Source organism: Anomaloglossus baeobatrachus, chromosome 1 (genome assembly GCF_048569485.1).
Source record: "Anomaloglossus baeobatrachus isolate aAnoBae1 chromosome 1, aAnoBae1.hap1, whole genome shotgun sequence".
NCBI lineage: Eukaryota > Metazoa > Chordata > Amphibia > Anura > Aromobatidae > Anomaloglossus > Anomaloglossus baeobatrachus.
In genome coordinates, this window is record NC_134353.1 from 828,747,771 (window position 1) to 828,819,859 (window position 72,089).

Below are 72,089 nucleotides of genomic sequence, written 5' to 3' on the forward strand. Positions count from 1 at the left end.
ATATAGCCATTCCATAGTTTTCCTATTAAAAATGATTTGACTTCAAATAGTTGTTTCATGAGGAAATTTAGTCAACATGATAAGTCCTTGGAAAGAATAGACCAGTGTGACACAATCTGAGCATAAGGGTACACTTACACGAGCGTATGACTTGGACGAGTGCAATGCGAGAGAATCTCCCATTGCACTCGGCCTAATTTCTCATCTAGATGCTACGATTGTCAGCGTGAGAATTGTCACTTGCACTTATATAAGTCTATGGGTACGAGTGAAACATCGGACTGCACCTGGATGATATCCAAGTGTAGTGCGATATACGCACAGACTGACAATGGAGGAGATGGGGAGATTAATATTTCCCTCTCCTTCGCAGCTCCCAACCTCTCATCCGCAGCTGTGATTTGATCACAGGATTGGATCACAGTTCCATGACACTTGGCTCACCCTGGCAGCACAGCAGGAGCCAAGGGTCATTAGCATATTGCATCGAAGGCACTCGCATCAGATGCCATACCATCATGTGAATCTAGCCTAAAGCACATAATTGTCCATATACTTGAGTAAATATAAAAATACCTCGGTCCCCTGTCCATGGCTCTGTTCTTTGTTATTTCTCAGACCTTTTCTTGCATAATTACCATACCTCCTGTAACATTTCTATGTTTCTAATTGAAGTATTTTAAAATTCAGCCTGAGTTTACTTGGTTTTAGATGAAATGTATATATGTACTTAAACATACTTGTTTTAAAAGAGTGCAAAAGTGAAAAGCCCTAAGCAATGTTGAACAGCTGTTAGAACCTCTCTGCTTTACTAAAGTAACACATAAAAACTCGTTAGCTTTTTTCCTATATAAAATCGTGCACTGTTGCATAAGCAAACAGTGCTAATTCAGCGGCGCATAGTGATTAATGAACCTTATATGTGGGAAGGCATCTGAGTTACTGAATCACAATAGCTAAATATGAATCATGAGACTGATTTTATTAGCACCATTTGTCTTATGAGTGCATAATAAGCCACATTAATACCTGTGTCAAATCCAGGAATTGTTTGCCAAGTTCATCTAATTTGGAACAAGCTCCTTTGGTCACATAAAGTTTTTGTGAGACTGAACCTCTTAATTTTTTATATAAGCAATGAAAATGATCCACTCAGACTTATGCAGGAGCCAATTCTTTTTCAGGCAAAACAATTTGGTTGAAAAACCACTTGATGACTCACAGAAAAGCCTTTCTCCTGGCTTGTTCAGGGAAGTGAATTTCCTCATACATTTCTCCTAATGGAACATATGGAATATTATTCTGGTATTGTGATCATTGATCTGTTTCTTGGTCTGCTGGTCATGATTCTGTTGTCTTCAAAAGCATTTGGATCTTCACTACTACTGTACACAGTACAACAAGGACATGTTGACAGTGCTCAGTGTCATTTATGCCCCGAAAAAAATCATCCTTATGACCTTACTGACTGATAATTTTGTATTCTGGATAAAAACTGAAGTTTGGATCTTGGACTGACCTATAGATCTGTAATAGATGGGCGCATGGGATGCATCTGCGACACCATAGTTTTGCTCACCACCGCTCCTGCTTCCTCAGACTCCCGCTACACCACCACTGTCACTTCCCCAGTAAGACACCACTGGATTGCAAGATGGATCCCATTTTTTCCTTTTTTTCTCTCTAAATTTGGAGGGCATTTTATAATCTGGTGAGTCTTATAAAACGAAAAGTACGGTATTTACTGTCGAATATTATAAATGCATGTGTTGATATTTAAGTACTTTAAAGGAGAATACTCTTGGGATGTAGCAGCTAGGATTGAGGGGCACTGCAGCCAAATTTGAGATGCTGCCCCCTGACTGCTGGGCCCTCTGCACGGCTAAAAGGAGGTCTCCCCTGGAAAGACGCTGTTTTTCTGCTGTCCCCGCCCCCTGTTGTGTGACTGTCTCTCGCCTCGCCTCCCGGATACATGTCACCGCGCTGCTCAGCGTCCAGTCTCTCTGTTGCAGAACCCGGACCTGTTTCCCACCCTCCCTCCCCTTTGTTTTAAACGTTTTGTTGTTTTTTACCATGTTTTAAGTCGTAGCAGCGGAAGGGGTTGAAAAATTGGTGGTGAAATACCCGCACTAGAGGGCCAAGAGGTGGAAAATTTCCCTAAACCCCGTGGTGTTGGCTAGTTAATGCCTAATTAAAAGCTGCAACCAAAGTTTATGCCAAAGTAAAGATAAGAGTGTTTTTTCCTCATGCCTCTCCAAAATCTGAAAAGTGAAATAAAGGTATATTAAGTTATAGAGAACGGTGTGGTGTTTTTCTAAGGGGAAAAAGTGGTGGTTGGGTCCTGGCAGTCTGTTCAACAGGTTACCAAGGGTTTCATCCAGTGGTCAGGTTAGTCGGCAGTAGAGCAAGTTTAGAAAAAGTGTTAGATTAGAAAGGGTTAAAATAGTTAAAGAAGGAGTGACAAATGTCAGGATGGATGGTTAGGACAGGGAGCTCCAAAAGGAATCAGTCAACAGATAAGGGTTCAAAGTGAGAAGATATGGCCTCGGTGTAAGGGCCAGTCAGGGAACCCCGAGGTAACCTCCGGATGTCCGGAGTCTACAGCTCACCTTGACAGGCTTAGAGAGTCACCTGGCCAGAGAGCTGTCAAGGCCCAGTAATGAACGAAAGTGTTCGGTATTAGGGAGAAAGAGCACAGACCCCAGAGTATTGAGGATGCAGTCCAATATAGTGGGGGACAGCACGAAGAGTAGTACCTCATAGACAGAGGAAGGAAGGCCATGTCTGTCATAATGGTGTGAAGAATTAAAGGAAAAAAAACTGATTGGTTAAGCGAACTCTAGTGTGGCATTTCCTACTACATTGAGGACCAGCTGCAGAGATGATGGACACTGGCCAGAATCAGCAAGTAAGTGTTTTGCATCCCGCCCAATATCAGTTCCACACATAATGTGCCTCCTAATGTAAATATACTCCCTGAGGCTAGAATTACAAAAAAAGTAAAAATATTCCCCACAAAAATATCTGATAATAAGGTAAGAAAAAGCTCACCCTGAGAAAGAAGTAGTAGAGTTTTAGCAGACCAAAAACAGTATATGAGCAGTCTCCCCTAGTAGGACTTATTTTCTAGTTTTGCCCTAATCCTAAACTTATGAGTATATACTATTTCAGTTTATTCCATACTAAACTATATGTCTTAAGTTAAAAAGAATTCTCATTTTCAATTAAAATTTGGATGTAGTAGGCAATATTTTGTGTTGTTCTAGTGAAATATAAGCCTGAATCATCATGGTGCTAGAGTAACATCAGGTTGCCCTTATTTGTTTACCTTGTACACTCAGTTTCTATGTTCTTGAATGGAAGGAAATAACTTTCAAAATGAATGGCATTTCTTAGAAAAAACAGCTTTTCATTTAAGAATGAGGTGGCGGAGATTTAGAGAAATTATATTTCCCTTATTTCTTTTCCTTTCAGGATCCTCCAATTGGTGGTAAACATGTTGCCTAGCCCTGCAATTAAGTACTAATTCCATAGGAAGATCGACTTGAAGTCTAAATCAAATTTTCCATTCACAATCTACAAAGTAATGATTAGAAGCCAAGGCGAGCTGCTATAATGTGCCCTCTACTGTACAGCTCCACCACATACATCTTTGTACTTGTCTCTCTTGGCCTTCATCGTAACTAGCAGAAAACTGTATAACATCTGATCCCAACGGAATAAAGTAAGGAAAGTTTCATAACTTATCAATAAATGACATATGGATTGCTGCTTTGTCAGTATTATGTTTTTTTATGAGTTATTTTTTTAATATATTCCATTTTGTGAATAGGATTGTTTTTTTTCTCACTGGTATGTTATCTTGAACAAGTCAATGCACATTTTATTTTACAACAAAATATATTTATATTGTTGCACTTACCTGTCATGCTTCCTAAATCTTCCATTACATATGTATATAATAGAAGGTTTAGGAGGCATGGCAGGTAACGGGTAAGAACAAGAAATATTAGGCAAAAAACCCAGGCAAAAAAACCTAGAGAAAAATATTGGGTGTTGGCAGAGTTAAGTAGAATGTGGAGATGGGTGGTAACGGGTGTGAGTCTTATTACTGTGACTGCCCGCTTTTGTGATTGTGTCCAATATTTACTCTTTTTTACTGTTTACATGCATTCCTATACAGAGACTTTATATTGTGTAACAGATATAAAGCAAATGTAGATGTTAAAACAATAAGCACATCAACATATGCCAAGTGTGTTATATTTGCAAAGTGCAAAATAATATTAGTGCAGATGAGAATGAGAAAAAACAATTGAGGGTGTAAAGTTGCAAAGTTTGTTCCAAAAGACCGATATCTAGAGGTGCAGAAGTACAAGAGTGTTACTGTGCAGCGAAGCCTGATGTCATCATGGAGGGGAAGTTGGTGAAATGATTTATAGAGAAAGTCTGAGAGTTTAGAGGCAATTTGGGGGCCATAGCTAAGAAATTGTAGGTTGTTTAATTAAAAAAAAGTTTTAGGGTTTTCCTGATGAAGAAGTGAGTACATTTTAAAACATATTGAGAAATTAAAACCGCATTATCTACTCGACTATCTCAAATATTTTCTGACATTTCTATCCACACCAGCAGCGCAGTGATGCTCTTGGGCCTCCCAACGCATTTTATTCATTGGTGGACTTAGTGGACTAGTGGCCGATAGAGCAACAGGCGTCTTAATCCATAGGACAATTGGAGTCCATAACTTATGGTATACGAGCTGTATCATGCCTACCCAAAATTCTTTGGTGATCTTCAGATTTCATGATTCCATGCACACAGTCAAGACACCTAGTGCCAAAAATATCTTTGAACCTCCTTCATATTTGACTGTAGGTACAATGTTTTTTTTCTAGAATGATGTGCTTTACGAAAAAGCTCCATCTTGGCTTCATCTGTCCACAAGACGCTTTCACAGAAGGATTTTGCCTTACTCGCATACATTTTTTTTTCAAACTGCAGTGTAGCTTTTCTTATGTGTCTGTGTCAGCAGTGGGGTCCTCCAGGGTCTTCTGTTATAGTGTTTAGTTTCATTCACATTTGGATGGATGGTTTGCCTGACACTGATGTACATTGAGTCTGCATAACAGCTTGAATTTCTTTGTAACTTAATTGGTGCTACTTATCTACCATCCTGACTATCCTGCCTTGCAACAGTTCATTAAATTTTCTCTGCCGTACACATCCAGGGAGATTAGCTACAGTGCCATGAGTTGTAAACTTCTTAATTAGGTTGCACACCATGGACAAAGGAACATCAAGATCCCTGGAGATGCACTTGTAATGTTGAGATTGTTGATATTTTTAACAATTTTGGTTCCTAAGTCCTCAGAGTTCTCTCTTCCTCTTTCTGCTCTCCCTATTTAGTGTGGCACACAATGCAAGATTGAGTTAACTTCTTCCCTTTTTATCTGGTTTCAGGTACGATTTTTAGATTGACCACATGTGTTAATTTCCACAGGTGGGTTTGAATGAGCATAACATGCTGGAAACAAAGTTGGTTACCCACAATTTTGGAAAGGTGACGACAAGTTTGTTTTTGGGATTTTGTGTGAAATTATGTCCAATTTGCCTTTCTTTTTCCTCAGTTTTTTTTGTGCTGTTCCAATACACACAAAAGAAATAGCGAGTGTATAACAAAATGTGTAATTGCAATAATGTATTGAGAGAAATATTTTATTTCCTGGAACAATATAAAGGGTGCCAACATTTTCGGCCATGACTGTATATTCCAAAATTGAAATTGAAAGCGTCATTTAGCTGCTTCAGTTTCTTACAGAACATAGCAACACTGATAGAGGCAAAAGCCGTCAGCCCCTTTTGCTAGAACCTTATTCTCAGTGGACTCATGGAACATCACACTATTGCCTGCTTAGTACTTGAATACTGAAAACTGTACTTTTCATAATGCAAATAAATAGAAACTCTGTGCAGGCGTACATTTCACAAAGATTGCTAGGAGATGTCAGCCCTTAAGACTGCTTGATTATGACTCCAATTTGGAATTATAATGCCTGCTCTACTTCAGGATCATTACATGATTAAGCAATATACACAGAAGTACTTAACTTTTTATGTAGAATAATTCTATGGGTAAACTGTAGAATATTTTAAAGGGGATTAAACACTTTAAATTTGTAGTGAATTCAATTTCAGACTTTCTTAAACTGTTCAGATGTCCTTTAAAACACCATTCCTGTATTTTTCTAAGAAAATATAGTGCAGCCTTTACTATTATTAAAAAATAAAATACAGACCCTTGTGTATGTGTGGCGCCCCTGACCTGGACAGGCACCACAGAGTATTGCACCTATGCTGTGGCAGTGCTTCCAGGTAATCTCCAAAGGCCAGGATGAGGTGTGCACATACAAACACCTAGCAACCAGGTCTCCCACACCATTAGAAGGGACCCTTGGGTAGCCCTGAAGAGGTTAACTTTCAATTCCCTGCAAGGGGTGTAGAGGAGGGGCTGGAAGCTAGAAGCAGAAAGACAGGAAAAGGAGGAGGAGCAAGCAGTCTGGAGCAGAGTGTTCAGGAGTGTGGAAGGAAGCAGACGTTCACCCATGCTAGCCAGACCCTGTGGAGTGTGGTAGCTGTTAACGGGGGAGAATGGGTACCTGTGGGGCAGCCTGAAAGACACCTACAGAGAGGTGGCTGAATACAGGGACCGCTGGTATTCAGGCACGCATGGGGATACAGGTCCCCAGAGCAGAAATCTAATCATCTGGAGCTGCTCAACCTGCCAGTGAGGGTACTTGCGGTGCCTCATCAGAAACACAGAGTCCGAGCCCAAGCAGCAACAAGGGGACCCACAAGGGGACAGGGCCAGAAGCCATCTCACCAAGGTCTACGCTGCCGGCAGACGGGCCAGGGAGGGGAGTGGATTCAGAAACAGCTTCCCTGGAGGAATACTACCATACTACAAGTAAGGGGTCCTCCCAAACAAAAGGAGTGCAAGGAAGGCGAGTTGATAGCTACCCTCAGAATGGCTGCTGGAATTCCTGGTTCCACCTGGTTATCACAGTATCGCCCGGGCATCTCAAAGAAACAACAAGAAAGTGAGTAAACAAGTTAAAAGACTTTCTGGACTGTGTTTGAGTCATTCTGCGATCTGTGGTTCCACGCATATACACCCGAGCTCCTGGGGCCAGCCTCACTCTCGGGAGGCCGCACCACCCGACTGCAATACCATCAGCCCCAGACGCTTGTTAACCTCTTCAGCCCCAAGCCTATTTTGACCCTAAAGACCAGGACATATTTTGCAATTTTGACCAGTGTCACTTTATGAGGTTATAACTCTGGAACACTTCAACGGATCCCAGTGATTCTGAGATTGTTTTTTCATGACATATTGGGCTTCATGTTAGTGGTAAATTTAGGCCGATATTTTTTGCGTTTATTTTGTGAAAAAAATGGAAATTTCGCGAAAATTTTGAAAATTTTGTAATTTTCAAACTTTTAATTTTTATGCTCTAAAACCAACAAGACATATGACACAAAATAATTAATAAATAACATTTGCCACATGTCTACTTTACATCAGAACAATTTTGGGAAAAAAAAAAAAAACATTTAAGGAAGTTATAGGGGTTCAAAGTTTATGAGCAATTTCTCATTCTTACAACAAAATTTACAAAGCCACTTTTTTTAGGGACCACATCACATTTGAAGTGATTTTGAGAGGTCTACATGACACAAAATACCCAAAAGTGACACCATTCAAAAAACGGCACCCCTCACGCTACTCAAAACCACATTCAAGAAGGTTATTAACCCTTCTGGTGCTTCACAGTGACTAAAGCAATGTGGAAGGAAAAAAATGAACATTTTACTTTTTGCAACAAAAATGTTAATTTAGCCTCAAATATTGCATATTCACAAGGGTAGCAGGATTAAATGAACCCCCAAAATTTGTTGGGCAATTTCTACTGAGCACGCAGATACCTTACATGTGGCGAAAAACCACTGTTTGGGCGCACGACAGGACTCGGAAGGGAAGGAGCGTCATTTGACTTTTTTGAGCAGAAAATTAGCTGGAATCGTTAGCCGCACCATGTTGGGTTTGGAGAGCCCCTGAGGTGCCGAAACAGTGGAGCTCCCCCACATGTGACCCCATTTTGGAAACTAGACCCCTCATGGAATTTATCTAGATGTTTATTGAGCACTTTGAGCCTCTGGGGGCTTCACAAAAGTTAATAGAGTTGAGCCGTGAAAATAAAAAAAAATCTTTTTACCACAAAATTGTTACTTCAACCAGGTAGCTTTTTTTTTCACAAGGGTATCAGGAAAAATTGCACCATAAAATGTATTGTGCAATTTCTCCTGAGTACACAGACACCTCATATGTGGTGGAAATAAAATGTTTGGGCGCACAGCAGGGCTCGGAAGGCAAGGAGCGACATTTGACGTTTCAAACGCAAAATTGTCTGGGATAATTAGCGTATTCCATGCTGTGTTTGGAGACCCCCTGAGGTGCTGAAACAGTGGAGCTCCCCCAAATGTGACCCCATTTTGGAAACTAGACCCCCATGGCATAGAAAAAAAAACCAGGGCGCACGCACGAATGTTCTGCAAAAAAGGGGGGGGGACTAGGTGGAATGGAAAAAAGAAGTCCTGTCCAAAGTCGAGTACGACTGCAGGACGATTGCTGATCAGGTACCTAATTGTTCAAGTTTTGCTTTTTTTTTTTTTATTTGGGGTGCACAAAAAAAACAAAAACTAGAGCAACAATTACGTACCTGATCAGCCAATCCCATAGCTGATCAGCACTTGGTGGCAAGCAGGTTTGGGGAGGAGGGGGGGGGGAGAGGGAGTGGGAGACGCGATTGGGAATAGTTAGAAAAGAGCCACGAACAATACTTACAGGATGGATCAGAACAGCGGCAGATGGGGGGGGGGCGGCAGATGGGGGGGCAGCAGCAAAAAAGGGAGCATCTGTGATTGTGAGACGGCGGCGGCTGGGATAGGGTGGAGGCGGCTGGGATAGGGTGGGGGCGGAGGGGAGAGGGCACAGTGGATGCAGGAGCGGCAGAGGATGGGGGGGAAGGGGGGATGGGGGGGATGGGTGGGAAGGGGAGTGGGAGGTGAGATTGGGGATAGTTACCCTACAGGATGGATCTAGTCAGCTGGATCACAGGAGATGAAGGAGGCAGCAGATCGGGGAGGGTGAGAGGTGGGAGAGGGAGCGCAGCGCAGATCACGGAGGAGACAGGTGACCAGAGCACAGATCACGGGGATGAGAGGTGAGGGAGAGCGGACAGCAGATCACGGAGGAGACAGGTGAGCAGAGCACAGATCATGGGGGTGAGAGGTGAGGGAGAGCGGACAGCAGATCATGGGGGTGACAGGTGAGGGAGCACAGATCACAAGGGTGACAGGTGAGGGAGCACAGATCACGGGGTGACAGGGGAGGGAGCACACATCACGGGGTGACAGGTGAGGGAGCACACATCACGTCACGAGGGTGACAGAGGAGGGAGCACACATCACGGGGGTGACAGGGGAGGGAGCACACATCACGGGGGTGACAGGGGAGGGAGCACACATCACGGGGGTGACAGGGGAGGGAGCGCACATCACGGGGGTGACAGGGGAGGGGGCGGGTAGCTGATCACGAGGTTGAGAGGTGGGGGGGAGCGGGCAGCACATCACGGAGGTGAGGGGGCGAGCAGCACATAACGGAGGAGAGGGGGCGCGCAGCATATAACGGAGGGGAGGGGGCGGGCAGCACATAACAGAGAGGGGGCGCGCAGCACAAAACGGAGGAGAGGGGGTGCGCAGCACATAACGGAGGAGAGGGGACGGGGCCGGGCAGCACATAACGGAGGAGAGGGGGCGGGGCCGGGCAGCACATAACGGAGGAGAGGGGACGGGGCCGGGCAGCACATAACGGAGGGGGCGGGGCCGGGCAGCACATAACGAAGGAGAGGGGGCGAGGTCGGGCAGCACATAACGGAGGAGAGGGGGCGGGGCCGGGCAGCACATAACGGACTAGAGGGGGCGGGGCTGGGCAGCACATAACGGAGGAGGAAGCGGGCAGCCGATCTCGAAGGAGGGGGTTGGCAGCACATCACGGAGGTGAGGGGATGAGCAGCCGATCACAAGGGAAAGGGGCCGGGCAGCAGATCGGGGGGAGCGGTGGCACTGTGGCAGATGGAGGGCGGCTGGCGGATCGGGAGGTGTGGGTGTGAGGGTGCGGGCAGCAGATACGAGGAGTGGGGGTGCGGGCAGCAGATCAGGGAGACAGATGGCAGATCGCGGAGGGCAGCGGCGGCGGATCGGGAGGCTTTTCACCAGTTTCATACAGTGCAATGGCAGCGCGGCAACTTCCGGGTCCCATGCTCCGGTCACGTAACAGCATGGGACCAGATCTTGTCGCCCTGCCATTGCACTGTATACACTCACTGTGCTGGCGTGCTGCAGGGCCGACAAGTGAAGCTGATGGGGCGGTCACCGGCAACAGGTCCACTGTGATTGGAGAGATCGGTCACAAGGCTGATCTCTCCAATCAGAGCTACTGGAGCTGAAGGAGGGTGATCCAGTGAGGTCACCCAGCTCCAGCCAATGGCCAGTGCTATAGCTGCACTGGTCAGGGCTGGATTTCAATGTTTCAGTCACTTTAAATGGCTGGAACATTACAGTGGCTGTGATTGGTTGAGTGGCGTTCATCAGCCAATCACTGCCTCCGTAGGTCCAGGGAGGAGGCACCACCCCTCCTGAGGTCAGGTACAGGTCCCCTCCTCCCCGAATCTGCGGTTTGTGTTATCCAATTGCAATCACCGGAGGCTCCGGTGCCGCGATTCCGCCATGACGGAAAGATCCGTCTTTGGTCTTTAAGGCCCAGGGCACCATGACGGATCTTTCCGTCCATGGTCGGGAAGGGGTTAAACTGTAGTGGCGGTCACCCATCCCGGACCGCAAATACCGAGAGTGGCGTCACGACTTCATATAAAGAAAACCTGACTGACTTGTGGCCAGAAGGTATTCCCCAAGAGCCATCCCCGCAGTGTCACGCTGCAGCGCTGTGGTGGGCGACTTATCTGGCGTCACGAACAGGATATGGACTGGACCTGTTAGGCAGGTGACCGTGTGCCTCAGAGGTCCAACCACAAAATTTGAACCGCCGCCATATTGTCATCATCAAAAGCGTGCGAAGTTGAAAGCTGCAGCCCGCGTAAAAGAGAAAATGATCCAAACTGTACTTGGAGATTTCCCTGCAAGTTGGCCTCAATACAATGGAGCAGTTGTAATACCAGTGATTACCTTCCCTCAACCCAGAGAGGAAGTAAGAGAACAAGAAGAACCTGTTCAGAACCTTGAAGAGCCAAGTGAAGCTGAATCAGAAGACCGTGCACTGGTATCAGCACCCAGTACACCCATCATTCACATTGAGACACATACACCAGGTGGGGGGACACAACCTCAGACAGATGACAGTATAGTACGGCATAGATCAACCCGCAGCTACTTTGGTCAGCCCTCATTACGGTATAGGGAAAGTACAGTTTAGTCCAAAATGTCAGTATAAAATGTAATGTTTAACCTGTGTACAGTTAAGTAAAGTTTAAGAATGTTTACAAATGTTTTTCGGAAGGTTTAGTAACGTTCAAGAGAAATGCGCCCGCAAGGACTATTGTGAGAACTTTGCTGCTAAAATGTGTTGCACCAGTTTACGTGCACTTTAAAAATGGACCACAGGTTATGAAGTGGCTATAACCACAAACTCTCTCAGTGTAAAAAGTTACCTCAATGGTACCAACACCAGAGCAAGCCTGTTGAGAAGCATGGCTCTGCACCACCATGGGGGCATGCCTGTTTATGGGGCCTACCCTCCAACACTCGGAAGCGGGTACGCCTGTTTATGGGGCCTACCTTACACCACCCTCCTCAGGAGAGTAAGATTGGAGGAAAGGTCTGGGATAGAGCTGGCCCAGACCTGGTCACCAAACGGACTGGTGACCTGCTTCCTGAAGAGTTTTTGGGTGGGAACTGGACTTGTGGGTGGTGGGTGGTGTGGAATGGTACCTGGTATGTTTCAATGTAAATAGTTGCCCCTGTGTGGGAAAAGTTGTATTTACCCTTTACTTCTTGTCTTTGCAGCCCGAGGACGTGCTGATGATAACTAAGGGGGAATGTGGCACCCCTGACTTGGTCGGGCACCATAGAGTATTGCACCCATGCTGTGGCAGTGCTTCCAGGTAATCTCCAAAGGCCAGGATGAGGTGTGCACATACAAACACCTAGGAACCAGGTCTCCCACACCATTAGAAGGGACCCTTGGGTAGCCCTGAAGAGGTTAACTTTCAATTCCCTGCAAGGGGTGTAGAGGAGGGGCTGGAAGCTAGGAGCAGAGACACAGGAAAAGGAGGAGGAGCAAGCAGTCTGGAGCCGAGTGTTCAGGAGTGTGGAAGGGAGCAGACGTACACCCATGCTAGCCAGACCCTGCAGAGTGTGGTAGCTGTTAACGGGGGAGAATGGGTACCTGTGGGTCAGCCTGAAAGACACCTACAGAGAGGTGGCCGAGTACAGGGACTGCCGGTACTCCGGCACGCATGGGGATATAGGTCCCCAGAGCAGAAATCTAATCATCTGGAGCTGCTCAACCTGCCGGTGAGATAACTTGTGATACCTCACCAGAAACACAGAGTCCGAGCCCAAGCAGCAACAAGGGGACCCACAAGGGGACAGGGCCAGAAGCCATCTCACCAAGGTCTATGCTGCCGGCAGACGGGACAGGGAGGGGAGTGGAGTCAGAAACATCTTCCCTGGAGGAATCCCATTATACTACAAGTAAGGGGTACTCCCAAACAAAAGGAGTGCAAGGAAGGCGAGTTGATAGCTACCCTCAGAACGGCCTGCAGGAATTCCTGGTTCCACCTGATTAACACAGTATCGCCCGGGCATCTTACAGAAAAAAACAAAAAGTGAGTAAACAAGTTAAAAGAGTTTCTGGACTGTGTTTGAGTCATTCTGCGACCTGTGGTTCCACGCATATACACCCAAGCCCCTGGGGCCAGCCTCACTCTCGGGAAGCCGCACCACCCGACTGCAATACCATCAGCCCCAGGCGCTCGTTAAACTGCAGTGGCGGTCACCCATCCCTGACCGCAAATACCGAGAGTGTCGTCACGACTTCGTATAAAGAAAACCTGACTGACCTGTGGCCAGAAGGTATTCCCCAAGAGCTGTCCCCGCAGTGTCACGCTGCAGCACTGTGGTGGGCGACTCATCTGCCTTGAATATATCTGTTTTAATTGTTGTGAAATTGATGGGTTTTCTGCAACGATACATACTTTTTTTGTGATGTTTTTCACTCAGAGACTAAATGGTTTGGGGGATCAAGAGAAATTTACTCTGCTGTAAGTCCTATCTAGTGCTAGCAATTATTATATCCTCGATTATGAACTTGCCCCTTGATACTGCAGTCTTAGTGTATTCTATACTATGTAGCTTTAACTTGCCACCTTTGCCTCCTGCTTATGATTGATTTCTCCCTGACAGCTGTTACAAGCAGGAGGCAGGGGAGTAAGGCTGATGCTAAATATTGTATGTTCTCATTAATTTTATACATGTTTTCTTATATAAAACAGACATTCTACCGTTAAATGAATGAGAAGAAAAAGGAACAAAGAGGAATGAGCTGGGTGGGGGTTCTGAATGGTGCCAGCAGAGAGTTGATAAAATGTTATCCTAAAGGTACAGTCACACTAAGCAATGCTCCAGCGATCCCACCAGCAACCTGACCTGGCAGGGATCGCTGGAGTGTCGCTACATGGGTTGCTGGTGAGCTGTCACACAGGCAGATCTCACCAGCAACCAGTGACCAGCCCCCAGCCAGCAGCGTCGCGTGGAAGCGATACTGCGCTTGGTAACTAAGGTAAATATCGGGTAACCAACCCGATATTTACCTTGGTTACCAGCGCACACCGCTTAGCGCTGGCTCCCTGCACTCCTAGCCAGAGTACACATCGGGTTAATTACCCGATGTGTAGTCTGGCTATGTGTGCAGGGAGCAGGGAGCCGGCACTGACAACGTGAGAGCGGCGGACGCTAGTAACGAAGGTAAGTATCGCGTAACCAAGGAAAGGGCTTCTTGGTTACCCGATATTTACATTGGTTACCAGCATCCGCAGAAGCCGGCTCCCTGCTCCCTGCACATTTAGTTGTTGCTCTCTCGCTGTCACACATAGCGATGTGGGCTTCACAGCGGGAGAGCAACAACTAAAAAATGGTCCAGGACATTCAGCAACAACCAGCGACCTCACAGCAGGGGCCAGGTTGTTGTTGGATGTCACACACAGCAACATCGCTAGCAAGTCGTGCCTCAGCAGCGATGTTGCTAGCGATGTTCCTTAGTGTGACGGTACCTGTAAGCTCACAAGAAGTCGAATACTTAGGGAATTTACTGGACGAATAGTCAGAATGGAGATTACAATTTACAAGTGCCTCAAATATTGATAAAAAAGGAGATTGCGAAAGTTGTCCAGGGCCACAGGTACAGAATGGTTATCTTGGACAGAAAAAGCACAAGCTGCCCACAAAGCAGGATCCCGAGAAACCCTGAAGCCCTTTAACTCCTATACAGGAATCTGAGGAATCTGGAATTCCTACAGGGTGCAGGAGATTACTGCTTATGGAATGGCTACAGTCCAGAGAGGAATAGTCACCAGGCAGGGTCAAAACCAGGAGGTACAAAAGGGGAAAATACAGCAGACATGAAAATAGTAAGTTAGAGTAAGTTAATCAGGCCAAAGTCAAAACGGAGATGTAAGCAAAGTACTAAACATCAGGCAGGAGAATTGTCAGTAAACAGGCCTAGGTCAAAAACAATGAACAATGGCACAAGGGTAACAAGGAATCAACCAGAGTAGCAGCAGTACAAAACGAACCTAAAGGGGGCTTTACACACTACGACATCGCTAATGCGAACTCTTTGGGGTCACGGAATTGGTGACGCACATCCGGCTGCATTAGCAATGCCATTGCGTGTGACACCTATGAGCTATTTTGCATCGTCGCAAAAACATGCAAAATCGCTCATCAGTGACATGGGGGTCCATTCTCAAAAATCGTTACTGCAGCAGTAACGAAGTTGTTCCTCGTTCCTGTGGCAGCACACATTGCTCCATGTGACGCCGTAGAAACGAGGAACCTCTCCTTACCTGCCTCCCGGCCGCTATGCAGAAGGAAGGAGGTGGGCGGGATGTTACGTCCCGCTCATCTCCGCCCCTCCGCTTCTATTGGGCGGCGGTTCAGTGATGCAGCTGTGACGTCACTGTGACGCTGAACGAACCGCCCCCTTAGAAAGGAGGCGGTTCGCCGGTCACAGCGACGTCGCCGGACAGGTAAGTAGTGTGACGGGTCTGGGCGATGTTGTGCGGCACGGGCAGCGATTTGCCCGTGTCGCACAACAGATGGGGGCGGGTACCCACGCTAGCGATATCGGTACCGATATCGCAGCGTGTAAAGCGGCCTTTAGGCTATCTCTGGCAAAGTCCAGCAGACAACTGAAAGTAAAAGAAGGGTGTAGTGCCTTCCAATAGGCTGGAGCTGGGAGCTGATTACTTCCGCTGGGAAGCACACACATCCATAGTTAACCATTAGTATTGCAGGCCAACATGCAAGCAGAAAAAAATATAGCGGCACTCACCATCCTGTAGGAAAATTTTATTGTGACACTACATGATGTAGGACCGGTTGCACTGCATAGCAAAATGGCTGTCGCCCTGTTTGTTCCCTGCTTCTCTTCCACACTGAATGTAATGTTGCAATAAATATTTCCTATGGAATGGTGAGTGCTGCTATATTTTTTTCAGCTTGCATTTGGACTCTATTAGCGTGTAACTCTGTTATCTGTAAGGTCAAAATAACTCTCCAATGCTGATTTGTTTCAATAGATGTGAAAGAATTATACTTTTTATATGACATTAATACTTCAGGTGCCAGCCAAACTAACCTTAGTGGATGGATGAAGCCTGTGCTTACTAGAGTTAGGCGGGCTTTGCACGTTGCGACATCGCAAGCCGATGCTGCGATGTCGCACGCGATAGTCCCCGCCCCCGTCGCAGCTGCGATATCCTTGTGATAGCTTCCGTAGCGAACATTATCGCTACGGCAGCTTCACATGGACTCACCCGCCTTCGACGTCGCTGTGGCCGGCGACCCGCCTCCTTATTAAGGGGGCGGGTCTTGCGGCGTCACTGCGACGTCACATGGCAGGCGGCCAATAGGAGCGGAGGGGCGGAGATGAGCGGGATGTAAACATCCCGCCCATCTCCTTCCTTCCGCATATCCTACGGAAGCCGCGGTGACGCCGGTAGGAGATGTTCCTCGCTCCTGCGACTTCACACACAGCGATGTGTGCTGCCGCAGGACCGAGGAACAACATTGGACCGTCGCGTCAGCTTAATTATGGATTACGCTGACGCTGCATCGATGATACGATTATGACTCTTTTGCGCTCGTTAATCGTATCATCTAGCCTTTACACACTACGATGTCGCATGCGAAGCCGGATGTGCGTCACTTTCAATTTGACCCCACCGACATCGCACCTGCGATGTCGTAGTGTGCAAAGCCCGCCTTAGTGGCACTAACTTCTCTATCACCAGCACCACCTGCAATGGAAATACGGCAGCGCCGGGTGACAGAAGCTAGCAGGAGCTGGATTTGGTGGAGGCGTGACAGAGATTGTTATTCTGATGGGTACATTATTAAATGAGTCTTAGGCGGGCTTTACATGCTGCGACATCGCTAGCATTGGCTAGCGATGTCGAGCGCAATAGCACACGCCCCCATCGCACATGCGATATATGGTGTTTGCTGCCGTAGTGAACATTATCGCTATGGCAGCTTCACACGCACATACCTTGTCCGGGACGTCGCAGTGACTGCCGTACAATCCCTCCTTCAAGGGGGTGGTGCGTTCGGCGTTACAGCGACATCACCTCAACGTCACCAAACGGCTGGCCAATAGCAGCGGAGGGGCGGAAATGAGCGGGACGTAACATCCCGCCCAGGAGATGTTTGTCGCTCCTGCTGATTCACACACAGCGATGTGTGGTGCCGCAGGAACGACAAACAACATCGTACCTGCAGCAGGAGCGACATTATGGAAATGAACGACGTGACACAAATCAGCGATTTTTGTCACTTTTGCGCTCATCCATCGTTGCACCTAAGCTTTACACGTTGCGATGTCGCTACTGGCGCCGGATTTGTGTCACTAACGACGTGACCCCGACGATATATCAGTAGCGATGTCGCAACGTGTAAAGCACCCCTTAGAGTATTTATGTTCTGTAAAATAAAAGAAAATGATAATCTAAACTATCTGAAGTGATAGCTGTCTTTACCTGGAAGACAGAAGACTGTTTTAATCATTTTCTTGTTATTCACAGACTCTCTGACTTTTGGCATTTTAGAAAAAAAAAGTAAAACAACATAACACTTTTTATTTTTTTCCTTTCACTGTGCATAGATCAGCAACACCAGGATGTAATGTCGTGTCTTATGTGAAAGAATAAGATACTGTATTTACAGCAGAAGCAACTGCTAATGTTCAATAAACAGTCCTTTAATAGACTCTATTTCCTGTTTATTCTCAATCTGAACACAAAACTGTAGCATAACATTTTACCTGAAGCATCAAATGTGATACAAGAAACACATAGGGGCCGATTCATTAAAGAGAACCTGTCTGCACGATCTTGTAATATAAACTAAGAACGTGGCTGTAATGACGCTGTAATACTGATTACATTGATACATTTAGTGAAGAAATCTGCTTTGTTGTTCTTTAATTACCATTTAAACTTTTCTACTATTTAGATTTCAGTATGGAGCCGGACTGTACACTGGGTCTTCTCCTCCCTTTCTGTGATTCCCCGGCCCCTCCACCTGCCTCCACTCTGTGAATGACAGGTCACTTCTGAGATTTCAAACAGCAGAGACAGCTTATTACCAGACCAGAAGTAGGTGGGGGGCTGGGGAATCACAGACAGTAAGGAGGCGAACCCAGTGTATAGTCCAGCACCTGTGCACCAAAATTTAATTAGCAGAAAACTGCCCCTCATGACCTAAGAGTCAGACTAGTGATGGGCGGACCTGGGCTGTAAAAGTACCCCAGTTCTGGATCCAGACCCAGAGTTCTCATGGGACTTTGGATAATCATCCAGATCCAGCAACTCGGAAAATAATAAAATAAAGGAAAAATAAAGAAAATGAGGATAAAGCAATCGTGTTATACTTACTGAATCTCAGACGAGGCTGTAACTGCTTCTGGGCTGCTCATTATCACTAATCCAAATTCACTACTTTCCCGCTCACCGGCAGTCTCCCTGTCTGTGATTGGTTGCAGTCAGACCTCCAGCTGTGACCGCAAATAACTTGAATGATGTCACAGCTCATTGCACAGCTCAGTCTCTGTTTGAAACTCACAATGGGTGGTCATGTTCTATGGCCACGCACTGTCACTTCAGAAGTAGCAGAACTAGAATTGTTCTGGGACCTCGTGTGGATTACATTGGACCTGGGTGTTTTGGGGGTTAATAAATTGGTGAAATTGTGTTTTTTGTATTTGTATTTTCATTTACAAAAAAGGGATAATGTGGACTAGCGATAGGTGTGGGTGGGGTCGGGTTCACAAATGAAAGACTACAAACCAATTAAGAAATAACGTCTGGAATACCATTCTAAGTCAGCCCTTCTCTCTATATAGTAAAGTGAAGTTTTTTAGGGTTTTTGCACCCAGTTCAGACTTAGGGCGGCGGTACACAATACGATATATCGTGCGATATGTCTTCGGGGTCACGGAATTCGTGACGCACATCCGGCATCGTTAGAGATGTCGTACCGTGTGACACCTCCGAACGACTGTTAATGAGCAAAAATACCTTATCGTTGCTCGTTGACACATCATTCATTTCCATAATGTCGTTCCTCCTCCTGAGCGCCGGTTGTTCGTTGTTCCCGTGGCAGCACACATCGCTCCATGTGACACCCCGGGAACGACGAACAACAACTTACCTGCGTCCCGCCGGCAATGAGGAAGGAAGGAGGTGGGCGGGATGTTACGTCCCACTCATCTCCGCCCCTCCGCTTCTATTGGGCGGCCGCTCTTTGACATCGCTGTGACGCCGAACGTCCCTACCCCTTCAGGAAGAGGATGTTTGCCGCCCACAGTGACGTCATTAGGGAGGTAAGTACGTGTGACGGGGGTTTAACGACTTTGTGCAACACGGGCAATGAATTGCCCGTGATGCACAAATGATGGGGGCGGGTGCGATCGCTCATGCGATTGCACGATAAATCGTTGCGTGTAACGCCTCCCTTAGAATGGTGCTTCAGACGTTATTTCTTTATTGGTCTGTAGTCTTTCGTTTGTGAACCCGACCCCACCTACACCTATTGCCTCTCCACATTATACATGTATAGCCTGGGTCTCAGCCTCCCATACACAGTAAGTTTTTTTAACTACAAGAGAGGATACACATTGGCTAGGGACCCCAATGTAAGAGAATACTGTGACGAGGTGTTGGGGCTCTGTTGTATTGATCAATTCAATAGCTAAATTTCTCTTTATTCTTAAGTTCATGACAGTTATGCAGATTCCATTGTCATATTTTCATTCTCACATATAGCTATTGTATTTTTCATGTCAGTATTCACATAGCAGTTTCTGCTTTACATTAATTCATCTTGCACTGTCACTGGTGTGCAGCGCTTCTCTCCATATAGACATAAATTCCAGGCTGGAACCAAATCTGGTTAAGCCCGCTTTACACACTACAATATATCTTTCGATGTGTCGGTGGGGTCACGTCGTGACGCACATCCGGCATCGTAAGGTACATTGTAGTGTGTAACAGCTACGTGCGATTGCGAATGAACGGTAAAACGTTCATTGCACGCACGTCGTTCATTCCTCATGAATTGAATGTCAGGTTGTTCATCGTACCCGAGGTAGCACACATCGCAGTGTGTGACACCCCGGGAACGATGAACAGATCTTACCTACGTCCTGCGGCTCCCGGCCAGCAATGCGGAAGGAAGGAGGTGGGCGGGATGTTTACGTCCCGCTCATCTCCGCCCCTCTGCTTCTATTGGCTGGCTGCCGCGTGACGTCTATGTGACGCCGAACGTCCCTCCCACTCCAGGAAGTGGACGTTCGCCACCCACATCGAGGTCGTATGGACGGGTAAGTACGTGTGACGGGGGTTAATCGTTTGTGCGGCACATTCAACAAAATTGAACGTGCCGCACATACGATGGGGGCGGTTACGATCGCATACAATATCGTATGCAGAATCGTAACATGTAAAGCAGGCTTAAGACCTGCCGATCTTAGATATCTGCGAGTCCACCCATCACTACCTAAACTTTATATATAATGAATTTTTTACAATTCATCTTCCATTAATTGTCACCTGGTGCTGGCTAGAGTGATATATATATATATATATATATATTAATATATATATTTTTCCTTATGTATGCTACACTGTACAAATTTCATATGCATTTTCTATATATGCATTATATATTTTCTTTAATAGAATATTGTATGGTTGACATCTAATTGCATCTTTTGTCATATATTTTTGTATACATACAGTGCTGGCCAAAAGTATTGGCACCCCTGCAATTCTGTCAGATAATACTCTGTTTCTTTTGGAAAATGATTGAAATCACAAATTCTTTGGTATTATGATCTTAATTTAATTTTTCTTCAATGAAAAAAAAAAAATTGTCATAAAGCCAAATTGGATATAATTCCACACCAAACATAAAAAAGGGGAGAAAAGTATTGGCACTGTTGGAAAAATCATGTGATGCTTCTTTAATTTGTGTAATTAACAGCACCTGTAACTTACCTGTGGCACCTAACAGGTGTTGGCAATAACTAAATCACACTTGCAGCCAGTTGACATGGATTAAAGTTGACTCAACCTCTGTCCTGTGTCCTTGTGTGTACCACATTGAGCATGGAGAAAATAAAGAATACCAAAGAACTGTCTGAAGACTTGAGAATCCAAATTGTGAGGAAGCCTGAGCAATCTCAAGGCTACAAGTCCATCTCCAAAGACCTGAAAGTTCCTGTCTCTACGGTGCGCAGTGTCATCAAGACGTTTAAGCCCATGGCACTGAGGCTAAACTCCCTAGATGTGGAAGGAAAAGAAAAATTGTCGAGAGATTTCAACGCAAGATTGTGTGGATGGTGGATAAAGAACCTCGACTAACATCAAAACAAGTTCAAGCGGCCCTGTAGTCCGAGGGTACAACAGTGTCAACCCGTACTATTCGTCGGCGTCTGAATGAAAAGGGACTGTATGGTAGGATACCCAGGAAGACCCCACTTCTTACTTCGAGACATAAAAAAGCAAGGCTGGAGTTTGCCAAAACTTTCCTGAGCAAGCCTAAAACATTTTGGAAGAATGTTCTCTGGTCAGATGAGACAAAAGTAGAGCTTTTTGGGAAAAGCCATCAACATAGAGTTTACAGGGAAAAAAAAGGCTTTCAAAGAAAAGAACATGGTCCCTACAGTCAAACATGGCAGAGGTTCCCTGATGTTTTGGGGTTGCTTTGCTGCCTCTGGCACTGGACTGCTTGACCGTGTACATGGCATTATGAAGTTTGAAGACTACCAACAAATTTTGCAGCATAATGTAGGGCCCAGTGTGAGAAAGCTGGGTCTTCCTCAGAGGTCATGGGTCTTCCAGCAGGACAATGACCCAAAACACACTTCAAAAAGCACTAGAAAATGGTTCGATAGAAAGCACTGGAGACTACTAAAGTGGCCAGCAATGAGTCCATACCTGAACCCCATAGAACACCTGTGGAGAGATCTCAAAATGGAAGTTTGGAGAAGGCACCCTTCAAATCTCAGGGACCTGTAGCAGTTTGCCAAAGAAGAATGGTCTAAAATTCCACAGAGCATTGTAAGAAACTTATTGATGGTTGCGGAAGCGGTTGTTATTATTATTATTATTATTATTTATTATTATAGCGCCATTTATTCCATGGCGCTTTACAAGTGAAAGAGGGTATACGTACAACAATCATTAACAGTACAAGACAGACTGGTATAGGAGGAGAGAGGACCCTGCCCGCGAGGGCTCACAGTCTACAGGGAATGGGTGATGGTACAATAGGTGAGGACAGAGCTGGTTGCGCAGTGGTCTACTGGGCTGAGGGCTATTGTAGGTTGTAGGCTTGTTGGAAGAGGTGGGTCTTGAGGTTCCTCTTGAAGCTTTCCACGGTAGGGGAGAGTCTGATGTGCTGAGGTAGAGCGTTCCAGAGTATGGGGGATGCACGGGAGAAATCTTGTACACGATTGTGGGAAGAGGAAATAAGAGAGGAGCAGAGAAGGAGATCTTGTGAGGATCTAAGGTTGCGTGCAGGTAGGTACTGGGAGACTAGGTCACAGATGTAGGGAGGAGACAGGTTGTGCATGGCTTTGTATGTCATGGTTAATGTTTTGAACTGGAGTCGTTGGGCGATGGGAAGCCAGTGAAGGGATTGGCAGAGTGGCGAGGCTGGGAGTAGCGAGGGGAGAGGTGGATTAAGCGGGCTGCAGAGTTTAGGATAGATTGGAGGGGTGCAAGAGTGTTGGAAGGGAGGCCAGAGAGCAGGAGGTTGCAGTAGTCGAGGCGGGAGATGATGAGGGCATGCACTAATGTTTTTGAAGATTCTTGGTTAAGAAAAGCACGGATCCGGGAGATATTTTTGAGTTGTAATCGGCATGAGTTGAAGAGGGCTTGGATGTGTGGCTTGAAGGATAGAACAGAGTCGAGGGTTACTCCAAGGCAACGAGCTTGTGAGACTGGGGTGAGTGAGCAACCATCAAGTTTGATGGAAAGGCTTGTTGGAGGAGGTGAGTGAGGAGGAGGAAAGACAATAAACTCTGTTTTGTCCATGTTAAGTTTTAGGAATCGTGCAGAGAAGAAGGATGAAATAGCAGACAAACATTGTGGTATTTTGGTTAGTAGAGAGGTAATGTCAGGTCCAGAGAGGTAGATCTGTGTGTCATCGGCATAGAGATGATACTGGAAGCCGTGGGACTCTATGAGCTGTCCCAAGCCGAAGGTATAGATGGAGAACAGCAGGGGTCCAAGAACTGAGCCTTGAGGGACACCGACAGATAGGGGGCGAGCTGAGGAAGTGGTGTGAGAATGGGAGACGCTGAAAGTTCGGTCGGTTAGGTATGAGGAGATCCAAGATAGGGCCAAGTCTGTGATGCCCAGAGATGAGAGAATCTGTAGTAGGAGGGAATGGTCTACTGTGTCGAAGGCAGAGGACAGGTCCAGGAGGAGGAGGATAGAGTAGTGTCGCTTGGCTTTGGCGGTTAGTAGATCATTGGTGACTTTGGTTAGGGCAGTTTCGGTAGAATGATGTGGTCGGAAGCCAGATTGAAGCCGGTCAAAGAGGGAGCAGGAGGAGAGGTATGAGGACAATTCAAGATGGACATGCTGTTCCAGTAGTTTTGAGGCATAGGGGAGAAGGGATATGGGGCGATAGTTTGACACAGAGGATGGGTCAAGGGAGGGCTTTTTGAGGATGGGTGTAATAGAGGCATGTTTAAAGCATGAAGGGAATACACCACTTGCTAGTGATAGGTTGAAGAGATGGGTTAGGGCTGGGATGAGGACTGCGGTGATGTTGGGGATGAGGTGCGATGGGAGCGGGTCCAGTGCACAGGTGGTTAGATGTGATCTTGAGAGTAGAGTGGAGAGATTGTTTTCTGTCATGGTGGAGAAGCTGGATTTGGAGGAAGAGGGATGAGTTGCTATGATGAGGGGCTGTGGTGATTGTGGGCCAAAGCTTGCTCTGATGTTGTCAATCTTCCGCTTGAAGAAAGAGGCAAAGTCTTCAGCTGAGATGAGAGGAGAGGGAGGTGGTGCCGGAGGACGGAGGAGAGAATTGAAAGTGTTGAATAGCTGTTTAGGGTTGTGAGAGAGAGAAGATATGAGGGATGAGAAGTAGGTTTGTTTTGCAGCAGTGAGTGTGGACTTGAAAGTGGTGAGGGACTCTTTATATGCAATGAAGTGCTCAGTGGAATGAGACCTCTTCCATCTGCGCTCAGCAATTCTGGAAGCCCGTCTAAGTTCTTTAGTCTGCCTTGTGTGCCAGGGTTGCCTGTTGATTGTGCGGGTTTTGGTGTGTGTGAGGGGGGCAGCTGATTCGAGAGCTGCAGAGATTGTAGTGTTGTATAAAGTTGCAGCGGCATCTGCATCATGTAGAAATGCAATGTCTGTGAGGGGGAGAAGGGACTGAGAAAGGGCGTGTAAATCAATGTGGTTGATATTTCTGCGAGGGTATGAAAATTTGTGGAGGGGGGGTTGCATACTTGGAGAAGAGAGGGAAGAGAATGTGAGTAGGTTGTGGTCAGACAGGGGGAGAGGTGAGTTAGAGAGGTTAGATAGGGAACAGAGGCGAGTGAAGATGAGGTCCAGCGTGTGGCCATCTTTGTGAGTAGCTGCAGAAGACCATTGGGTGAGGCTGAAGGAGGAAGCGAGTGTTAGAAGTTTGGAGACAGATGAGTGGGAAGTGTCAATGGGGATATTGAAATCACCCATAATGATGGTGGGGATGTCGGTGGAAAGGAAGTGTAGTAGCCAGGTGGTGAAATGGTCAAAAAAGGCAGTGGCTGGCCCTGGAGGGCGGTAAATGACAGCCAGCTGAAGGTTGGAGGGGGCGTAGATGCGTAAGGAGTGCACCTCAAAAGAGGGGAGCGTGACAGAGGGTGGTAGAGGAATTGGTGTAAAGGAGCATTGGTCGGACAGGAGCAAACCAACTCCTCCACCATGCTTGTTACTGGGGCGGGGGGTGTGAGAGAGTTGGAGACCACCATAAGAAAGTGCAGCAGGAGAGGCAGTGTCAGAGGGGGTGAGCCAGGTTTCTGTGATGGCGAGGAAGGAGAGTTTATTAGTGATGAACAGATCATGAATGTAGGATAGTTTGTTGCAGACAGAGCGAGCGTTCCATAGAGCTCCTGTTAGTGGGACTGGGGGAGCGGGGGCTGGGTGAATGGGTATGAGGTTTGCGAGGTTGCGGAAATTTGTGTTAGGTTGTTGGAGAGGGTTTGAAGTGACAATAGGGATGTGGTGAGGAGGACCAGGATTTGGAGCAATATCCCCAGCAGTGAGGAGAAGCAGTGAGAGTGTTAGTAAGTGGGAGCAGGAGAGGCCATGAGATGGAAGTGTGTATCTGGAGACACTGGGTGAAATGTGGAGGAAAATAACTGAGGGGAAGGTAAGATGGGTGGGGAGGATGGAGGGAGAGATGAATAGTTCATTGCTGGCTTTAGGGATCAGAGGGAGCAGTAAAAAGTGAAGTATTATAGGGGTGAGAGTGACTAGAAACACAAACATTATTTACATTGACTATGTCTGCTGTTACCTTCCGGTCACTTCCGGCCCAATACTGGCCTAATTCAATGCATCATACTTATATGGTGCATACTTGTATTGGTGCAGACGAAAAGTCTTGTGCAGACTTTTATTTGCCCCACTATATACACATACAAGTGCACTCAGCTGTGAAGGGGTGGGGTGCAAGACTAACCCCTTGATCACTCAATCAAAGAAAAAGAAAAAAAAAAAAGAAGATGCAGCTTAACATAGGCAAAATAAACAAAGGTCATAAAAGGGGGGTGCTAAACAGGGGGGGAAAGATCACAGTGAGATGCTGGAGGATGTCAGGAAGATATTGAAGCAAAGAAAGAACAGGTCAGATATAGTGCAAAAGTAGAGTGCATGAATTGACATACCAGGTATTAGCACACACAGCAGAGCAAAGTGGAGTGAAGATCAGTTCATGGGAAAGTAGAGTGCATGACACAGTTATTTTGGCTAAAGGTTGTGCAACCAAGTATTAGGCTAAGGGTGCCAATACTTTTGTCTGGGCCATTTTTGGAGTTTTGTGTGAAATGATCAATGATTTGATTTTTGTTTCATTCTCTTTTGTGTTTTTTCATTGCAAGCAAAATAACTGAAGATAATCATACCAAATAATTTGTGATTGCAATCATTTTTAAGAAGAAACTGAGTATTATCTGACAGAATTGCAGGGGTGCCAATACTTTTGGCCAGCACCGTACAATTTGGTGTTATACTTACATATTTTGCAGGCTCGCAGCCTCTAGACACCACTAATTTTACTGTGCCCTTTTACCATACTCCTTTTCTATTAATAATTTTATCGCATTTAATCTTTTTTCTTGTTCCTTGGTGTTTGGCGATTTGTTCATTTAAGAAAATTATGTCCACAAATCTATTGTATGCATGTCATATCTTTGAAGTATGATGTATTTTTTATGTTTGTGTCTATGCATTTTTCACTACATTCATTTCTGTTCCATCATTACCTAGGATGTATATGTACATGCTAGGTCGCCTTTCCCCAGAGGCCCTCCATGCACATGTCTGCTAATCTATTCAGCAGACATGTGTGGCACCTTTTAACCCCTTAGATCACTCTGTGAAACTCTGACATCACATTCTAATGTGTTCCGATGGGGATCGCACCATTCCCTGCCACTATCAGTAGCCTTGTGATGTGATCATGGGCTGCCAATTAGAGATGAGCCACCCCCCTAGAGTTTGAGTTCGCTTTGGTTCGTTGAACAGAGGACAAGTTCGTCAAACGTTCGACGAACCAACTCGAACCCCATTCAAAACAATGGCAGGCATACAAAACACATAAAAACACATTATACATGTACACATACAGTTAATTAACATTGCCATTACACTTACAGGTCTCCGCGATGCGTCCTGCACTCTGTCTCCCGACGCTTTTCCTTCCGATAATCGCTGCGTCTTCACGGTAACCAGCACTGATGATAGGACCTATCATGACGTCAAAATAGCATGTGACCAGTCACGTGTGTATTATCTCATTGGCTACAGATTCGTCACATGGCTAGACATCATGCTAGGTCCTGTTGTGACGCCCTGGACTAGCCAGGTAGTCACAGACACAACATCACACACACCCCCTCCCCTGGTTAGGCAACAACAGTCAAACAAAATCCTTGTTGCCGTCCTCCAAGCTTGATGTCCACACCAGGTGGGGCGGAGTTAGGCGGTTGTCCCCACCGACCGAGGAGTTCACAGGCCTGGAGGTGGGAAAAGCAGTCAGTTTAGTTCAGTGAAGTTGAAGTTTGGAGTTGAAAGTGACAGGAGAGAAACTGTTGGTGTCTGGGTAGGAGCCCAGGCATGTACAGCAAGGTCGGCAGATGTGGTGGCCGTTTTCAGGAGTTGGCGCAGGTCAGTGGGACCGTAGGACCAGGGACGGGCGGTGGCCCGCCGGTACCGTGCCGGGGAGCAGATCTGTACCAAGCACAAAGGCAGGGCCATCAGACCCTGACCAAGCTAGAAGCCGCCGAAAACGGTCAAATTCGATAGTGACCGGGACCCCAGGGGTTCCCTCACATTCAAGACCCGACAGAAGGCAACAGTCCACACAGTGAGGATAAAAAGCCACCGCCATAGGCTAGAGATCCAAGGGCCAGCGCCTACGGGAAAAACGGGCTCCTTCGGTACATACACACCGGGGAGCGGACTACCAGTGGGAAACCATCGGAGTCAAAACATTCTACAATGGTGCAGGGAAAGACAGCCACCATCAACCTGTCCGAGGAGAGCAAAGACACTGCAGCCGGCTGCGGGACCCGTCCATCCAGCCATTTGATTTAGCAGAGACTCTATGAATCTGTGCCTGAGGGAGTACAACAGTGCCATCTGGCACCTCGCCGTGCTGCCCTGCAACCCTGCACCACGACCCTACTGCCTCCCCGTACCACCACCGGGCCCCGGGATCACCAACCCCTACCACGGAGGGGGAACCAAAACCTAGCTGCTCCCCGCCATCATTCCCAGGAATCCCGTCCCGAGCAGCGGTGGTGCCCACTATCACCACGACCGTGGCGTCATGAACTATCTCCCAAAAACCACCCAACACCCCTTTTCACTCGGGGGCGAGGAGCGCTGCTCGAGTCCCCGGGTCTGGCCCACCGCTTGAGCCACCGAGTGGCAGCAGCCCCGGACCCGAGCGTAGTGAGCGCGGCCCCTCCACCCGCGACACTGTCAGTGCATCTCTCCGGTACGCAGTGCTCATTTGAGCATGTCCGTGTACTGGCGATATGCTCTGGCACATGGTCGGCTTCCCCGTTTCTGCATGTCGGCACTCTTTACAGAGTCAGCCCACATGCAGGGACTAGTTGCCACAGCCCGTGAATACCGGCACCGGGAATCACGTGATGGGAGCACCATTGCTATGGTAACCCGCCTGTCAGCGGTGACGTCACAGCTTACAGCCCGCAGCCTTTGCTCACTCTCACAGAGTGATTGGACTACACGGAGCAGCAGCGTCTTCCTCCCATGCAGTGCTGTCTGATGTAGCAGAGCTGCATGGGTTGAAGGAGAAAGAAGACAGAAGACCATGCTCGTGGAGGGATGAGAGGGAGTAATAAACATGGAGTCTCTAAGTGTGTCTATGTATTTATTTCTATTAAAGTATTTTTTCTCTGTGTGTTTTTTTTTTTTAACCCTTTATTGGAGATTCTTAATGGCTGGGTCAAACTTGCCTGACATTAAGAATCTCTGGCTTAATACTAAAACAAAGCTAGTATACACTCATTATTACCCAGGAAGCCACCTGCCTTCAGGGCTGCTGGAAGAGTCGGATACAGCGCCAGATGATGGCGCTTCTATGAAAGCGCCATTTTCTGGGACGGCTGTGGACTGCAATTCGCAGCAGAGGGGCCCAGAAAGCTCGGGCTAACCTGTGCTGTGGATTCCAATCCCCAGCTGCCTAGTTGTACCCGGCTGGACACAAAAATGGGGCGAAGCCCATGTCGTTTGAAATTCATGAAATAATTAAAAAAAGAGCTTCCCTATATTTTTAGTTCCCAGCCGGGTACAAATAAGCAGCTGGGGGTTGGGGGCAGCCCGTACCTGCCTGCTGTACCTGGCTAGCATACAAAAATATGGCAAAGCCCACGTCATTTTTTTTTTTAGTTTTTTTGGCAAAAAAAATTAAAAATGCTTCCCTGGATTTTCCATTTTCAGTGAAGGTAACATCAAGCAGTGGGGGTTACAGCCAGTAGCTGCTTGGATTACCCTTAGCTAGCAATACAAAAAATGCAGCGGGAGCCCATATATTTTTTTTTTAATTATTTATTTATATAACTAAAAAAAAAAATGGGCTTTCCTGTATTTTGAGTGCCTGACATCACAGTACTGTAAAAACAAATCATAAAAAAATGATGTAGCGCTCTGCTGTATTTTTGATTCCCAGCGCAGATAAAGCAGACAGCTACGGGTTGCCACCCCCAGCTGCCTGGCATTACCTTGGCTGGAAATCAAAATACAGGGAAGCCCATTAATTTTTTTTTATTTAAAAAAATAGTTAACCCAATAGGTCACCCCAAGATCTTTTTTTTAATTATTTTATAAATAATAATAATGACAAAAATAAGTAGGGTCCCCCCCAAATTGGATCACCAGCCAAGTTAAAGTGGACAGCTGTGGTTTGGTATTCTCAGGGTGGGAAGGTCCATAGTTATTGGCCCTTCACAGCCTAAAAATAGCAGGCCGCAAGCGCCCCAGAAGTGGCGCATCCACTAGATGCGCCAATCCTGGCACTTCCCCCCAGCTCATCCCGTGCCCTGGTGCGGTGGCAAACAGGGTAATTAATGGGGTTGATACTAGCTGTAAGGTCAACTGACATCAAGCCCAGCAGTTTGTGATGTCATGGTGTCTATCAGATGCCCGACATCACAAACTGTCAGTACTAACAAAAAAATAAACAAAAATTTATTTGAAAAAACACTCCCTAAAACATTCCCTCTTTCACCAATTTATTGTAAGGAAAAAAAATAAGGGGGTCCCACGACGACTCTGGACTGTCTAGAATATGGGGGGACATGATCAGGGAACGTATCCCCCATTTTCTAGGAATGCAGACCCTCTATGTGAGGATTGTGGTTGCAATGAATCTGCACCCACACTCCCCGGGTCCACAGCAGCAGAGTCCATGTAGTAACTGTTGCTACCAAAGCTGCAATGTCCTGCTCATGAGGTAAGGGTATGCCTAATCAGGAGAACTATTCTATATTTCCAAATATTGGTATTTGCGGATGTTATTGCTATTCCACCTACTATATATTGAGGATAGGATCTTGGAGATGGAATACCCCTTTAAGTCCAATTATCCTGCTGAATGAATAATAAACAAAAGAGCCCGCTATTTAGACATGTTATTTTGCGGCGTCTGACAGACTCTCATGTTTAGTATTCGTTCAGCAGGGCAACAGAAATAGCAAATACCTCCATTCGGAAATGTAGTGTAGCTCTCCTGATTAACTTTGTTCCTTACCTCATGAGCAGGGCAATGCAGTTGCTTACAGATGCATAGTTACCACCATTCATAGAGACAGTGGGTTTTTCTTGGTTGTAACTGTTGCTACCAAAGCTGCAATGCCCTGCTCATGAGGTAAGGGCATGCCTAATCAGGAGAACTATACTAAATTTGCTAAATTACTACTATTATTACTATTCCACCTACTATATATTGGGGATAGGATCTTGGAGATGGAATACCCCTTTAAGTCCAGTTATCCAGCTGAATGAATACTTAATAATAGAGCTCGTTATTTAGACATGTTTTCTTGTGGCGTATAACGGACTGTCATGTTTGGTAGTCGTTCAGTAAGGCAACTATAAAATCAAATACCTCCATTTTTAAATGTAGTATAGCTCTCCTGATCAACTATGTTCCTTACCTCATGAGCAGGGCATTGCAGTAGATTACAGACATATCATTACCACCACTCACTGTGTCTGAACACAGGAAGCTGAGCTGACAGCCGCTCTGCGCATGCGGCAGCGTCTATTGTGAAGGAGGGGGCCACGGGGGATCAACGCTGCACAGGTACCGTGGGACACCGGGGAACACCAGTGGGGTTATAGGGGGTGACCTGGCAGGGCCTGGGGAGGAGTTTTCTGTCGCATGTGTCATGGCACATGTGACAGAAATGAGAGGAGTAGGGTGAATGCGGCCAGCGCACAGCTGTGCGCGCAGCCATCTTGGATTTCCGGGAGGGGGTCAAGGGGGGGGCACTTTGGCGACACCGGGGGACCGGAGGAGACCGGGGAGGAGATTTATCTCCCATCTGACATGTTTGTTCATGCCAGATGGGAGATAAATAATTTTTTACCGGTGCTGTCATTTACTGTAATGTGATCATCGGTATATGGTATATACCGGTGATCACGTGAGCGGGGACCGGAAAAACCGGCCTGAATCATGATCTCCAGGGTCTCAGCTACCCCCTGAAATCCCAGAGATTTTCTGACGCTGGGGGGCGCTATTCACTTATTTCTGCCTGCTGTTTATAAATGGCAGATCAGAATAAGGCTACATTCACATGACCGATCTATTTTTGCGGTCCGCAAAAAATGGTCCGCTTTTTTCACGGATGCATCCGTGTAGCATCTGTTTCCGTTCTGTTCCGTATACGATCTGTATGTCATCTATTTGTCATCCGTGTGCCTTCCGTTATTTTGCGTACCGCAAAAAAACTTGAGGAGTGAAAATACATAAATTTACCCAGGATCCATAGCTTCAACCTACATGAGGCGGTCACATGTTCACTCCAGTGCCATTTTCTACTGCTTTTCACAGCGTAGAGCGCTCTGGTGATTTTCCTGTGCTTGTACACTTCATATCAGTCTTTTCTGTCATTATAATGGCAGAAAGACACATAATGTCCCACTCTCCTGCATTTTGTAATTTTGCACCCTTTGGTGCCTTTCATGTGGCACTAAGGGGTGCTTAGCCTTGTATTTAGCCAAAAAAATAAATACATTTTTTTAAAAAATGACGTGGAGTTCCCCCTATTTTTGATAGCCAGCTAGGGTAAAGCAGATGGCTGCAGCCTGCAGACCACAGCTGACAGCTTCACCTTGGCTGGTAATCCAAAACTGAGGGCACCCCACGCTGTTATTTTAAATTAAAAAAATAATTTAAAAAAAAACACGTGGTAGTCCGCCCAAAATCGGATCACAAGCCAAGGTAAAGCGGACAGCTGGGGTCTGATATTCTCAAACTAGGGAGGTCCATGATTATTGCACTCTCCCCAGCCTAAAAATAGCAGGCCGCAGCCGCCCCAGAAGTGGCGCATCCATTAGATGCGCATCCATTAGATGCGCCAATCCTGGTGCCTCGCTCCAGCTCATCCCGTTGCCCTGGTGCGGTTGCAAACAGGGTAATATATGGGATTAATACTAGATGTGTAATGTCATTTGGCATCAAGCCCTGGGGTTCGTGATGTCAGGCAGTCAATGAAGAACAGAATGTTCCATATTGGCTGTGAGAGTAATGCAGTGACCTGAGCTAACATCAATAGGTCAGCCCAGGTCACTGCAGGGGATGACGAGCGTTGCTGTCAGGAGGTTAGATGAGATCATTACCTGTTGTGACGATCTTCTGCACTCCTGACGTCAGCACTGTCACTGCAGGGCATGACAAGCGCTGCTGTCCGGAGGTTAGCGAGGTACATTATCTGCGGTGATCGCTGCACTCCTGACATCAGCGCTGTCACTGAGTACAATGACTGCCGCCTTCACAAACTAAGTATCGCAAGCGGCCCATGACGTCACCGCTAGTCACAATCTCGGGTCGGCAGCAAGGGCAGGACTTCATCACCGCAGGTAGGGAACTTTACTAATCTCCTGACGACAGTGCTTGTCATCCCCGCAGCTGCTGTCACTGCAGTGTGGGCAGCTGCGGACACTGCTGAGCGGGCAGCCGCGGGGCTGGAGCTGGAGCGGGATACAGATTGCAGCGGCATCCGACGGAAGACACACGGAAGTGCTTCTGTGTGGCTTTCGGGATTTTTGCACACGTAGCCAGGGTACACATCGGGTTACTAAGCAAAGAGCTTTGCTTGGATACCCGATATTTACCCTGGTTACCAGCTTACCGCAGGCTGCCAGCGATGGCTCCCTGCACACGTAGCTGTAAAAAGCCACGCTTTTGGTGATTGAACCGTTCTCAAACGTAACTCAAACTGCCGAACTTTTAGAAAATTGTTCGAGTTCGTCGAACGACTCGAACACCCCCCAAAATTTCTCGAACATGAAATTGGCGAACCTCGAACATCGCTCATCTCTAGTGCCAATAGGTTTGCATGGCAGCGCGAGGTTGGCAGATGACCCCCTGTTCTTAACATGACTCACTTCCTGTGAATGCCAAAAGAGCGCTGGGACTCACAGAAATCTGCATTTTTTCTGATCAGAGTGATGATAAAACATCACTCTGATCAGAAAAGTGATCAGACTGTGCAGAGATAAAGTCTCCTGATGGGAATAGTAAAAAAGTTTAAAAAAGTATTAAAAAATAAAACACCTAAAAGTTAAAATCACCTCCCTTTTGCCACATTGAAAATCAAACAATAATAATATATTTTTTATTTATTTAAAAAATATACATATTTGATATTGCCGTGTTCAGAAATGCCTGGTGTTTCAAAATCAAACATCAATTAATCTGATCATAGTGAGAAAAAATTTTCCAAACACTAAAATTACATTTTTTTGGTCACCGCTACATTGTATTAAAATGTAATAGAAGGTGATCAAAACATCGCATCTTCTCAAAAATGGTATAGTTAAAACCACCAGGTCAACATGGAAAAAATAAACTATCAATTAGCCCTAGATCTCCAAAAATGAGAACGCTACGGGTCTTGGAAAATGGCAACAGAACAAATTTGCAACTCTTTTTTTGTCTTTTTTTTTTTTACAAATGTCTGAATTTTTTCACTACTTAAGTAAAAGTAAAACTATACATGTTTAGTATCTATGAACTCATACTGACCTGGGGAATAATAATGCCAGGCCAGTTTTTCAAAATATTGAACACCGTAAATAAAAATTCCCGCAACCAATTGTATAATTGTACTTTTTCTGCAATTTCACGGTAGTTTGAATTTTTCCCTATTTTTCAGTAACATATGGGGCATAATAAATGGTGTTGTTCAAAAGCACTACTCATTCTGAAAAAACAAGCCGTAATATGACTATAGTGACAGAAAAATAAAAAAGTTATGGCTCTTGGATGAAGGGGAGGTAAAAACTAAAATGAAAAACGTAAAAAATCCTAGGGTGAAGGAGTAAAGGCACCATCACACACAGTGAGATCGCTAACAAGATCATTGCTGAGTCACAGTTTCTGTGACGCAGCAACGATCTCGCCAGCGATCTCATTATGTGTGACACCTACCAGCGATCAGGCCCTGGTGTGAGATCGTTAGTCATTGCCGAATGATCCAACCCATTTTTTTCAAAGGCGATGTCCTGCTGGGCAGGACGCATCGTTGTGTTTGACACTGTGTGACAGGGTCCCAATGACTGCAGAGATCGTTATACAGGTCGCTACTGTGACCTGTATCATTACTGCGTCGTTGGTGAGGCCTGACTGTGTGACATCTTACCAGCGACCTCCCAGTGACTTACCAGCGATCCTTATCAGGTCGAATCATTGTCGGGATCGCTGGTAAGTCATTGTGTGTGACTGGGCCTTTAAAGAAGAATGCAGATTTCTTCACCAAAAGAATTAATTTAATCAGTATTACAGCACTGTTATGGTCATGACTTTACATTACAAAATCCTGCTAACTGCGTATTGATTACTCCTGTGTCTGAAGGCAGGGAAAGAGAAGCTAGCAGTGATAGACATGGGTCTTGTAAGACATGATAATCTCAAACTGAAAAATAAGGAGCGCTGATAGTGTAATACCAACAGATCAGTGAGGTAGATCAGGAAAAATACACTCACCTGAAAAGGTTGTGAGATAGTCACAACCACTGATAGAGCATAGGATGAAGGCTGCAGCCCCACAAGGATGTGCATACAAATCAGAGTGAAGAGGGGGTTAATGCCGCGCATCAGCCAAAATGAAGATGTAGCACGTTGATGTTATAAACGTATTCTTTTATTCCATCGGTCTACGCGTTTCGAGGATACACCTCTTCTTCAGGACCAGTGCATCAACATAGTATTTATAACATCAACGTGCTACATCTTCATTTTGGCTGATGCGCGGCATTAACCCCCTCTTCACTCTGATTTGTATGATAATCTCAAGTGAGCCCTGGAAATGCAAGTGCTAGCACTACTGGAACAGCACCACCACCGGAGGTGAGTGTAAGCTTTTTTATATTAATTAGGGGAAACATGTGGCGTGAGAAGGATGTTACGATTATGCCAACACACACACAAGGGTTACACACAAAACAGGAGAAACACCAAACCTGTGCCCAAGAGGTCCCTGTTCAGACTAAAATAGTTACAAATTTGACCGTGATTTGTCCCGGTCTGACAGTGGAGACATCCAAACAAAGAGAAAAGGAAGGGGTGCCAGGAGGAGAACCACTCACAGATTCGCTGAAGGGAAAACAAGTGGGATTTAACATGCAGGAAAAACTCCTTTGTGAAGAACTGGAACTCCAACCACCTCTACACCTGTGAATACAGTCAGCAAAGAAGGCTGGTGCAAGGTGAGTATAAATAGTCCATTATATTGAGGGGTTTGTCTGCATTATGTTGGTGCATTAGATGTTTCAGCCTGGGCTGACTGGACTAGTTGCCGTCTTTTCTGCTGTAAGTATAATAAATTTTTGTGTGTGTTTTATCTCCTCTTTTTGTTGCTATTTTTGATATTTATCAGTGTAGGGACTTGCAAACATGAGGATCCGTGACGGGGGTTGTAAGCTTATGTACATTGGCCAATTTACTAACTAATACCTCATATATATTTGATATATAATTTTTGAACAATTTTTATACAGGATGCAGCCAGGCCTCTTAATATAGGCCGTACATAATGGATCCTCTGTCCCTGTGTGCTTCATTTGAGTAGTGTCCGGGTAACTCGCCTAATCTAATAGTAAGGGCGTGGTAATAGGTTGCTGGCTGGACATCATGCAGATACAAGTGTGAACAGCGCCCTATGCACGCCACTAGTCTGCAATTTACCTTTCACCTGTGAAGCACCCATCATATTGAGGGGTTTGTCTGCATTCTGTTGGTGCATTAGATGTTTTGGCCTGGGCTGACTGGACTAGTTGCCGTCTTTTCTGCTGTATTTGTATAAATAGCACCACCCAAGCTGTGATTGGACAGAGACAAAATAGGAAAGTGAGAAACATCTCACTAGCGGTAAAGCAAGGGAGCAACAGCAAAGCTAAAAGAACAATCAGCAGTTGGACAGAGACCTGACCAGGTTGTGGCTCAGCAGGGAGGGAAACAAAAGATCATCTGATTGAGTCCCAAATGGCATGCAGTAAAAATAACACTATTTTACAAATAATACCTTTTCATCAGCATTAAAGAAACACTAGTGTACAGCACAACAATTATCCCCATCAGTATCATCAGTGTCAAATATCACTGTATTATTAGAAAGTTTTCTTATTAAGCTGGGATAATCTCAGTAACATACTGTACTGATGCAAGGAGTTTAATGCTAGTCTCACAGAACGTTTCCCCTTAAACACATTCATATCCTATCCAAAGCATAAGGGATAAGAATTAAAATCTGGGAGTCTGACCACTGGGACCTCTAAGTAATTTCAGGAACATGGGTAGTATGTATTTAGTGGGAATCTTCTTTGTATAGACCTGGTTGTAATGTGTTCAGGGTGAAGATTCCACCAGTCTGAACTGGCCTGTCGAGTAGAGATGAGCAAACCCGAAAAATGTAAAGTTCAGGTATCGTACTGAACAGTGTGTGTCCAGGTCTTGGACTTGGACAGAAAGGGTGCTGTTCATATGCTAACCACTTAATCAATTATTAATATGCTTGGGTACACTCAGTTCTCGTTTTTACCCCAATGATTCTCATTGGGGTAAAAACGTTTATGGATGCTGTGTCTAAAAAAACAAGCAAACAAAAAAAACTCCCCCCCGGAAATGCTCTTTTTATGGCTGGCCCTACGTTAGTGGAGAGTCAAACTGCCCAATTATTGACTTTCATTATACTCATCACTCGAGTTGAGCCCGTTAGTTAATGACTTATATGGGGTTCAGGCTCTGTGATCAAGGTAAGGTCAAGTCCGTGTCCCAAACTGAACTTTTAACTTAAGTCTGGCTAAACCTGGTTGAACCCAAGAAATAAATGTCTGAGTCGGAAATTATTTCTTAAAAATAAAAAAAACAAACAGATATGTTGTGATGCAGCCAACTAAGTAAAAATTCAAGAAGAACTGAATAATTTTATATGGAGGCTATATTATCATTAGGGACTACAAACTAAAGGACTGTCATGAAGTAAGTTAAAGGAAGTCTATCAACTCAAAATGATTTTTCAAACCAAGCACCTCAACTTGCCTAACCCTTTGTCTGGCCAAACAGCTCAGAGCACCTTCCCACCTACTAGCTTTCTATCTATCACAATCTTTCTCTGGTTCATATAATGCCAGAAGTGTCAATCAAGTTGAAGTAAGGTGGAGATAAATGGAAACAAGGAAGTTGGAAAGTGCAATTAAGGGTAAGTTCACACAGTTCGTTTTTCGTGGCGTTTTTGCGCAGTTTTCGGGTGCGTTTTTGCTCAGAAAACTGCATGACTTTGCTTCCCCAGCAAAGTCTATGAGTTTTCATTTTTGCTGTCTGCAAACAGCGTTTTTTTTTTCAGCTGCGTTTTTGTGCTGCCACAAAAACGCAGCATGTCAATTATTCCCGCGTTTTTCACTGCGCTCATTGAGTGCAATGGGATGTTGAAAGACGCAATGAGAAACGCAAATAGCTGCGTTTTGGTGCGTTTTGGTGCGTTTCTAAGACCAAAAACGCAGCTATAAACGCAGGAGGTGGGTAGTAAAGTGACATGTACAGGAAGAGGATTCCTTCTGTCAGTAAACACAGAAGCGTGAATCCTCCTGGTACCGTCACCGCTGCTTCCACCTCCGGTCCTGTGCATGTATGCTGCCATGCGGCGCCATGTCTGGGCGGGAGGTGGAAGCGGCTGCGAAAACAAAAGTTAACAGTAGAGAAAAAAAAAAAAAGTTATACTCACCTGTCTGCAGACTCCCGGTGCCATGCCCGCTCCCAGCTCCTCTCACGGTATCGCCGCTCTGGGTGTGTGCAGACGGCCGGGACATCTCCGATAGATGCAGGACCTGGCGATGGATCACCTGATGCAGTCACCTGATGCATCAGGTGATCGTAAGTATCGCGGTGACGCGGGCGCCCGGCCGGTTTAAGCTATCAACGGATGCGTCAGGAGACTTCATCCCTTATTACTGCTGCAGCGATCGGACAGGATCAGACTCCCGCCCCATCGCTCCAGGAGCTGCCGGTAATCAGCACATAAGTGAGTATTTTTTTTTTTTTTTTTTTGCACCGATGCATCTGCTGATTGTATAAACGGCTTTTATACAATCAGGTGTGTGATGTGATTCAGGCACTTGATCCTGACACATCATCTGATCGCTTTGCCTTCCAGCAAACCGATCAGATGATATTGGATCCGGATTGGACGGCGCGGGACCCTTGACCCAGGATTACTGCGGAGGGGGGTTCTTTATTTCAATAAAGATGGAGTCACTAATTGTGTTGTGTTTTATTTCTAATAAAAATATTTTTCTGTGTGTTGTTTTTTTTTTATCTTTACTAGAAATTCATGGTGGCCATGTCTAATATTGGTGTGACACCATGAATTTCGGGCTTAGGGCCAGCTATACAGCTAGCCCTAACCCCATTATTACCCAGCGAGCCACCCGGCATCAGGGCAGCTGGAAGAGTTGGATACAGCGCCAGAAGATGGCGCTTCTATGAAAGCGCCATTTTCTGGGGTGGCTGCGGGACTGCAATTCACAGCGGGGGTGCCCAAAAAGCATGGGCACCCTGCACTGTGGATTCCAATCCCCAGCTGCCTAGTTGTACCTGGCTGGACTCAAAAATTGGGCAAAGCTCACGTCATTTTTTTTTTAAATTATTTCATGAAATTCATGAAATAATTAAAAAAAAAGGGCTTCCCTATATTTTTGGTTCCCAGCCGGGTACAAATAGGCAGCTGGGGGTTGGGGGCAGCCCGTACCTGCCTGCTGTACCCGGCTAGCATACAAAAATATGGCGAAGCCCACGTCATTTTTTTTGTTTGGGGGGGCAAAGAAATCCTGCATACAGTCCTGGAAGAAGGATGCTGAGCCTTGTAGTTTGACAGCTGCTGTCTGCTCTCCTGCATACACTATTGGATGGAGGATGCTGAGCCTTGTAGTTCGACAGCTGCTGTCTGCTCTCCTGCATACACTATTGGATGGAGGATGCTGAGCCTTGTAGGTCTGCTCCCCCTGACTCTCCCTCAAGCATACAGTCCTGGATGGAGCATGCTGAGCCTTGTAGTTCTGCAGCTGCTGTCTGCTCTCCTGCATACACTATTGGATGGAGTATGCTGAGCCTTGTAGTTCTGCAGCTGTCTGCTCTTCTGCATACACTAGTGGAGAATGAAGAACACATTGAAGAAGGAAATGACATCAGACCTTTTTTTTTGTTCACTGATAAAAAACGCATAAAAATGCAGCAAAGCGCAGCAAAAAAACGCACCAAATCGCGGCAAAACGCGTGCATTTTTTGCCGCGGGTGCGTTTTTGTGCATTTTTTGCCGCAAAAAACGCACAAAAACGCAGCGTCAAAAAAACTCAGTGTGTGAACCTAGCCTAACTGTGAGGCCATTCCAAGGTTTCACTGAGTGGCTGTGCATGGATTGTTGTAGAATAGATTGGTAGAGTAAAGCAATGCAGGTGCTCATAAGCTTTTTCCTAGGAAATCATTATGCGCAGAGGATCAAATAAAATGTGGTAGATACCAAACAGTTGTAGTTGGAGGTTGAAATATAAATGAGATATATATTTTGCAAAGTTGTTATTTTTAGGGATGCAGTCTAAAAGGTTTTGTTAAAGAATTCCCTTGAAGATTTCATCTGTTATAAATCTGTTTATATGTGCATGTAGTATAGTGCATTTGTGTTAATATACTCACTATTACTACTTTCTCCACGATGCAGCACCATTTTGCTCCTCAACTTAGTGACATCACGGCTTTTCAGACTCTCTGGGTCACATTGTAGTCTGTGTGATCCAGAAGTGACTTGTTAGCCTATTCAGTGTCAGACTTGTTAATGAGACTTCCGGCTTAACTATAGAGTTTATTCAGATTTTTTTTTTTTTTTAAATCCTCTAGGGAAGTCTTCCTTAGCCTAGCGCCACACATCCGTGCTGCCGGCACGTGTTTGTCATTTTTTACACGTACCGGCGGCACGGAGACACGTTAACCAATGCTACCCTATTGTAGCAGGCACACACACGTAAAACCACACGGAACGTGTGTCCATGTGCATTTGTACGTGTGTGCGTTTTTCAAAGCGCTGACATGTCAGTGTTTTCTCCCGCAGCACGGGTGTCACACGGCCCGCACCCGTACCACACGGGTGTAGTGTGGATGCGGTCCCGTGTGACACGCGCCGGAGAAAACACACATGTCAGTGAAAAAAAACCAAAACATTTACTCACCTTCTCCAGCCCTCCTGTCTCTGCCGCTGCTGCCTCTTGCTGCCGACCGCCGCTCATTATTCTCATTGAATATTCACTTCACTGCCTGGCAGCAGCAGCAGCGGGGAGACTGGAGGGCTGGAGACCGAGGATCAGCACCACGGACAGCAGCACGGACATCAGGAAGGACCAGGTGAGTATGATAATTACCGGTTCTACGTGTGCTATCGCGGATAGCACACGTAGAACACACGTGTCACGCACGTACCAGAGACACGTACTTACCTGCACGCAACACGCAGGGAAAATACGTGTCTCTCGGCACGTGCGTGAATTTCATGTGAGTGTGGCAGAGGCCTTAAAGGAGTTTTCCACTCTATGTTACCCCTTGTAATCTAATAACACTTATACTCACCTCCAGTGTCAGTACTGCCTCTCCTTGGGCTAGCATGACATTATTATGTCACACAGCATATTTTTATCATGTTCTTTGATGCTTGAGTAGAGTTTTGTCACAAAACTGCTTGCAAAAACTTATGCAAGTAAAGTCAATGCAAAGGTTTGTGCCCATGTTTCTTTTTTTGCCCTTGCAGCTTTTGTGCAGAAATAATGTCAATTTTTGCAGTGATTTTGTAGCATTTTTCCCACCCCAGAACGCATAGAAAACCCATGGAAAAAAATGCTGGGCAAAATCATATTTTTTTTTTCTGCGAAGAGAGATGCAGATTTGGTGCAACCATTTTTGCAAACAAATTCTCAGCAGGCTCACATAGCCTTTGGCTGCAGGGATCACCTGACAATAGTGCTGCCTTCATTGGTTGTAGGGATCTTTGACCTATCCAATGCACATGAGCCCCAGGAAAGGTAGTGCCGACACCTCTGGAATAGTGAATATAAGTGCTATTATTTTACAAAGAGGAAACATAAGGATGAAGAAGGGTTTGTCCGAGTAGGATCAACCCCTTAAGGCCTTGCTCCCACTTGCATATAGCATTGGATGCGTTATACTATTGTCCATCAGCTGCAAGCATGAGCTGAGTGTCATGCAACTGTGATCTGATCTTGGAATTAGATCGCAGTGGGGATAAGAGGGAGAAGAGTAATCTGTCCATCTTCTCTATTGCCTGTCTCTGTGTATATTACACTACACTTGGATGTCATCAGTGCAGTGCAATGTTTCACACGCACCTATAGACTTGTTTAGGTGCGTGTGATCAGATATATCACTGACAAACGCAACATGCTGCAATTTTTTCTCATGCCGAGTTGGCATAATAAACAAGTTGCATATGCATACTGAATAATTGTTTAACATTGCTGCAAATGTATCAGATTGCACTCATCTGTGTTAAACACAAATGAGAGCAAGGCCTTAAGTGGAGTCAAAAAGGCTCAAAGTTTTCTAGAATAAATGAGTCAAAAAATGTGGCTACTTTAAGTGGGCTTTGCACACTACGACATCGCAGGTGCGATGTCGGTGGGGTCAAATCGAAAGTGACGCACATCCAGCATCACAGTCGATATCGTAGTGTGCAAATCCTTTTTGATACGATTAACAAGCGCAAAAGCGTCGTTATCGTATCATTGGTGTAGGGTCCGACATTTCCATAATACCGGTGCAGCGACAGGTACGATGTTGTTCCTCGTTCCTGTGGCAGCACACATCGCTGTGTGTGAAGCCGCAGGAGCAAGGAACATCTCCTACCTGTGTCCCGGCTGCAATGCGGAAGGAAGAAGGTGGGCGGGATGTTTACATCCTGCTCATCTCCGCCCCTCCGCTGCTATTGGCCGCCTGCCGTGTGACGTTGCTGTGACACCGCACGACCTGCCCCCTTAGGAAGAAGGCGGATCACCGGCCAGAGCGACGCCGCAGGACAGGTGAGTGCATGTGAAGCTGGCGTAGCGATAATGTTCGCTACGCCAGCAATCACAAGATATCGCTGCTGCGACGAGGGCGGGGACTATCGCGTGTGACATCGCAGCCTCGGCTTGTGATGTCCCAGCGTGCAAAGTACCCCTTAGCCTCTGTGAAAGAGGGTTTAATATTTTTTTATTTTACTTATATTATATTTTGTAGAGATATCGTTAAAAGTCAAAAATGTATTGCTCTTTATAAATGAGGTCTTATGCTTTTATAAAATATTCTGGAAATATAAATATATTCCCAGAAACATGTTATCTAGTTACATTCTTTTAACAAATAAGATGCAGAAAGTGACATTAGCATAATATCACCTAAGCTGAAATATATATATGTTTGTAGAAAAAGTGACCCTTCACTCAATGTTCGTTAAAATGTGTGACTAATTATGCGACTTTGAAAAATATATATATGCTTTCTTGTAATTAATAGGAATCATTAAATTGATAAGACTTATAGTAGCAGTGTTTGCAAATTACAGTGGATAATTAGTGGATTAAGCATACTCAAAAGGTTATTAATTAAAATGCAATTATATGATTAGGGCATTAGTGCAGTAGTGAAGTTTCCAGGATGCCCATTTAACTCTTTCACTGCAAGTGGAATTTTTACTTGAATGTGTGGTAATAGTTTAGCATTTCTAAATAAGCATTTGTATGATGACAAACAGAAAAATATAGGAAAAATACTTTATAGCATGTATTTAATATGAACATATGAATAGCATAGGTTTAGCAAGCATTGCAGGTATTATAGGGCCCTGGGGTGTCACCTGGCAGTTAGATCCGGAGCCTGAGCTCTGGACCAAAAGCATGATGCTCCAAATTTCCTTCTAGAGCTGTCTGATATAACAGCACTGCCTTTATTATCTCCTCTCCTGCGCTGTGGAGTATACAGATGTGACAGCTGTTGCATGTGTTTGTACTCTATGTAAAAGAGGAGCTGCACAAGAGCCATGAGTGGTTGGCACTGCTGCAGTCAGAGTTCTGCTCTGGCTATTGCTTTTTCTGGACTGTGTGGATTCCACCCACAGTTCAAAGTCTCCTGCAGAGCAGACTGCTGCCTCTAAGGCGCCTTTCACAAATGAGTTTTTTCTAATCAGTCATAATCCGTTTTGTGACTGATGCAACGTATCTGTCGCAGATTATGGTAAAAGTGATGCAACGGATCACTGTAAAAAAAATGGCTTCGTCGTACCACTGTTCTTATGCCAAAGGTTATTTGCTATTGAAAACCGAGAGAGAAAGAGAGAGGGAGAGAGAGAGATAGATAGAGAGAGAGAGAAACACAGAATGTTTTAAGGCATTTTTGCTATTTTCTGCAAAGTCACAAGTTTACATACAATTCATTAGTGTTTGGTAGCATTGCCCTTCAAATGTATGACTTGGGTCAAACGTTTTGGATATACTTCCACAAGCTTTTCACAATAGTTGGTAGGAATTTGGGCCCATTCCTCGACAGAACTGATATAACTGAGCCATATTTGTAGGTCGCCTTGCTCGCACCTGCCTTTTCAGCTTTGCCCATAAATTTTCAATAGAAGTGACATTAGGGCTCTGTGATGGTCAGTTAAAAACATTTACTTTGTTATCTTTAAACTACTTTTTAACCAGATTGGCAGTATGCTTTTGGTAAAGGCCCAGTCACACTAAACAACTTACCAGCGATCCCAACAACGATACAACCTGATAGGGATCGCTGGTAAGTTGCTAGGAGGTCGCTGGTGAGATGTCACACTAAGCGACGCTCCAGCGATCCCACCAGCAACCTGACCTGGCAGGGATCGCTGGAGCGTCACTACACGTGGAAGCATACTGCGCTTGGTAACTAAGGTAAATATCGGGTAACCAACCCGATATTTATCTTGGTTACCAGCGCACACCGCTTAGCGCTGGTTCCCTGCACACCTAGCCACAGTACACATTGGGTTAATTACCCGATGTGTACTCTGCTATGTGTGCAGGCTGCAGGGAGCCGGCTTCTGCGGACACTGGTAACCACGGTAAACATCGGGTAATCAAGAAGCCCTTCCCTTGGTTACCCGATATTTACCTTCGTTACCAGCGTCCGCCGTTCTCACACTGCCAGTGCCGGCTCCCTGTTCCCTGCACTCCTAGCCACAGTACACATCGGGTTAATTACCCGATGTGTACTCCAGCTATGTGTGCAGGGAGCAGGCACTGACAGCTGAGAGCAGCGGATGCTGGTAACGAAGGTAAATATCGGGTAACCAAGGTAAGGGCTTCTTGGTTACCCGCTGTTTACCGTGGTTACCAGCGTCCGCAGAAGCTGGCTCCTGCTGCCTGCACATTCAGTTGTTGCTCTCTCGCTGTCACACACAGCAATGTCTGCTTCACAGCGGGAGGGCAACAACTAAAAAATGGTCCAGCACATTCAGCAACAACCAGCGACCTCACAGCAGGGGCCAGGTTGTTGCTGGATGCCACACACAGCAACATCGCTAGCAAGTTGTGTCTCAGCAGCGATGTTGCTAGCGATGTTGCTTAGTGTGACGGTACCTTAATTCTCTATTTGGAAGACTCATTTCCACCTAAGCTTTAAGTTCCTGGCTGATGTCTTAAGATGCTGCTTCAGAATTGCTACATAATATTCTTTTCTCATGATGACATCTATTTGGTGAAGTGCACCAGTCCCTCCTGCAGCAAAATAACCCCACAACAGGATGCTGCCATCCCCATGTTTCACAGCTGGAATGGTGTTCTTAGACTTCAAAGCAGCTCCCTTTTGCCTCCAAACGTAATGTATGTCATTATGGCCAAACAATTCAATTTTAGTTTTGTCAGACCACGGGACATGTCTCCAAAAATTAAGGTCTTTGTTTCTCTGTGCATTTGCAAACATTAATCTGTCTTTTCTATGTTTCTTTTGGAGTAATGGCTTCTTCCTGGCAGAGTGGCCTTTCAGCCCATGTTGATACACTACTCTTTTCACTGTGGGGAATGACACAATCTTACCAGCTTCCACCAGCATCTTCACAAGTTCTTTTGTTTTTGTTCTTGGGTTGATATGCACATGTCTGACTAAAGCATGTTTATCTCTGGTAGAACCCTTTTCCTTCCTGAATAGTATGATGGCTGGACATTCCCATCTTGTTTGTACTTGCATATAATTGTTTGTACAGATGAATAAGGCATGTTCAGGCATCTGGAAATTGCACCCAAAGATGAACCAGACTTATGCGAGTCCACAATCCTCTTCCTGAGATCTTGGCTGATTTCTATTGACTTTCCCATGATGCTACACAAATAAGCAGTGTATTTCAGGTGTGCATTGAAATACATCCATGGGTGTGTCACTAATTTCCTCAGATGTTGCCAATAAACCTATTAAAAGCTTCCAAAGACATGACATTATCATATGGGCTGTCCCATATTATTAAAAGTCATAGTGCTCTTAGGGGTGCTTTACACGCTGCAACATCGCTAGCAATTGCTAGCAATGTCGAGCGCGATAGCACTCGCCCCCGTCGCACATGCGATATGTTGTGATTGCTGCCGTAGCAAACATTATCGCTACGGCAGCTTCACACGAACATACCTGGTCGGCGACGTCGCTGTGACTGCCGAACAATATCTCCTTCAAGGGGGAGGTGCGTTCGGCGTCACAGCGACATCACCGCGACTTCACTGCGGCCGGCCAATAGAAGCGGAGGGGAGGAGATGAGTGGGACGTAACATCCCACCCACCTCCTTCCTTCCGCATTGTTGGTGGAGGCAGGTTAGGAGATGTTTGTCGCTCCTGCGGTGTCACACACAGCAATGTGTGATGCCGCAGGAATGACAAACAACATCGTACCGGCAGCAGCAGCGATATTATGAAAAGGACCGACGTGTCACCAATCCACGATTTTTGACGTTGTTGCAATTGGTGATCGTCGCTCCTAGGGTTTACACGCTGCGATGTCGGTAACGGCGCCGGATGTGCGTCACTAACGACGTGACCCCCGATGATATATCGTTACCGATGTCACAATGTGTAAAGCCCTCCTTAGTGTATGTAAACTTTTGACTTTACCGAAAGTAATAAAAAAGGCTTAACCCCTTCCTCCTCGGGCATTTTTCTGGGGTTTTTTTTCCTCTTCTTCTTCCGAGAGTCATAACTTTTTTATTTTTCCGTCAATCTTGCCATATACGCGCTTGTTTTTTGTGGGAAGAGCTGTAATTTTAAATGAAACCATAACTTTACCATATAGTGTACTGGAAAACAGCAACAAAAATTCAAGTGTTGACAAACTGTAAAAGAAATGCGATTGAACAATAGTTTTTGGGATATTTTATTCACCATGTTCACTATATGATAAACAGATGTGTCAGTGTGATGTCACAGGTTGGTATGAGTTTGTAGACACAAAACATGTATAAGTTTACTTTTATCTAAGGGGTTAAAAATATTCACAAGTTTGTCCAAAAAGGTGGTGCACTTTTTGCGCATTTTCCAAAACCCATAGCGTTCTTATTTTTCGGGATCTATGGCTTAGTGATCGCTTTTTTTTTGCATCTTGGGCTGATGTTTTTAACTGGACCATTTTTGCTCAGATGCTAATTTTCAATCGCTTGTTATTGCATTTTGCGCAAAATTTGCAGCGACCAAAAAACGTAATTTTGAAGTTGGAATTTTTTTGCTGCTACACCGTTTACTGATCAGATTAATTGATTTCATATTTTGATAGATCGGGCGTTTATGAACGCGGCGATACCAAATATGTGCATATTTTATTTATTTTTTAACCCTTTAATTTTCAATGTGCTGAAATCGGGGATCATTTGAACTTTTAGTTTTTTTTATTTTTTTAATTTTTTAAAACTTTTTAACTTTTTTTTATTTTACTAGCCTCCTTACGGGACTTTAATGATGTCTGATCGCTTTTCCTTTTCTCCAGATCACAGCTACACAGCTGAGATCTGGAGAAAAGCTACTTTGCTCTCACTCACGGCAGTCTGCCGACAGTGAGAGAAAAGTGACTCATGATAGCTACAGGAGTCATCACATGACCCTGTGCTACCATGGCAACAGCTGGAAGTCATGTGATCATGATGGGGCTGGGTTAGTTATGCTATGGTGGCGCCCTGATCCATCTTGTTGTCAGATTTTGACAGTGAGATGTAAGTGGTTAATAGGCGTGGGTGGAACGCGATTCCACTCCCTTTTGGCAGGCACACATGTCAGCTGTAGAAATCATCTGATATGTGCGTGGATCACAGTGAACTGCCCACAGCAGGCGGCGGGGCTTAACCTCACGCGATCCATGACGTACCCAGTACGTCATGTGTCATGAAGAGGTTAAAACATTTTCTCTCATTATTCTGGAATTTGGAAAATATAAATACATTTGGTATTCCTAATTGACAGAAAAGGGAAAAGTTTATTTTGATTTCATGTCAGACAGTGAGAAAAACATGCATATGTGTCTTTTCAGATATGATATGTAAACTTCTGCTTTCAACTGTATGTAATAATTTTCTGACGAAGTATAGAGTAATATGGTCTGCTCCATTGGAATAAGCACCCAATTTCTTGTTTTCGACATAAATTGGAGATTGATCAGCCCACCCTATTGTCTATTACACCAGAATCAAATAAATACATACTTACTGGAGAGAGGGTGGATATGCCTTGGGGCTCTGGAACCTGACCTTTCAATACCCTTGCAACACCCCTGATAGGGCCCAAGAGCCAAATAAGTCTAGCTCGATTTATAACTTCAAACTCCACGCAGAATGGGCAGTATAGTTTTCTATGGCTATGCCATCATATGGGGGGTGTTTGGAGATTTGTATATTTTAAATGGCTACTGCACTTTCAGACAGCTTGATCTATTTTGTTGGTTAATAGTAACCTGTCATTAGATTCAGACTATGGTAGCAGCCAGGTATGTTTTATTCTGAAACACTGCAGCCTTTTACTGTAATCACATGTAGAAAAGCTAGCCATGTACTATGGCACTAATTTATAAAACTGTTTTCACCAAAAATCTGGCACAAATTGCTGTAACAATTTGCAAATATTTTGCACAACTCGAGGGTGCGCAACTTGGTGTTTTCAAGACAGCTTTGTCCAGCTCTACCAAATTGCGCAAAGCTTGGGTGAAATCAAGGTGCGATGCGGTGTGATGCCACTGCTTGTCTATTTTATGAAGAGCTTTGGTGTAACTTACACCAGCAATTTTTGCTCCAGTACCTGATTGAAGTAAGGTTTATGGCAAGGTGCACATAGGTGCACACCACTTTTCAGAGGCTTGCGCCTTTCAATGAAATGTCTCCAAGTCTCCCCCCCATCAAGATTGAAGTTGTTCACACCGGTATAAATGACTCAAGGCTTAGGTATCGTCACTGACTGATCTGATGAGGTTACTTGTCAGCTTTTCAGTCACGTTCATGTTGACTGTCATATCTTTGCCTATGAGTGTAGATAGGAACAAGCCTCTCAGTTAAAGAGATTGTGGAGGCCAATGACTGCATCAGATAGCTCATGGAAACACATATTACCTGGCTGCTGGATAGTCAAAGTGTGTTTACTCCGAAAAACCACAGCGTCCTAATGTGAGAATCAGTTGGATGCAATTTTTCTTACCACTGAAAAATCACTCCATAGTGAGGACCACTAGATGTTTTGCTTCTGTGTAACCTGCTATCTGCTGCCTGCTGTCAAGTGAAATCCGTCTTACAGTAGTAGCTCTGAAACATAAAGAATGAAGAGGGGATGGGTCGTTGTATGTCTGCTCCTGCTCATGCTATTTTGTTTGAAAACCTGATTAAAAAACATAACCAAAAGGTAATTTTTCACGTTATGGCTGGCAAGCCATTGGACAATGACACCTGCAATGTGTGCTGGTAAAAGAGGGAAAAGATGTCACACCACTTATATTGCTGGCAGCACAAAAATGAAGAGGAACTGCTCATTCAAAAATATTAGATGGCAAATTGGAAAACTTTTGACTCGTGGCACTCAGAAGAGTCTTGTGCAAATTAGCAATGCCTTCTGTAAGTGTTGCCATATTTACCAATTTGGTCACCTATAACAATTTTTTAGAGCGCAATCTTGATCAAGATCAACAATAAGCAATTGTTTCTTGAATTTTAACTGATTTTTTTTTTATCAGGGCAAATTATCACAATTCATCTAAACCAAACAAAATATATCCAAAATTAGACAGTCTATTTACAGCAAAAACAGGGTGAACAGAACCGACACCATCAGGATATCTACTGAATCTCATGGATTGGAAAACATTGGATAAAATGTGCTTAGGTGTTTAGTAACAGATGCTGCCAAAAATCTCTTGTTGTGATGTGTATCTGTTAGTATCACTGGCTATACTGGTGAGGGGCTGGTGAAGCTTATCAGTTATCCAGCAGCTGGTAAAGGAAGATATGTGAATATAGCTTTCCCATGGGAGTGATGTCAATCTGTGTCAACAACTGATTCATTTGTTTTGGTTCTTTATCCTCTCAGTCGTGGAAGGAAACAAATGTGGCCTCAGTGTTGTAATTAATTGTATGGACTTTTTAATCATATACAGATGGCAGAACAAGAAAGTAAACGTCAGTAAAGTGAAGGAATGTATAGGGCATGGTGTTACTACTAGAGATGAATGGATCAACATTGAGTAAAATTTCCTGAAATTTGTATGTCCCTAAAAAAATTGTGATTAGATTTGTAAGAATTGCAAAAAAAAAATGCTTGGCACCAGTTCCCACACTGCTAAATACTCGGAGAGTGGTCTTATGATGTCAGGTGCAGCTGCGTAGGCTTCCCAATAATGCTTTTAATCATATCCCATGGTTTAGTACAACCAATCATGAAAAACAATCAGCACCGCCACATAGCCACTATAAAAGCTGTAGGCAGGCTAAGCAGTGTCGTTTTAGGATTTTATACCCTAGGGATAGTAGTTCAGAGGTATATAGCTTATTCCACAAATGGGATAGAAAAAAAAGCTAATCTGATTGTATTGTGTTACTGCAGCATTTAGCAGTTTCAAAATGGGAGTGGTAGCCTCATTTTTTGAATAGTAATCCAATGATTTAAGTGATAGGGAGGTGATATACTTGCATAGTCAGTGTTACTGTGAATTATTATTATTATTATTTGTTATTATAGCGCCATCAATTCCATGGCGCTTTACATGTGAAAGGGGTATACATAATAGGGACAAGTACAATATTCATAAACAATACAAGACACAGACAGGTACAGGAGGACAGAGGTCCCTGCCCGCGAAGGCTACAAGGGATAGGTGAGGATACAGTAGGTTAGGGTAGAGCTGATTACGCGGCGCTGTATAAGACTGAGGGTTACGGCAGGTTGTAGGCTTGTCGGAACAGGTGGGTCTTCAGGTTCCTTTTGAAGCTTGTTAATGTAGGCGAGAGTCTGATATGTTGTGGCAGAGCATTCCAGAGTATGGGGGAGGCACGGGAGAAATCTTGGATGCGATGGTGGGAAGAGGAGATGAGAGGGGAGTAGAGAAGGAGATCTTGTGAGGATCGAAGGTTACGTGCAGGTAAGTACCGGGAGACTAGGTCAGAGAATGATATACTGCAGTAACAGCATCTTAATAACAGCATTTTGTTTTCATTCTTCACACACTGCAAACATGGAGGGCAGATTACTCTCCCGCTATACTAATTTTGTGCTTGCATTGAAGAGCTAAAAAGTCATCCAGTACACTCCTAGTAGACTTCAGATTCTCATATATGTCTCTTCCTTGGCAATTAGAGGTTTTGCAAATTTATGTGCCATAAATCAAATTTAAGTAGAATATATTCAGCAAAGCTGGCAAACTCCCATTTTTAAAGATCCACTTATATGTCTAGTTGCTACTTTACACACCTCAATTCGTTTCAGAGATCTTATGCATTTTTGATTTGTTGGTTTTTTGCCCATTGCTTCTCACAGTGCCTTATTTTTTATGTCGGTTGTAAGGATCTCAAAAGGTCCATAGAGAGCTTAAGTATTCTAATAACTCTTTTTTCTAACAAGGCACATTGTCTGTTTTTGTATCTAACTTGCCAAAGTAAAGAAATAAAATGTTTCAAAAGTATGCAAATAAATTAGGGAATGCTACACGGTTCATCAGAATCCAGAAGGGAATTAGAAAGCGAACAGCAGGCGCAGCAGAGGATCCGATACAAATGAAATATACAATGACTGAGACATGTTGTCTCATTTACATTTGTTTCCTCAAGAGATCATAACTAATTAATACAAAACACAGCATAAAATGTAGTTATCCAGATTTTTCATGTTATGTCTTATTTAAAATGATAATGACTTTGTCAGTACTTGAAGTTTTAAATTGGATGAATTAGTGAATGTAAGTGCCTATTAAATTGAAGGGCATTACCAAATCAAGTAGGATACTGTTTTGCTGAACACTTCTGGCGACCACTACTCCATGAAAGCTCATTACTCTTAAAAGCTTTTCAAATGTAGCTTTCTCTGTGGGGGTTACGTATCAAATAGCTTTTGCTGGAAAATTGACACTTCAGGGTTGCTCACAAAATTATTAGAGATGTTACCGGTCGTTAACAGGCACTCAAGTGAATGGCCATTAACGATTGCGAACGGCTATTTCTATTTTGCTTAAAATCCTTCTTGGCAGACATGTTACTCATGCTTCTGTAAGACAACGTATGTCATAGGTGTGTTCACCTTGCGTGTTTCGTGTCAGATGTTTTCAATAGGGTGACAAGAAGTTCTACATAGTTTTGTGAAGTTTTCTAAAGTTTATCTATAGTTTCTTTACACGTAGTTTCTTGAGATGTTAAATATTAGATTGTATTGTATAAAAGTAATTAGAGAAGAATAGAAGTCAGTCTGACACCGCCCCACATCAGTTACTCTACAGATCAAAGAAAGAACAAATGAATCATTTTATATACTGAACAGTAAAGAGATGATGGTTTGGAAAGTATATTAGTTTAACCCCTTCATCTTACTCTGACATGATTTACATTTTTTACATTATTAAACCATTTCATTGCATAGCTTTGAAAACTTTTTTTGTCACCTTAAAATTATATTGAAAAGTGCAACGAGCTCTCAATTTACAAAATTAATTCCAGGACTGTTACAATTTGAAAACATTTTTCATAACTATTGTGAGGCAAATCCCGGGATATGAAGATGAATTATGACTCCAGTCATAATCCCTCATCACTCCCTGGCAGTGCCCCCTCCCTTCTTGTTCTCAGTGTTCCACTTACACCTCCATGGCCATGTCCTGTGATATGGAAATGAGGTGGTGTGGGAACAATGGACACAGGATGACTCCCTGCCGTCACCCTGTAACAAGAGTTGTATCTCATTAGCAAGGCTATGGAAATAGCCAGACAGAACGACTCCAGTAAAAAATGGTTCATATCTCGCAAGCCATATTTCCGATAAATATGGCAACCATAAAAATGGTGTCTCCGCATGCGGACGATGCCGGCACACCCTTTTTATGGGAGCAGGACATTGGGAAATGCCCCAGGCGTGATATCAGCCAATGGGGAACTGGCAGACAGGTCATGAGTCCCCTCGTTCTGTGGCTAAATTCATAGCTGTCACAATGAGAGCGTTGGCGTCCGCCTACGACGCTCCCAGGCAAAGTTATGGCCCATATTCCATGTTGGGATATTGTCCATAACTCAAGCCAGGGGTGGAGCAGTGCTCCCTGTGAGGTCACGAAGGTAGGAGGGGACCTGGATTTGGCCAGGTTGATAACCCTACTTCGGCCATTTTCCAGTGTTCTTCTCGCTGGGGGCACGTGTAGGAAACATCTGTGGGAAGGATCCTAGAAACCTGGCCTACAGCGCCCCCCTGTGGCCAGACGCAACAAGGTAACTGCTGGAACTGTGTATGCCTGTTTGTAACCCATGCTTTGATTGTAACTGTACTCTGACATAACTGTATATTCTGTAGATTCCCTATTGTATATATTGTAGTTTCTAGTGTGCTTTAGGCTGATTAAATTATATAATTAATCTTGGGCTGTTCTGTTATCTCGATCTTGAATCCCACGTCTGTGTGTTCGGCTAATAGTTACCGTAAATCGGTTGGTGGCAGCGAATTGTGCCAAGGATTATTGTGGGGAGGCCAGTGAGATTCGGGGAGATTTTATATATTCCGCCCGCGGAGGTCGGGGGAATATATACCTTACTCTCACCGGGGACCCTTCAATAATCGGCATAAGTAGTATAGCGGCCTCCTTGCTTATGGTCGGGCAATTCCATAATTGGCCTGACTATAAGAGGGGCGCTAGAGAGCGCGTCACGTGCTCTGTCTGTCGGTCGGGAGGTATAAAGGAGGGGTGACCCCCACTTGTTACCCCCCGATTGTGACGTACTGGTAGCCAGCGCGGGGGATTTCTGAGTGACCCCCGGTGGTTCCTGACATATTGGTGGCATAGCGGTGGGATTGAGATAATAGTGTGTGTGAGTGTGAGACCCATACTCCCAGACACTAAAGACTGCCTGCAGCAGCTGTGGCTGCTGGGGTCTTCAGACTAGCTCAACACTAGAGTGTCAGAGTGCAGATACTGTAAGGTGTGTGGAGGCATCAGGTGTCAGTTCTGTGTCGGTGACCAAAAGTCTGCAAGAATGGCTGATGGCACCAGGAGCAGAGCTATGCAACTGGCCAATGCTAAGGCAGGAGCCGAAGAGAGGGAGGACGGTGCTGTGGACAGCAATGAGGAGGTTGCCCACGAGTCCTCCAGGAGCTCGACGCCAGAAAACCGTTCTGCCGAGGACATTGCACAACCTGGCACTGCTGGACAAGATGAGGAGGAGCTCACCCAAGGTTCCTCAACGAGCCAGATGCCAGCCCTCCGCTCTGAAAGGGACAGTGAATCACCTAGCTCTGCAGCGTGCCGCAGATCACCACGTGCCATTCCACCGAGCCTGGGAGGCTCGGATAGCCTTCTTCAAATGGCTATGGCCCTTCTCCAGGCTGGAGACCAGAAGGGCTACAAGGAACTCCTGGCAGAGCGCAGGGCAGAGCGGCAGGCAGCGCGTGACGCTGAGGCTGCGGAGCGGCACGCAGAGCGTGAGGCTGCGGAGCGAGAGCGGCAGGCAGCGCGTGAAGAGCGAGAGCGAGAGCGACAGGCAGACCGTGACTACCAGCTGCAGCTAGCTCAGCTCCGGCCCTCATCAGCCACACGTGACCTTCGAGACACCAAACTTCCAAAGGTCCGTGTTGAGGACTTCCCAGTGCTGGAGAAGGATGGAGACTTGGACTCTTTCTTGACTGCTTTTGAACGGACTTGCTTGCAGCACCATCTGGACAAGGACCAGTGGGCCAAATACCTGACCCCCCGTTTAAGGGGTAAGGCCCTGGATATCCTTGGTGACTTGCCTGCTGAGGCAGATCAGGGCTACGACACCATCAAGCGGGCCCTGATCCAACAGTACAACCTCACTCCAGAGTCCTACCGCAAGAAGTTCCGGAGCCTACAGAAGGGACCAAAGGACTCCTGGGCTGACCACCGGCGGGCACTTGCCCGAGCTGCCGACCACTGGACCCAAGGCCTGCAGCTTTCCACCGGACCAGAGATCCTGGACTTGTTCATCACGGAGCAACTCTTGTGGAACTGCCCTGAGGATCTCCGCCAGTTCATCCGAGACCAGAAGCCAAAGGGGTCCACGGCTACAGCTGCCCTTGCCGATGACTACACCAACAACCGGGCCCCTGAGGCCAGGAGAGCGGCCACCAGCAGCACCTGGAGAGGGGGTAAGATGAATTCTGCGACTGCCCCACCTGCCCCTAGACTGCAGGGGGTGTCCCCCTCAACTCCCCTCTCCAGGCCCGTGGCAGAGCCAAGACGGTGCCACCAGTGCAACCTACCTGGACACTTCAAGGCCATGTGCCCTCAGCGTCCCAAGGCCCCGGCTCCGTCCCCGTCCCAAGGGCCGCCCAAGGTGTATTGTGTGGGTGGGGGTGGTGGTAGGTCCCTGGACAGCTTCCAACCTGTCACCGTCGGCCGGTCTGTGACCATAGGACTGCGAGACAGCGCCTCGGAGGTGACTCTGGTGCGGCCTGAGATGGTGTCCCCCCAAGACTTGATCCCTGGAAAAACCCTCGCTGTCTCCGGGATTGGAGGCACTGACCCGGCGCTGCCTGTTGCTGACATTTATGTGGACTGGGGCGCAGGGCGAGGGGTGAGGGAGGTGGGGGTAACTGATCGGATCCCTGCAAACGTGCTACTTGGGACAGATTTGGGGCAGATAACCTCCCAGTTCGGGCCCCAACCAAGGGCTGAACCTTCAGCCCGTACTGACATGACTCCTAACCATGTTAATGTGTTATCTATGAATGATGTAAGGGAGGAGGGAGTGAACTCTGATTTTTCTGCTTGCATAGACACCATAGACACACACTCAGCTGCAGCTGTGACAGGGGAGGGGGTCAGAGAAAGGTGTGACAATGCCTCTACAAGTAACCAGCCTGTGAGCTGGGATCTGTTGCCCTCTGCAGGGATAAGCAGAGAGCAGGGTGCTGCAGGGGGAGGACCAGTGTGTGGGGTGGGGGCTACCACAGCAAATGTGGGGTCCCCAGAGATTTCACAGCGGGGTTCTGTTGCTGCAGGAGGGGAACAGGCAGGTGAGATTGGGGCCGGTCCAGGAGCGGAAGTGCTCCCAGGTAAGATCTCGGTGCATGGTTCCCCCACAACCGGGGTGTCAGGAAGCCAGGTAGGTCTGCCTGAACCGGCGACTTGGTCAGGAACGGAGGAGGAGCAGGCACGACCCACGGTCGCAGCGGCTGTGGCCGCTGTCACCCGCAGTGGGAGTGCTGGAAGCCAAGGGGCCTCCCGGAGGTCCGATAGCTCTTCCCCTTCTGACCAAGTGGCAGCCGAGTCAGGTGGAGGCCAGGACACAGGTCCCGGGGTACTGACCAAGGATGTGACAGTCTCGTCGATTCTGGCCACATCTAGTCAGGGGTTTCAGGCAGCGTTAGAAGCTGACGACAGCCTGAAAGCTCTTAAGGAGCAGGCGGCACAGCCTCCCTCGGACTCGGACCCGGAGCGAGTGGTCTGGGACCAAGGACGGCTGTACCGGGCCACGGTCCAGCAGGGTTCACCGGAGGCGTGGCCCAGGGACCGACAGTTGGTGGTACCCTATCCGTTCCGGACGGAGTTGTTGCGGATCGCACATGAGATTCCGATGGCCGGACACCTAGGGATCGCTAAGACCAAGGCCAGGTTGAACCAGCATTTCTACTGGCCAAAAATGGGGGCCGATGTGGCTGCCTACTGCCGTTCGTGTGAAACCTGTCAGAGAGTGGGGAAGGCGGGGCCACACCCCATAGCCCCACTGATATCTCTGCCAATCATCGATGAGCCTTTCAGGAGGGTGGCTGTGGATCTGGTCGGCCCGCTGGCCATCCCCAGTAGCTCCGGGAAACGCTTCATACTGACGGTAGTGGACTATGCCACCCGGTACCCAGAAGCAGTGGCCTTGTCGTCCATTCGGGCTGACAAGGTGGCCACCGCATTGCTGGAGATTTTCTCCCGAGTGGGTTTTCCCCAGGAAATGCTCACTGACCGGGGGACCCAATTCATGTCCCAGCTGATGGAGGCCCTCTGTAAGCAAGTCCAGGTGCGACATCTGGTGGCCAGCCCGTACCATCCACAGACTAATGGCCTGTGCGAGCGGTTCAATGGCACCTTAAAGCAGATGCTTAAGATGTTGGTCGACTCCCATGGGCGTGACTGGGAGCGGTATCTCCCACACCTGTTATTTGCTTACCGGGAGGTTCCACAGGCCTCAACAGGATTCTCACCGTTTGAGCTCCTGTACGGGCGACGTGTGCGGGGCCCCCTGGCTCTGGTGAAAGAGGCTTGGGAAGGGGATTTGGCCACCCCTGGAGTGTCGGTTATCGAGTATGTCATGCGCTTCCGGGACAAAATGCAGGCCTTGACGCAACTGGTACACGACAATATGGCTCAAGCCCAGGCCGATCAGAAGCGTTGGTACGACCAGAACGCTTGTGAGAGGACCTACCAAGTGGGTCAAAAGGTGTGGGTACTGGTCCCCGTACCACAGGACAAGCTTCAGGCAGCCTGGGAAGGCCCATACCTCGTGTACCAGCAGCTCAACCCTGTAACGTACCTGGTCACCCTGGACCCTGCCCGTGGAAGGCGGAAGCCCTTCCATGTGAACATGATGAAGGCACATCATGAGCGGGAGGCATGTGCGCTCCCGTGTGCAACCTGCCCGAGGAGGGAGAAGCGGAAACCCTCTTGGATATGCTAGCCCAGGTTAGGGCAGGCGGATCCATTGAGGATGTGGAGGTTGGCCACCAGCTCTTGGAGGACCAACGGTCCCAGCTGTGGGCCACCCTACACCCCTTCCGGGGGTTGTTTACCAACCAGCCCGAAAGGACTGACTTGGCTGTCCATCACGTGGACACTGGGGATCATCCCCCGATCCGGCGTTCAGCATATCGGGTCTCCCTGGAGGTGCAGCAACACATGCGCCAGGAGATTGACGAGATGCTGAAGCTGGGGGTGATCCAGGCATCCAACAGCGCTTGGGCCTCGCCTGTAGTCCTCGTCCCTAAGAAGGACCGAACCACTCGGTTCTGCGTGGACTACAGGGGGCTCAATGCTGTCACGGTCGCCGATGCGTACCCAATGCCACGCATCGATGACCTGCTCGATCAGTTGGCCGGGGCTCAGTACCTGACCATCATGGATCTGAGCCGGGGATATTGGCAGATCCCCCTGACTCGCAAGGCCAGGGAACGCTCTGCCTTTATTACCCCATTTGGACTGTACGAGTCCACGGTGATGCCATTCGGGATGAGGAATGCCCCTGCCACTTTCCAGCGGATGGTCAACACCCTGCTCAAGGGACTTGAAGGGTACGCGGCCGCGTACCTAGATGACATTGCCGTCTTCAGTCCCACCTGGGAGGACCACCTAGAGCATCTAGCACAGGTGCTCAGGCGGATCCACCGGGCAGGTTTGACCATCAAGCCGGGAAAGTGTCAGCTGGCCATGAGCGAGGTCCAGTACCTCGGTCACCGGGTAGGTGGGAGAACACTGAAGCCCGAGCCTGAGAAAGTGGAAGCCATCGCATCCTGGCCCACCCCCAGGACCAAGAAGCAGGTGATGTCCTTCTTGGGGACCGCTGGGTACTATAGGAGGTTTGTTCCATGCTATAGTAGCCTGGCAAAGCCCTTGACGGACCTCACCAAGAAGAAGCTGCCCTCTGCAGTCGATTGGACAATGGACTGCGAGACAGCCTTCCGGGCCCTAAAGGACGCCCTGTCCAGCCCGCCCGTGCTACAGGCAGCCGACTTCACGCGGCCGTTTGTAGTACAGACCGACGCCAGTGACTTCGGCCTCGGTGCGGTGCTCAGCCAGGTGGACTCTGCGAGCCAAGAGCACCCAGTCTTGTACCTGAGCAGGAAGCTGTTACCAAGGGAAGTTGCCTATTCCACGATGGAGAAGGAGTGCCTGGCCATAGTGTGGGCCCTGCAGCGTCTGCAACCCTATCTATACGGGCGCCACTTCATCGTGGAGACGGACCACAATCCCCTCAGCTGGTTGCACACCGTCTCTGGGACGAATGGGCGATTGTTGCGATGGAGCCTTGCGCTCCAGCAATACAACTTCACCATTCGCCACAAAAGGGGCCGTGACCACGGTAACGCAGACGGGCTGTCCCGACAAGGAGAGGTCGCGGACGGGCGCACGGGGGAACACCGGAGTGTGCTGCCCCCTAGCGCCCTCAAAAGGGGGGGAGGTGTGAGGCAAATCCCGGGATATGAAGATGAATTATGACTCCAGTCATAATCCCTCATCACTCCCTGGCAGTGCCCCCTCCCTTCTTGTTCTCAGTGTTCCACTTACACCTCCATGGCCATGTCCTGTGATATGGAAATGAGGTGGTGTGGGAACAATGGACACAGGATGACTCCCTGCCGTCACCCTGTAACAAGAGTTGTATCTCATTAGCAAGGCTATGGAAATAGCCAGACAGAACGACTCCAGTAAAAAATGGTTCATATCTCGCAAGCCATATTTCCGATAAATATGGCAACCATAAAAATGGTGTCTCCGCATGCGGACGATGCCGGCACACCCTTTTTATGGGAGCAGGACATTGGGAAATGCCCCAGGCGTGATATCAGCCAATGGGGAACTGGCAGACAGGTCATGAGTCCCCTCGTTCTGTGGCTAAATTCATAGCTGTCACAATGAGAGCGTTGGCGTCCGCCTACGACGCTCCCAGGCAAAGTTATGGCCCATATTCCATGTTGGGATATTGTCCATAACTCAAGCCAGGGGTGGAGCAGTGCTCCCTGTGAGGTCACGAAGGTAGGAGGGGACCTGGATTTGGCCAGGTTGATAACCCTACTTCGGCCATTTTCCAGTGTTCTTCTCGCTGGGGGCACGTGTAGGAAACATCTGTGGGAAGGATCCTAGAAACCTGGCCTACAGCGCCCCCCTGTGGCCAGACGCAACAAGGTAACTGCTGGAACTGTGTATGCCTGTTTGTAACCCATGCTTTGATTGTAACTGTACTCTGACATAACTGTATATTCTGTAGATTCCCTATTGTATATATTGTAGTTTCTAGTGTGCTTTAGGCTGATTAAATTATATAATTAATCTTGGGCTGTTCTGTTATCTCGATCTTGAATCCCACGTCTGTGTGTTCGGCTAATAGTTACCGTAAATCGGTTGGTGGCAGCGAATTGTGCCAAGGATTATTGTGGGGAGGCCAGTGAGATTCGGGGAGATTTTATATATTCCGCCCGCGGAGGTCGGGGGAATATATACCTTACTCTCACCGGGGACCCTTCAATAATCGGCATAAGTAGTATAGCGGCCTCCTTGCTTATGGTCGGGCAATTCCATAATTGGCCTGACTATAAGAGGGGCGCTAGAGAGCGCGTCACGTGCTCTGTCTGTCGGTCGGGAGGTATAAAGGAGGGGTGACCCCCACTTGTTACCCCCCGATTGTGACGTACTGGTAGCCAGCGCGGGGGATTTCTGAGTGACCCCCGGTGGTTTGTGACAACTATGAATAAATAACTACTGTATTTCCCTGAAAATAGGCCCTACCCCAAAAATATGCTTGCAGGAATTTTAGTTTTTTTCAGACTAAGGCTTAAATTTAAGTCCTACCATGAAAATAAACCCCAGTTGCGGTTCAATAATGAAGTGTTCATGCAGTGAAAAAATGTCATGGCTGTCTCTCTGCTTTATGAGACTAGTGGCAGATGCAGGACTTCAGAATTATTTCCATAATAGATTCCCAATATAAAACATGTTTTGTTTTCCTTTGGCAGCTGTAGGGTTAATGTCAGCATTCCTTGCTAGTAAGCAGGCTAATTACCAGCTCAGGTGTTTCCGGTTTGTGACCACTCCCAGTCATTTTATATATCCTCTGCTACTAGCAGAGGGTGCCTGTTAATCTATTTGCCATTTGGATGCTGTTTCTGGAAGTGAAAGGAGCTGCTAAAACCCTCTCTTTAAGTTGTGGTGGTGGCTGCAGTCTTGTTGCTGGCTGCAGCTCTCTGTTGTAGTGTTTTCCCCCTGTCTGTCTGCCTTCCATGGTTTGTTGTTCTACTGCAGCAGTGGGGCTAGCATCCCTCACCTGCATACTCCCTAGCCAGGGACTATTGTAGGGTCTTTTTAGGGCTTCAGGTTCCTGCTTGGCGACAGGTGAGGAACCTGTGTAGGGACTGGCTAGAAGTACAGGGTACAGTGGCAGGTAAGTGGAGGAGGTGTCCATTTTCCCTCTCATTAGTCTTAGGGCCCTCCATTGTTAAAGTGTCCCCAGTGTACCCCTTGTTTGTTGTGATTTAACCCCTGTTGTTGTTTTTTTTGGCTCACGCTAGACGGTCCTCTAGTCCACGTCGTGAAATAATAACCTTCCTCACCTTTATTGCTAAGCCGATATGGCTCAAGCTGCTGAATTAGCACACCTGTTGCCAACTCTATCACAAGAATTGGTGGAGATGCGGTCTCTGGTGGTGCAACATTGCAGCATGTGTCGGGTCTGCTGGTTGCGGCCCAGTCACAGCCTGAACCTAAGGTTGTCCTCCCAGATGAGTTTTCTGGGGGGTGTGACAGGTTCAGGCTATTTGGGGGAGCTTGTAAGTTATGCTTTAATCTCCGGCCTCTTTCCTCAGGAAGTGTGGAACAGCGAGTTGGAATTGTATTCTTTCTATTGCGGGGAGATCCCTAGTCCTGGACGTTCTCTCTGCTGACCAATTCTTTGACATTATAGTTGGTGGATGAGTTTTTTTTGGCTCTGGCCCTGGTCTATGGTGATCCTGATGGCGTGTCTCTTGTGGAATCTAATCTCTGTAGTCTGCGGCAGGTGGCGAGGCCAGCTGATGAGTATTACTCTGAGTACCAGAGTTAGGCCATTGACACTGGAACAATGGAACAATCCAGCTCTCAGGAGTCAATTCTTCCAGGGTTTGTCTGCTCATCTAAGGGATTCTCTGGTCCAGTATTCTGCTCCAAAGTCATTGGAGGCCGCTATTGTCCCTAGCTATAAGGGGGATAGTTGACTCAGGGAGAGACCAGCTAAGACCCAGTTCCCCATACTTCTTTCTCAGGAGGAGGTCGCTCTGGTGCATCTGGATGAACCCATGAGGTGAGGAGTGTCCCATCATGTGAGTCTGCTTGTGTTTCGCTGTGGGATGGGAGCATGTTTTTACTGTGGTCTTAAGGGTCATTATATAGGGTTTTGTTCATCTATCTCCAAATGTATTACACCTGTTAAAAAGCCACATTCTCCTTGTCATATTGAGTATGCCGACCAGTGTGTGTATGTGTCCTTCATTTTCCTCTCTTTTCCAGCTAAGAATTTTCCTGGTCAAAGAGAGGATACCCTTCCCTCTCCTCAGGGTTACCATGTGTGTATGGTCAAAAAGTTGTTTTTTCCGCTTAAACCCCAAAGCATTATTCCACCTAAAAAAAACACCTCCCCCTGGTCGTGTGGAGGATGAGGGTCTGAGTGTATAAATTTCCTCCATTACACCAGTCTTCTGTGGTCTCTGTGCCAAAATTGGAGATAAGCAGTGTTCAGCTTCCCACTCCTCAGGTCAAGCATAGGCCTCAGTGTCCAGAAGTGGTGTGAGGAGGCGGCTGTGGTTCCTGGGTATATGGCTATGCTGTTGGGTGGTAATACCTCTGTTGTGAGTCCTTCAATTAAATTACCAGTTTCCAAATTTATGCATGGAAATAAATGTTCAGGTGAATGATCTTTTATGGGTGTCCACTGGTAACATCCTTTGGAAGTGTGCATCCAGGGTACAGGGTTCCAGATGGCTGTATTGTGTTGCGGACATTATCTGACCTACGGCCGTGTGGCTTGAGGTACCCCCAGGACTTTTCATCCATAATGTTGTTCACAGGTCGGCGCTTATGAGATGAGTGGTCTCTCTGGAGCTTGCATGCATTACTGGTAAATCTATGAGTCTGTTCACATGGGAAGTGAACAACATGTTGGTTGGATCCTATTTTGAGAGTCCTGAAGCCTCTCGTTAAAGGAGGTGTACTGTCATGGCTGTCTTTCTGCTTTATGAAATTAGTAGCAGGTGCAGAACTTGAGAATCATTTCACTGCTAGACTCCCAATTTTAAACATGTTTTCCTTTCTTTTGGCAGCTGTAGGGTTAATGTCAGTATTCCTTGCCAGCAAGCAGGCTAATTACCAGCTCAGGTGTTTCCAGTTTGGGACCACTACCAGTCCTTTTATATACCCTCTGCTATCAGCAGAGGGTGGTGGTTATTCTTTTTGCCATTTGGATGCAGTTATAGGAGGAAAAGAAGCTGCTTAAACCCTCTCTTGATGTTGTTGTGGTGGTTGCAGTTTTGGTGCTGACTGCAGGAGAGAGTTGAAGTGTTTTCCCCCCTGTCTGTCTTCCTTCCCTGATGTGTTGTCCTACTGCAGTAGTCAGGCTAGCATCCCTCACCTGCCCACTCCCTCAGGTTCTTGCTTGGTGACAGGTGAGGAACCTGGCTAGGAGAGTGCAGGATACAGCAGTAGGTAAGTGGAGAAGGTGTCCATCTTCCCTCTCATTAGTATTGCAGCCCTCTGTTGTTAAAATGTCCCTGGTGTACTCCTTGTTTGTTGTAGTTTAATCCTTGCTGTGTGTTTTGTGGCTCATGCTAGACAGTCCCCTAGTTTGTGTCGTGAAAAAAAAGTTAAAAAAAAAAAATTAAAGAATACTGCAGACACTTCATTAAAGAAAGCAGACACCCCCAAAAGAGCGAAGACAGACTCCACAATCATACTCAGCTGCGGTGGAACGCATCAATGATCTGCGGTGAAAAGCACAAATACACCCACCTGGTGATATCGTACTGCAACTGGAACCTGGAAAGCAGTGGAATGCACGGTGGAACACGACGACCCTCTGTGGAATGCATCTAGGTGTTCCACCGCAGGTCCTCTCGTTCGTTCCACAGTGCTGATGGCTGGAAGATATATGGTATCACTAAATGTTTACAGTATCACCAAATGTGTGTTTGTGTGAGTATGATGTTTCTGCGATCTGATGTATGTATGTGGTGTGTGAGTATCAGCTGGAAGCAGGGGAGTAGTACTGTTGAGCACACAAAGGACCTGATGAGAGCACCGCTGTGGATCAGAAGAGGAACTGGGAGCGACGCAGATGTCTGGGGTCTGGTAAGTATGATTCTCCTGAGGGGGTGTCTGCCTTTTTTGGGGGTAAACACTGCCAACCCAAGTTTTCCCAGAAATAAGCCCTACCTTTAAAATAAGCCTCTGTGCATGTTTTGGGGCAAAAATATGAAAGTGTCTTATTTTTGGGGAAACATGGTAGTAATTGGTTCTAAAACCCCAAAATGTCAACTCAATAAGGAAAAATAAGAATGAAAGGAAAATATACAAAAAGAAAATTAACATACAAACTGCTTTCAAGGATATCTAGCTGCATTGTTTTAACCAACAAGGTGCATAAGATGATTATAGAATAACATGACCTAAGCAGTGGCATGTTTGTAGAAAGAGTCACCCTTTTCATAATGTTCATTAACATTTAAGACTAATTGATTGACTTAAAAAAATACATAGATTCATGTTTTTCTTGCAATTAATAACAGATTTTAACCCCTTATGGATGCGTTTACTACACAAAAAAAAAAGAAAATTCTTATCCAAAATAATATAGGAACTTTCACCTTAATGGATTAGAACCACACAAAGAAATGATAAAAATAAAAAAAAGGATAAAACATTAAAATATTTATTATAAGCATATTAAAACATTTATATTAAAATAGTAGGGAGTGCACAAATAACAGGTATGAAATAACAAGAGTAACTATGGGTAGGACATAGTGATAGCAATTATGTCATACATATAAAGAATGACGCCATAACACTTTTAACATCAAATTAATATAATATATACCATAATAACCAAATACAATAATAAATAAGGTTCTGATCATAAAAATCACATTCCATATAAAGCAAAAACTTCCACCAATTGAAAGCTCACACATCCCGTTGCATGTTTTGCACAGAGCTTTTCCACATGAGTCTAAAGGGAGCTTTACACGCAGCGACATCGCTAGTGTGCATCACGGGCAAATCGCTACCCGTGGGGCACAACATCGCTAGGACGCGTCACATGGACTTACCTGCCTAACGACGTCGCTGTGGCCGGCGAACCGCCTTCTTTTTAAGTAGGAGGTTTGTTCGGGGTCACAAAGCGGCCGCCCGATAGAAGCGGAATATCCCGCCCACCTCCTTCTTCCTCATTGTGGGCAGCCGCAGGTACGGTGTTGTTCTTCGTTCCTGCCGTGTCTCACATAGTGATGTGTGCTGCCGCAGGAACGGCGAACAACCTGCGGCCTCAACAACCAACAATTTTTTGAAAATTAACGACGCGTCAACGATGGGCGATTTGATGAGTATTTTCCATCGTTAACAGCCGTTCATTGGTGTCACACGCAACAACATTGCTAACGATGCCGGATGTGCATCACGGAATCCATGACCCCGGCGATGTATCGTTTGTTGCGTGTAACGGGGCCTTTATTGGTGCAGCTCTTTTAGGACTTAAAGTGAACAAATCACCAGGATTTTCGTATAGTGTTTGGGATATTTTATTCACCGTGTTCACTATATGGTAAAACTGATCTGTCAGTGTGATGCCTCACGTCGGTGCGAGTTTTTAGACACCAAACATGAATAGGTTTACTTGTATCTAAGGAGTTAAAAAAAATTCACAAGCTTGTTCAAAAAAAGCTGGCGCATGTTTTGCGCTATTTTCCGAAACCTGTAGCGTTCTCATTTTTCTGGATCTATGGCTCAGTGATGGCTTATTTTTTGTGTCTTGAGCTGACTTTTTTAACTGTACCATTTTTGCGCAGATGCTACGTTTTGATCGCCTGTTAATGCATTTTGCGCAAACTTTGCGGCGACCAATAAACATAATTTTGGTGTTTTGGAATTTTTTTGCTGCTACGCCATTTACCAATCAGGTTAATTGATTTTATATTTTGATAGATTGGGCAATTCTGAACGCGGCGATACCAAATATGTGTATACTTTTTATTTTTTTAACCCTTTAATTTTCAATAGAAGAAAGCAGTGGAAAAATCCAGCTGGACTCCAAAGGGATAAATAAAAATGCTTCTTTATTTATATCAACTCAATTAAAAATATATATCCATTTCTCAAGTAAAGACACCGGCTTGTTCACACTGATGCATGGCAGATGTATACTACTACGCGTTTCGGAACGCCTTCCTCAGGTCAACTTGTTTAATTTTCAATGGGGTGATTTAAACTTTTAGGTTTTTTTATTTTTTTACATTTTTTAAAACTTTTTTTAACTTTTTTTTTATTTTACTAGTCCCCCTAGGGGGCTATAGCAATCAGCAATCTGCCATATCTCCAGATCAGAGCTACAGAGCTAGGATCTGCAGATACGCTGCTTTACTTTCAATGTCGGCTGTATTCCGGCATTGAGAGGAAGTGACTCATGTTAGCTACAGGCGTCATCACATGACCCTGAGCTAACATGGCAACCACCGGAAGTCACGGGTTCATGTCACGTGACTTTCGATGGGGGCGGGGTAAGTCAGCATAGTGGCCGTGCGCATATACATCTCGCTGTCAGATTTGGCAGCGAGATGTAAGGGGTTAATAGTTGCGGGTGGAACGCAATTCCACTCGCGACTAGCAGGCACACATGTCAGCTGTTGAAATCAGCTGATATGTGCGCGGATCGCCAGGGCCTTCCCATGGAAGGGGACGGGAATTAACCGCACACAATCCATGACGTACCCGGTACGTCATGGGTCGTTAAGGGGTTAATAATCTTAGTTTCTCTTCTCCACATAGGCTCTACTTTAGTTTTATCCTTCTTATAAGCTGGAGCCCAACATTGTACACAATGTTAGTGCAAGAATTGATGGTGGTTTGATGATAAGGGGTGGTTAGCTTACACCAAATATTGATTTGAATTAGTTTTCTCTTTTGTTCCTTCACCTTGCATTTTGTTTTTTGGTAAAAATAAATTATTTCCACTTTTATTTTTGAAAGTATTCTTTTTTCGACAGCTAACGAAAACGTTTGCACAGTATATGATAAAAGGTAACGGCAATGCTGATACAGAAATCAAAGTATCAATTTATGCTGAATGTGAAACAAAGCAGGAGCCCGTCCAAATCTTGTGACCTTCTTGTTTAATGTGTCAAAGCATTTAAGTGCGGTCCTAGGTTTTGCTATGTAAATGACCCTCATTGCAGTTTTTTTTAATAAGCATTTAATTCTTAATGCCCATGCCAGAGATTCTAGCCTTTCCTTTCCATTACATTTTTATTATTGGAATATAATAATTCCATCATGGTGTGAGATTTAAATAGGTCACAATGTTTCCATTAAGAGATCTGACTTTTGTGAAATGTACAGCTTTTAATATTATTTGAAATGTACTTTGGTTTGAAACTTTTCTTCATTGCCGTTTACAGTCTAGGTGGTCTCAAGAATTATTTGCCAGAAATCATCATCTTTGTTCTTGGTGTTGTATGCCTTTGATTCATTTTGCAGAACACATTGCACATTTCACAAGAATATCAAAAGGCCACATATGGGTGTTCTATAAGAGTGGAAATAGCTGCGTTTATTGCTGGCGTTGTATCTAAAAAGAATATAGTTTAATTTAATTGAAGGAGAATGGAAAAACTTGATGGGCCTCCATGAAAGAATTACCTTTACTCACTCTATTATTTTTCCTGCAGATTTTGGCTCATTGAAGAATTTCTTGGAACGTGACATTGGACAAGGTTAAATTATTTACTTCCTAGAGTTTTGCTCTTCTTAAACAACAAAACTGTGATATTTAATGTTTCATAGAAGAAAAAATTTTGGATTTTCAAATATGTAAATAATCAACAAAATATAAAAGGAAGCAACAAAATTCAATCTATGTATCTGTACAGAATGAAGAATATTTATAAATTTCAGAAATATTGTTATTTTAACAATATGCTGTGAATTACAAATTACCGCCATCATATGCACATTCTCAGTTGTAATAGTTAAAAAGACATAAAAATGTTATGAAATGTATGTTTTTAATGTAATCATAGGTTATATTTTTGATCATGAATAATTAAAAAAAAATAATTATATGGTAGTGGTACCACATAAGGGTGCACTCCCATTACCGTATATAAAATTTCCCAGATTCTCAGCTACAAAAGTTGTAGCGTGTCAGGCAAATGTTATTTTGTCATTTTTTTCACCTATCATCCATTGTCAAGCGAGTGCAAGTTGTTTTTTTTCCTGTCGGTAAGAAAAAAAACCCCGCGCACTCACATGACATACGGGTAAGGAAAAAACTCATGACACTTGTCACACTCCCCGGTGCCCGTGCCATGCTCCCCGGTTCCTCTGCCAGGCTCCCCGGCTCCCCTGCCACACTCCCCGGCTCCTCTGCCTTGCTCCCCGACTCCTCTGCCACGCTCCCCCGCTCCCGGACCTCGCATCCCCGCTCCCGTGCCACGGTCCCCGGTCCCCAGCTCCTCAGCTTCCATGCTCCCTCACCTGCGTCCTCCAGGCAACCCGATCCCCGGTCCCGGCGCCCGTCTGCTGTCCTGAGCCGGCCCAGCACTCCTGCCTCCTGTACACCGCATCCTGCTCTGGCTTCTGGCACCCGGGCCTCGCACATGCGCATTAGGGCGCGCGCGCGGTCATTGACCTTTTCTTAAAGGGCCAGCGTCCTCCAACAGGATATTGAAGATGCAGGTACAGGGTATATAGGGGGTTCCTTTCCAAGTGGGCGGGGCCTGTTCTTCGTGTTTGCTAAGCTAGGAGTCAGGTCTCCCTGTGCCTTGTTCCGTACTTACCTATCTCTCTTGTAGAGTCGCTCCTGTCCCGCCAACCGGTCCTGACGATTCCAGAACCCCGAACGGTGACTGTCTGCCATCTCGGCAGTCCCTACCATCTCCGATCCCTGGTTCCGGATTCTGCCTGACATCATCTCGGCCTCCGAACCTGAGCTCCGTCACCCGGACTACCCTCAGAGACTCTGTGATCCCAGGGACTTCTTCACTCCACTCCTCTGTACGGACTGTCCTGCTACCCGTAGTGCTCCGGCTACCGGACACCTTACCCTCGGTGAGGTGTTCAGCCCAGTGGATCCACCTCCTGGGCCTACCCGTCCTCCTGGTCCTAACAACACTCGCCTGACACTCGTCAATTTTTCTTGCTGAGAACCTGGGCAATTTTATATAAAATGTAATGTGAGCATACTCTAAGAGTAAGGGCGGCTTTGCACGTTGCGACATCGCACGTGCGATGTCGGTAGGGTCAAATCGAAAGTGACGCACTTCCGGCGTCACTTTCGACATCGTAGTGTGTAAATGCTAGATGATACGATTAACGAGCGCAAAAGTGTCGTTATCGTATCATCAGTGCATTCACCAACATTTCCATAATGCCGGTGCCACGACAGGTACGATGCAGTTCCTCGTTCCTGCGGCAGTACACATCGCTGTGTATGAAGCCGCAGGAGCGAGGAACATCTCCTACCTGCCGCCGGCGGCTATACGGAAGGCAGGAGGTGGGCGGGATGTTTACATCCTGCTCATCTCCGCCCCTCCGCCACTATTGGCCGCCTGCCGTGTGACGTCGCTATGACGCCGCACGACCCGCCCCCTTAGGAAGGAGGCAAGTCGCCGGCCAGAGCGACGGTCGCAGGGCAGGTGAGTGCATGTGAAGCTGGCGTAGCGATAATTTTCGCTACCCCAGCTATCACAAGATATTGTACCTGCGACCGGGGCGGGGACTATCGCGTGCGACATCACAGCATCGGCTTGCAATGTCGCAACGTGAAAAGCCAGCCTAAGATACTTTGCCTAATAAACACCTAAGGACATGCGAGGGTTTCCTCCACTCTCTGCTGAAGGAGATTATTATTATTATTATTATTAATAATAATATTTATTATTCCATGGCACTTTGTATGGAAAAAAGGGGCATACATAGACAATTACAATAATTGTGAACAATTCACAGACAGGTACAGGAGGAAAGGGGACCATGCCCACGAGGGCTCACAGTCTATTTGGAAGGGGTGAGGATACAGTAGGTGAGGGTAGAGCGAGTCATGCAATGCTATGGGGGGCTGCAGTTTTTAGGCTTGTCTGAAGAGGTGGGTCTTCAGGTTCTTTTTGAAGTTTTCCAAAATAAGACCTCGATTATGAGCACATGAGGCTTGTATGTACTGAACAAAATGTACTAATTAAAACTAAATGTATTAATAAAGTATTTAACATATAGAAATATATAAACTATTAACCCTTTTATATCATAGGTGAGAGTCTGATGTGTTGGGGTAGAGAGTGCCAGAGAATGGGGGAGGCGAGTGAGAAATCTTGTATGCGATTATGGAGGGAGGAGATAAGAAGGGACATGAGAAGGAGATCTTGTGAGGATTGGAGGTTGCATGGAGGCAAGTACCGGGAGACTACGTCACAGATGTATGGAGGAGATAGCTTGCGGGTCACTTTGTATTATGGTTAGTGTTTTGAAACTGAGTCTTTGGGTAAAGGGAAGACAGTGAAGGGATTAGCAGAGACGAGCTGCCAGGGAATAGCATGGGGACAGATGGAATAAGAATAGCTTAAAAACATAATCTTTGACATACCATTACATATACACCGCTCAAAAAATTAAAGGGAACACTTAACCAACTGAATATAACTCCAAGTTAATCAAACTTCTGTGAAATCAAACTGTCCACTTAGGAAGCAGTACTGATTGACAATCAATTTCAAATGCTGTTGTGTAAATGGAATAGACATCAGATGGAAATTATTGGCAATTATCAAGACATACTCAATAAAAGAGTATTTCTGCAGATGGGGACCACAGACCACATCTCAGCACCAATGCTTTCTGGCTGATGTTTTGGTCCCTTTTGAATGTTGGTTGTGCTTTCACACTCGTGGTAGCATGAGACGGACTCTACAACCCACACAAGTGGCACAGGTAGTGTAGCTCATCCAGTATGGCACATCAATGCAAGCTGTGGCAAGAAGGTTTGCTGTGTCTGTCAGCATAGTGTCCAGATGATGGAGGCGCTACCAGGAGACAGGCCAGTACACCAGGAGACGTGGAGGGGGGCTGTAGGAGGGCAACAATTCAGCAGCAGGACCGCTACCTCCGTCTTTGTGCAAGGAGGAACATGAGGAGCACTGCCAGAGCCCTGCAAAATTACCTCCAGCAGGCCACAAATGTGCATGTGTCTCCACAAATGGTTAGAAACCGACTCCATGAGGATGGTATGAGGGCACGACGTCCACAGATGGAGGTTGTGCTTACAGCCCAACACCGTGCAGGATGCTTTGCCACAGAACACCAGGACTGGCAAATTCGCCACAGGCACCCTGTGCTCTTCACAGATAAAAGCAGGTTCACACTGAGCACATGTGTCAAACGTGACAGAGTCTGGAGATGCCATGGAGAGTGATCTGCTGCCTGCAACATCCTTCAGCATGACCGGTTTGGCAGTGGGTCAGTAATGGTGTGGGGTGGCATTTCTTTGGAGGGCCGCACAGTCCTCTATGTGCTCACCAAAGGTAGCCTGACTGCCATTAGGTACCAAGATGAGATCCTCAGACCCCTTGTGATACCATATGCTGGTGCGGTTGGCCCTGGGTTCCTCATAATGCAGTACAATGCCAGACCTCACGTGGCTGTAGTGTGTCAGCAGTTCCTGCAAGATGAAGGCATTGAAGCTATGGACTGGCCCGCCCATTCCCCAGACCTGATTCCGATTGAGCATATCTGGGACATCATGTCTCACTCCACCCACCAACATCACGTTGCACCACAGACTGCCCAGGAGTTGGTGGATGCTTTAGTCCAAGTCTGGGAGGAGATCCCTCAGGAGACCAGGAGACCATCTGCAACCTCATCAGGAGTATAAGAAACATGAATTTTAATCCGGCACACATCTCCAATTCAAGGACCACACTCAAGGATTAGAAAGGCGACTCCATAATAGAATTAGAAGCACAAAAACAGTAGTTTTAAGGCAATATACAAAACATTTTAT